Source organism: Podarcis muralis, chromosome 1 (assembly GCF_964188315.1).
Source record: "Podarcis muralis chromosome 1, rPodMur119.hap1.1, whole genome shotgun sequence".
Classification (NCBI taxonomy): Eukaryota; Metazoa; Chordata; class Lepidosauria; order Squamata; family Lacertidae; genus Podarcis; species Podarcis muralis.
Window position 1 is genome coordinate 42,144,552 of NC_135655.1, and position 72,089 is coordinate 42,216,640.

Here is a 72,089-nt window from a genome sequence, read left to right on the forward strand (position 1 = left end):
CGCCACTACCGAGGAGGCCCTCTGCCTGGTTCCCTGTAGCTTTGCTTCTCGCAATGAGGGAACCGCCAGAAGGCCCTCGGCACTGGACCTCAGTGTCCGGGCAGAATGATGGGAGAACACAGCTCCGTAAACACCAAGGAGTCAATCTTTGTTTTGAAAACTGTTGTTTACCTGCATTTTAGCGGAATCTTTTATTTGTTCCTAACAATGTAGCAGTTGCTAATCTCTCAAAACTCTCCCTAAGCATTTTTTTAAGCCACAAAACTTTTCTTTACCTCAAACATTTATTTAACAAAAATAATCACGGTATTTCTTAATCATTTCACTCACCTCTCAAACATCACATTTAAATTCTGGAAAACAAGAATCAGTATCAAGGGTTCTTTTATATTAAAAAAATGTCAATAAGCAAAGTTAATGCAGACCCTTCCATTGGTACTATTAACAGTGCAGTCTTAGACCGTGGGACACATTTCCATTTACTCCAGTGCACTCCCACCGATGGTGTTTGGAGCAGAGTACACATGCTGTTAGCCACAATCCATAGGTATCCTGCAGTTTATTGAGAAATACTGCTGTCTAATGTCTGTTCCTTCAAACCAGTTTCCATCCAACTTGAAAATGTAAACTCAGGTGTGTCCGTTTGAGGTGGCTGTTGCACGTGGGCAGATGACAGCTTCAACGAAGAGACGTTCAGGGGGGTTGTGGGTGCAGGGCAACAAACAGTTATTGCACATTGAGTGAAGACATCCCTGCCCCCTCTCTGCTGTATACAGCAATGTAAAAACATGACTTGGGTGAGTGGGTAGAAATGGCCTTGCTGCGTTAAGCCACTAACGTGTACATAGGCTTAAACTGATTTAATATCAATTCTCTCTTCAAAGGAAATGCTAGTTTTTAAATGGTAGGGCTGGCGGCAGGGGCAGAGAGAAAGGATCTCTAAGACAATTCTCAGGGAAAGCCTCAATAGACTGTTATAAAACTGTGCAGGTATGCATAAAGATTCTATACTTGGGAAGGACCAGTGTTTTTGATAAGGCACCATCCCATAGTGCCTTTTCATACATTTCATTGTTTTCACCTGCCCATATGTGTCTTACTGTTTTGCCGGATTTTACTTGATTTTGGTCTTCTGGGACAAAAGGCTGACTAACAGTTCCTCTTCCATAAGTGAACTTAAGTGGAACTTAATGGAGCTTATTATTAGGCTTGAGAATAGCGCTCTCTCTCTCTCTCTCTCTCTCTCTCTCTCTCTCTCCTGCCAACGAGGCAACCTAGCAATTCAAGTTTTCCATACTTCACTATTAAGATGACTCACGATTGTACTGGAAGAACAACAGGTGGAAATCCTGCTCAAAATTATGTTAAGTGATATATAAACAAATTCATTTTCTAACAACCGATACATACAAAAAGCATTTATGTGTGTTGCAGTGCCACTGAAAATCAATGAGGATTGTGCTTATTTTTCTTTCAGTCATACCATGTGCCCTACATGGTGAAAAGTGGGATTATTATTTTTTTAAAAAGTTTCAAGTTCATAATCTGGTAATGTGTCTATATATATTCACAAATCAATCAATGCTGGGTGTTATGGGACATAGGAATCAAATCTGTTCAGGTTAAGAACTTTCAAACCTAAAAATCATTTATCATGACTCATTTGATCTGTTTGTTTCCAAAGGAGGCCAGTGTTGGCTCTCACAAATTCAAACTATTATTTTGACTGAAGCACATGCTAACTGCGCAACACTCTCTGCTTTCTTGCTAACAGGCTGCCTATGGGGGCTGCAAACCCCTCCTGAACAGATTGCGGATTCTCCAGAATAGAAGCCATCTGAGTGCTTTCCATTTGAGTAAGTGGGAAAACCAAAACACATTTGCTAGTTGAATAATACCAAATGCAATGCTTCTCATTATTCTGGACAAAAGTAAAGCACAATTACTATTAGGGCTAGTAAGAGTTTGTTGCTGAGAAGCCAAGCAAATATCTCTGCATGCATACTCCAGATATGCTGCTTTGCTTCACTGAAAATACTGGGTCATGGGATAGCTATGGACGTCCAGACATCTCTTGCAAAAAAATTGCAGAGCCCTTCTTTTGCAACCTCTCTCCCCAGCCACATAGTGGTCATAAATAACAATAGGTCTGCTGGAGGTAAGGATGTTCTAGCAGGTACATCTTTTCTGAATGCTGGCATCACGGGGAGAACAATTCTAATGTGACAGATTTCTGGTGCCGATACCTCTTTAACCCAGCAAAAATTAGAGAAAGCTTGTGTCTATCGTGCTCCCTTGAAAGATGGAATTTCAACTGGGTGTAAGTTGTGTGTAATTCTGCACACTTGAACATTACCTTTTAGAATCGATCTAGTGAAAGAGAATTAATATTGTGTTTTACTCCTTACCAGTGCATCAGGGATACACTGTTGTGTAAGTCCCATATGGCTGCTGTGCCCACAACATGGCGTTCTCTTCTGACCTATCAGGCGCAAACAGCATCCACACACCCCCTGAATAACACTTAATCTATTAATTTACTTTATATAATAATGGCATCTTTCATATTAAATCATCACAAATTAAATTCCTTCTCCTTTCAAAGCCATCTAATTTGATTGCCGTTGCCACATCTGCTAGTAGTAGATTCCTTAGGTTAACTTTGTGCTGCACTTCCTTTTGTCTGTTCTGAATCTCCCATCATTTTGCCTTAGTGGATGCGTCTGAGTTCTAGTGTTATGAAAGTGGGAGGAAAAACTTACACCCACTTTCTGAACACAATGCGTATTTTTATAAAACTATCCTACCCTGCCCTGCCTTACTTTCCTTTTTACTAAATTTAAAAGCCCCGGTTCCGTGGAGGGGTTTCAGCACTAATATAATTTTAGTTGCCCTTTTCCAGCTCTGCAATATCCTCTTTGAGATGTGGGGCCAGAACTATGCAGAGTATTCCAAGAGGACCCCATCATAAAATAGTCTGACATTGCAATACTGGCAGTTTTATTTTCAACCCCTTCCCTAATTGTCCCCAGCATGGATGTCACCTTTTCACAGCTGCTGTGAACTGGGTCAACATCTTCACTGCACAATCCACCATAACTTACATATTTCTCCCCTCGTTAGTTTCCTTTTCCTTGGGCCCTGCCAAAACGTATGTAAAATTAGGACCCCCCCCCCAATCAGTATGCATCACTTTACACTTGCTTACGTTGAACCAGATTTGCCATTTTAATGCACATTTACCCAGGTCAGACAAATTCTTCTGGAGCTCCTCGCAATCCCTTTTTGTTTTTACTACCTTGAACAAAAATTGGTGCTGTCAGCAAACTTGGTCATCTCCCTGCTCACTCCTTACTCCAGATCACTTAGGAGCAAGTTAAAAAGTGACCTGGAGTTAGGTCCCCCTGGATTGTGCCCATTGCATTTTTAGGGAGCCAATCCATAATGCAGACATTTGCTGCTGGTGCCTCTGCCGGCCATTTCTCACACATAGCTAGATTGTTTCACAAAACCCTGGTGCTCAACTGCAATTGGCTCCTATCATATCCTATAAGTGAGGAGACAATGCTTTGCAAAAACTTTGTTTTGCTTTATGGAATTATGCTGCAATACCATTTCCCAGGTACAGGGAATCCTGCAGGCCAGCAACTGAAATGACACGCAACTGGCACAGTCATATCTCGGTGCTGTCTGGTCCGCCTAGTACTTCTGTTTGCAATCCCCCAAACCTTTCAGTGCTTTCACAGGAGGTGCCAACATTACTTTTTGGATTCTGTTCATCTCTGCTCTAACATCACAGCCATTTACAACATAACCACATACAAAAAACAAACAAACAAACAAACATATGTTTTTGCACATCTGGTTTCTCTTCCACCATGTTTTGATTTGGGAGTGAAGCCAAAATCAAGGAGTTCAGTCTGGATGTTTTGCTATTGGGAATGATAACGAATGTGAAGCCAAAATCAAGTTCAGTCTGGATGTTTTGCTATTGGGAATGATAACGATTTGCCTGTTTCCTTCATACACACATGACCATCAACTTTCCCTCTAGCCTCAAAGGAAGAGGCCAAGGGAACAGGCAGCAGTGAGAAGGAGCTGCCTCCTCTTAGAGCCAAAATACTTAGGAAGGGATTACTGTTTCCTGTATTAAACGAGGAAGTTAATGATAGTCACAGGTTCAAAACCAGGAAGGTTAAAGAGAGAAAGCATTCTAGAGAAACCTCAATGAACTTGTAGCCATCAGTTGTGTGGAACCTGTGACACCACTGGTCCCTTCTCATCATTCTGCCACACTTGTGCAAAGCCACAACACAGTCTTCCTGGCTGCTGGATCTACTATCTCCTCAGCCACCTTTATTGTTAAGAAAATGGTTTATTCTTCATTGTCTCTAACTGGCCGAACATCCATAAAACTCAAGCCCAGCCAGAGGCTCTGTAAAGTTTGCCACTTGGTTTTGGAAGCAACAAAAGAGTAGATCCGTTGGGCAGTGTTGAGGAGAAAAAATAAGGGGAATTATCTTCAAAGCAAACCCAACTTATAAATATCATTAGTTATTCAGTAAAATAAAGTGCATACAGTAGACAACTCATGGCCCATCACATGCCCACAATATAAAGGGTAGGGGGGAGTTAGGTACAAAATACAAGTGCCATGATTTCCTTTCCTTTCTCCTCAGGAGGCTGCTTGTAAGTAGGCCTTTTCTGTCCTTCGGCACTGAGTAGACAATTTCAGGGCGCAAGTGGCTTCTAGACAGGTAAACACACCTGCAGGGGGAGGCGCCGCTGGGAGCTGAAGGTCAGGTGCTGTAGGTCAGTGACAGAGGGGGAGATTGTGCTCATCTTCTTTTGCAACCAGATTTGCTTTAGCAAGTTGTCCTGGAATACAAACAAAAGCAACATCAGACGGGCCAGGAACTGCTGTGTGGCAAATTAAAGCTGCAGCAGGCCTCTCCTGTGAGCTACTCGCCCAGCTGAGAGTCTGTCCAGCACAAGTTGCTGCTCACTGAGAGGTTCAGATGCTGTGAGGATGAGCACGCTGTAAACACCCCCTAATGGACAACTTGAACCTTTCTCATCTCCTCTCCCCACCCCCCCACCCCCAAAAGTCAATTACTTGGCATAGGCTGAGTCAGTCGTCAAGGAGCTGGTTTTATGTACTTGCTGTGAAGCTTAGTACCTGTGGAGGCTAGCCTATTAGGGTAAATGGGGCACAGCCCCACCAACGCCAGCCAGCCCCACTCACCTGCTTTCTTGCTTACAGCCAGTTCAGTAGGCGGTCCTGGCTGTTTAGAGAAGTTTTTAATGTTTGATGTTTTATTGTGTTTTTAATATTCTGTTGGGAGCTGCCCAGCCAGATGGGCGGGGTATACATAAATAATAATATTATTATCTTATAATAATAAAATTATTATTATCTTCCTCCTCCACTGGGACACACTTTATCCCTTGCATCATAAGGACATTTCAAGAGGTTCTTTGTTAAGTGGTTTCCCCTGGGCTTCAGGGAAGTATATTAAATACAAAGCTCATCTCCTTGTTTATTTTTAACTGAAGCTGGCTGAAGGGAGAAGTCCCTGGCAGCAGGGCTCAGGATCTCCCCAAGCAATTGGACTGACTAGGGTGTGGCAGCCTATTATAATTCTTTCAGGGCAACTCTTACACAAAATGGGTATTGGCAGGTAAGGAAAAGCCTTCCCTCCCAAATCTGCCTTGACCCCCCCCCCCCATAAATATTTCTGAGTAAGGCTGCAGTCCTATACCTTGCAGTACAGTCCATTCTGCTGTAAACACTGCAGATTATACTACAAATGGCTTAGCATTAAGAGGTATTAAGAAATGGGCCTTGTAGCTGTCATTTCTATTCCATGATCTTTCTGTGCAAATTCTAAGAACCTCTTTTTTAAAAAACAACAACAAAAACAACCCAGTTTCTAACTATTCTATTATACCCACATCCTTTCAGATATAAGGGAGGAACGGAGCGGGGTGGGAGTTAACATTTCTATTGCCTAAGTTCCTGTGCTTTTAATCAGAAGAGGAATTCCGTGTACTGCTCAATAATGCCAACTCCTTCAGCATTGTCTTGCATTCTAAGACTGACCTCCGCAGCTCGCAAGACTTTGGCTGTACTGCTCTTGTTTACGTCAGGGGAGGACGCTGACGTCAGCACCCCACTGTGCTTTGGAAGTTTACCCCAGCTGTATTTTCTCTGGAGAGTCTGAAATTAATTGGTTTGATATAACTGAATGAAACGCTTTTGTAGTTTGTTTCCTTTGTTGATTTGCCTGGCCCTCTTACTTTAAAACGGGGGCGGGGGGGGGGGAGTTCTGCAGGGGATTCTGGGCTTATGCTTTGGGTTATTGTCATTTTGAAGCAGAGGATAAGAGCAACTATGGGACGATCACCACTAACTGACTGCTGATTCAGGACTTTAAATTGTGCTCTTATATCAAATTTCCTTTTCTGTGTATACTGTAATGTTTTACTGTTGCTATGGCCATTGGCTAATGTGAATAAAGTTTTATCTATCTATGAGGATGATCAAGTTTTAAGACGCCAACTCATGTGAAGAAAGGCTAGAGGTACTGGCTGCACTTAGCCTCCAGCAGGATTTTCGAACTGACTCCGTTGGCCATGGAAAGTTGTCTGTCTGTCTGATGGGGAGAGGGCTTCCCACAGACACCTGGTTGGCCACTGAGGGAACAGGATGCTGGACTTAGATGGGCTATTGGCCTGATCCATGGGAAGGAAAACCATGGCAAAATGGGAAATGGAATGGAGTGGCTGGAATTGTGAAACAGCAACACTCCACACTGCAACATCTTGTTGCAGATTTTACATGTAAACCTTTTGAAGCAATTATTGGGGGAGGAGCTGGACACCACAAGGAAGGAAAACCCACCATTTATCTACAGTAGCCTGTTTATTTCATAAAATTGGAAAGGGATCCCGAGAATCATCTCGTCGAACCTGCTACAATGCAGGAATCCTTTGCCCACCATGGAGCTTGAACCAATGACCTCGAGATAAAGAGTCTCATGCTGTACCGACTGGGCTATCCCTTGCAATGAGAGGACCCCTATGCCCCAGCCCTTCCCTCCTTCTGTGCATATGCCTGAGAGTGAAAGACGAGCACTTCTCAATTTGTCTGCTGGGGGCAAGTGAGAAATGAAGTTTGTAGATGTGTGTACATCCAGGATATTTCTTATTGCTAAGTAAGAGGTTCTTTTGCCCCTTCTTGGCCATGATGATAATCTATATTTTATTCTGCTGAATTTTAAGAACAAACATGACTTTCGAAAACATTCTCCTTAGGGTTCTGGTGCCAACTGGGGCAGAGTGAAATGAACATTCTTGCAAGGTGGAATCTGCCTGGGGTGTGTGTGTATTGCATCTTCCTCAAGGGAACAAGATGTGGGATAGATGAGTTTCAGAGCCTTTGCCAGCCCTACCTGAAGATGCCAGAGATTCATCCTAAGGCCTTCTTCTGATGATTTATGTCCCTTCCACAAACGTCAGCCAGTGAGTGTCATGGCTGAGTGGGAGTTTGAGCTCAACGAGTAAGGATCTGTGGAATCCTAGTCTGACACTCGCAATACCCCACACTGACCCTTCAGATTTCCTGAGTTCAGTGTGATTGCTCTGGCAGTGGCAGACACTGGCTCTCTCACCATAGGCATAGCCAAGGGGAGGGCAGGGAGGCACCTGCCCCTCCGCCCGATCAAGTAAAACAATAGAAATACTTAACTGATCAATCACGTCTGTTCTGCCCCACCCCCCAACAAAAATCCTGGCCATGCCCATGGAGGCAGCTACCAGGGACAGATTCTAGCAAGCAGTTGAGGGATGGGTTGGTAGAAGATGAGGGCAAAAAAAGGCCCTTCCCTGCCTCTGTTTTGTCTGCTTCATCCATTATGTATTATCCGGAGTGTCTGTTAACCTGTGCATATTATTTTATACAATGGCATGTATAAATGGTGATAAGGGTTTGAGGTAATGTTCTTTAGGTCTGGGGAAAATGCTTGGGCAGCTTTTGGAGGCAATCTTTATTCTGAATAAAAAAGCAGCATTTTCTTGTTCTCTGACAGAAATTGCATCAATGGATAAGATACCGGCTGCAAAGCATTAAAGTCATATGTTCCTGAGTTGTTTCCTTGGAGAAATGGGTCACAGCTAACAGCTCTATGTGTGAAATCTGTCACCGACATAAGGGCTCCACTGATGGATGGCAATATGAAGAAAGATGGTCTTACAACTTGACATGAAATGTGTGGGATGAGCAGGAACCTCAACCAAGTCTTTTTTTTTTTTTTTTAACCTAAGGCAATTTCAGATCATCAAGTTAGACAAGTCTTATTAATAAGTAATAGTGATTGATGGTGATGATGATAAAAAAGAAACTTCATGTTACAAGCAAAGGGTTTGCTATAGTTTCTCACGTATGGTTCCTCTTAGCACCATTTCTTGCATCTGCAGATCAGAAGACCAGGACTAATATAAAATAAAATAAAATAAAATATAAAACACAAAAAGAATACTGCAAAGCCGTGTGTGTGTGTGTGTGTGTGTGTATGTTAATAATTTGCACCGACATTGTTTTAACATGGGTTGTAAGCACACTAAACTGCTTTAACATTTCAAAAGCATGATTATTCAGCTCTTCAAAGGTTTACCTACGTTTGAAATATCATATGATCCATTTCAAAATCTGAGACTTCCTGTATTATTTACTTAGATGCTGAATAGTCTTGTAGTGGGTATAAACAATTGAACATTTTTTAAAAAATAAGCATCTTTAAAATTAAATGGTAAATTCAATTTATTTATTTAGTTTTTGAAAAGGAAATCAAATTCTAACTTGACTTTTGGCTCATTGGGCCAGCCTTGGGCAGCTTGCCATCTCCATGTTGCCTAAGGCCCCTGCTCTAACACTAGAGTCATCTCACAGCATTGATTTGTGCATGGAGTTCTACTACACTTTGGTTGCCCCATTCATTTCACTGGAGGGAGGAGATTAGTGTGTGTAAAAGAATACATGAAAAATCTTAGTTTAGCCATTTTACTCAACGTTTCTCAGCTTTGCTCTGTGGATATTGGTGGTTTTCTGGGAAGGAAACAGCTTGGAACAAGGTTGGGAATGGCAGCTGAATATGTTTGTTTGAAACCTAAAAGTCTGGAAAGTATAACCTGGAAGAAAAGACCTACCATACTGCATTCACTGCTGGAGAAGAGCATTCTGCTTCTGCAGGGGTTTTCCTTTTCACCCCCAACTAGATAATCTGAACAAATGAATGAATGGTCTTGATGATCTTTAGTAGGATCACAGCAGGGTTGCCCAAGATTAAGACATGCAGCTTTGAAGAAGAGAGCTGCATTCTCATTACAGCTTGTAATCATTTGGAAGCCGGTTGTTGCTTACTATCTTCTGCTGTGAACCGTTTAGCAGCGTAATGGCAGATTCATCCATGTAATATTAGGATCTGTGCCTAGTAAGTGGGAATTGACCAACCTATAGAAAATGCAGCTTCCAAGAGTCATCACAATAATGCCTAGCTCTTCAACATAAAGTGGTCGGTCAAATATGAGCTGTGCTCCCAAGGGACAAGGACTGAATCCACGGGGGGATTCTCCTGTTTAAACCTCAGTGTAATGAATGAAAACAGTCCTACCAGTGCAAGAGCCAAGTATGATTCATTTCAGTAGGGGATGGGCAGGAGAACTTCCTGGATGGTGGCGTCCCATCTTTTCAGGTGTAACTGAGCTACCAGGCTTGAGCTCTTGGGACAGAGCAGGCTAGAAATCTACATAAAATGTCAAGTGGAGGGGCTAGCATTGCACTCACCTTTGGCCTCTACGGAGTGTTCAGTCTTAATCCTGTGCTTTGTTACTGCATGACTGAGGTTGGTCGTCTTCCTTGTTCCTCATTTGTGCCCCTTCCCGTACATATTCATTTGTTGGGTCTGGAATTTCTTTACATGGAGGCCTGGACTCCTCCGTTCGAACAAGGCAGGCTGCAGTGTCACTTTCTTTCGCAGGTATTATCTCCTTCTGGAGGCCACCAACTTGGTTCTCTTCTCCTTGTCCTACTGTGATCAGCCCTTGGCCTTCACCACCTCCTCCTTCCTTGTTCAACAGCTCACTACTGTTTCCTGCCTGCTCCCCACAAGGGTTCCGTTCACAATACACACTTTTGTCTAAGCCACCTTCATAGACTATGGAATTGATTTCTTGAAGGTCGCACCCAGAAGTCTGCACCGCATTCCCAGGCACTCCCTGAGAAGAGCTGCTATTCATATAGTTGCCCTTGGGAGACAAATCAGTCCCAGTTACTGACTTACTGGGTTTGAGATCTGCCCCGGTCTCATCCGCTCTGATTACGGGAGACATGCCCTGGGTTAGGCACCTCCTGGCTTTTTCATTTGCACCCTGCTCTTCACCTGCAGATTGGTTCCATTCATCTCTTTGGGCTTGAGGCAAGGGAGCACTGTGTTCCGGGGGCTTTATATTATTCTCTAGGCCTGCTGGGAAGTTATGCTCCTTGACTGCTTCACTAGCCAGAGCTTGCTTTTTCAGTTGCTCATTGCTCAAGGATCTCTAGAATGACAGAAGACAAAACTTTGCTTAGTTACGTATTACACAATTGACTTAAAGAAAGAACAGATTACCCTTACAAAGCTGTTGGTATCAGTAGCTGGCTGCCAGGGGTGACTAAAGTCTCCCTTTCACTAGTGAGAAAACTAAAGCACAGCTACTGAGACTTGCGGGTATAGAAGAAGAAGAGAAGAGTTTGGATTTGATATCCTGCTTTATCACTACCCTAAGGAGTCTAGGGCAGTATACAACTTCTTCTCTTTCTCCTTCTCCTTCTCCTTCTCCTTCTCTGAGCTTCATGGCTTACAACATAATCCTAACCATTCCTACTCAGAACTATACCCTGTTGAATTCAAAGGCAACATGGGGTTATAGGATTGCAGCCTTAGTTGGGATTTGGACCTGGTCCTAGCTCAGCACTCTAACTACTACACCACACTTGACGCAGGAAATGATTTGTCTGGCTCACATAATTCCTGTTTATAAGCAGTGCTGGGGCATGCAAACAACTGAGGCGCAAATGGCCCTTTAAAAAAACCACCTAGCAACCAGAGTGGGAAAATGTACCGTACTTTAAAATATGTACAGTTCTTCATCGCAATGAAACAATTTATCATTTACACAAACATCTCCATATTAGGTCAAACCCTTCAAAATCAATTTGGCATATTTTGAAATACACTGTATAGGATTTGGCCTATTAATGATTTATTATTGGAGAGACAGAATATATTATATACACAATATAACTGTTGTGACCTGGGACTGGGCAACGTTGAAGAAATTCCCAGGCCACTCTGGTAACACAGGGATCTTCCCTCATACTCATAAGCATTGGTTAAAGGATTAGCTTTTCTCACCTTCCCAGTGCAAGCTTCTGTGTGCCAAAGTAGAATGAAGCTGAAAAGTAGTATGAAGCTGAAAATCTTGGAGCAGTGACAGCAGAGTTCATAGGTACAACATAGCTACAACCCAATCCTTGAGGAGGATACAGGATTATTTCTTTCCCATCATGGGAGGGAAGGCAGCTAGATGTGTTTCTGTGTGTGTATCTACACTAAAGCAGTGTGAGGGTAAAGAGTTAAGCATCTTCTTTCTCTCCTCCACCGCCTTACTCCAGTCAGATCTGCAACCCCCAGTTAGATGCATTTCAGTTCAAGAAACATAAACCTCCAGGAGCCTGGTCAGGCATTAGTGAGAATCTCATCCAGCTTGGCCCCCAGTTAATGGAAGACACTACCCTAAGAACCAAGGGCTGTATTTCTTCTGAATTAATGCAAAGTACAAGGCTTGGTGTTATTTTGTTTGGTAAGGCACTTCTGCTCAGTGGACCAAACCTGGCTTGCCAGGGTTGCATCTCTCAGGAGGCTGTTTCCCCCAAAGCATGCCCACCTGAGGTGGCAAAGCTTGCTGATGAAACCAAATTGTCCAGGGTTGTTAAAACAAAAATGGTTTGCAAAGAGCTCCAAAAGGACAGGTGGGTGGCCCTACCCACCCATCACAGTTGGCCTGTGAGGATAGATGCTGATAAGGATCTGGCCCACAGAACCAAAAAAGGTTCCCTACTCCTGATCTAAGCAACACTCTATAGAGCAGACTCACCTGCTTATCAGGTTCATCCTTCACAAAGGGCATTTCTTCACCTTCCTTGGCATCCCATCTGTAAAACATCACATAAAAAATGAGGGATGTCAAATGCTGATAGGACTCCCTTTTGGATACTGGCTGTTTTGCCTAATCTGGGAGCTCCGTCTCCTTGCAGAGCAGAGAGTCTTGAACACAACCCTAGACAAGATTCCAAGTTTTCCACCAGTAACAACCAGTCATTAAGAAGAAAAGGTGAAGCATGTAACCACTATCTACTATGATATCAGAGGAGGAGGAGGAGGAGTTGGGATTAAGTCTGTGTTCCTTGTTATTGTTTCTTTAAGCAGTTCTCAAAAACCAGGGAGTGAGAGCACAGGAGGTCTGCTCTTGCTCATGCTTGCCTCTGTTTTTGGAAACTGCCTATAAACCATGTTAGCTCTTGTGGCAATCCTTCTTATAAAGATGCTCAGATTGTCCAGATTCATCACAACATTTGCACTCGCAGCATCTAAAGAGCATATTCATCTTAATTCCAAAGGTTCATCAGGGGCCATTAATCTTTCACAAGCTGATTGTTAAAACTGTAATATAATAAAAACCATAAAATCAAATTTCTATTCCCAGACATTTGTCATTAGACTAACAGCATGTACCAGTGATTTATGGAGCTGTCTGCCACAGTTTGCGAACTAACACCAAGAGAAGGAATGTATTCCAGAGTATCTTCTACTTCACACACATAAAGCAAGTAACAGGTGAGTTGTTGCCTCTTTTCCTGACACAGACTCTATTAGAGTTTCTATTAAAATAGTACAAAATTTAGCAAAGCAATGTATACAGTATATTTACAGGGAGGTTATATTCTTCAGTATACAAGGGAAAATACAACTAATTGGAGTACTTTTTCCAGGAAAGCAGAAATCCAAGTGACTCAGTTTTCCTCAGTGTGCAGATGGAGTGATAGAGGAAAGTTCACTATCTTAGTTCATACTGACAAATTCAGGTTGCACAACTAAAGCTGAATTGTCTCTCCCTTCCCACTCAAATCGGACTTTGCAATAAGGAAAGTGACAGTAAAATGCAGTAGGAAATGTGGAATACCACTTGCTTGACACAATATTGCATCACCTCCCTGAGAACGCTCACTAAATGGCCCTCTTTGAACCTTCCCACAAATGTTGTGCAACCAAATTGGGATGAATGCTCAATGGACAGGAGGTTTGGAAGGAATCTCCATTTATGTGCCAGACTTTGTCACTGTCAAGGCAATTTCTCTTCACAGGGAGATCACCTCATTCTTAGCTGGGGGTGCATGCAAGAATTATGTTGCATGCCACCCCAATCTCTGAGCGGTGCAAGTTTCCATGGGTTCCAGGTGCTTACCCAGGGTTCAGTTTTCTTGGAATGAGACACAGTGGAGACTGTGGTGTCTTTAGGATATGTGGTTTATTTACACATATATACAACCTGAGCCTATGATGGAGGGGCTCGCAGCATTAACATCCCAAGAGGGTCTTGCTTCTCCCATAGCCACAGCCTTGGATTTCACCAGAAAAAGGCATTGCTCTGAATCTCTGGCTTCCCAGCCTGTTGCTTCCAGCTTCCAGCTTCTAGCTCACATCATGCCACTCTCCACTCTGGCTTTTGTCTTTCTAACTACCAGCAAGTTTGTGCCATTTGTCATCTGGCACAGAGTCACTCCCTTTGTTTCCTTAATGACCCATTACCTCACCAGGAAACTAGCCTGGCTATTCCAGGAATTTGAATCTTTGCTCAGATTTTAACACTTGCTGGATCCAGGAATTAGAAGGGCGTACAGCCCCTCCCCCCCCATTCATAACTGTTATTTCCCCTTCAGATATTTTCTAGCCATTGTGAACAGCAGCAGTTTAGAACTATCAGCCAATCTCCCAAACTATAGGGGGCAGTTGTTACTTGGCAACTCGGCTAGGACTGTTGTCAATCTCTAGCACTACTCCTGGATTCATTAAACCCCTTCTGTTTAAACCCCAATCTTACAGTACTGTATTAACACAGAACGAGGGCGTTGCTAATGCCCTTTAGAAAAAGAGATTAATGAACATGAAGCTGAGATTTTTCCTGTTCATTTGTTCCACTGGCAGCTGTTCTTTTGTACCTGTTTTCAGGTCACATGTGCATTACGATTTTTATATGAGTTCTAGCACCGTTGGTACCCAGTCCGTGCTACGGACTTCAGTCATTAGTGCTTACATCACCATGCTGCCACTTCAGGTGTGTCAGCAGGTAGGTGGGTGGGTTATAAAAAAAATTAAATACACCTCATCAGCAGAGGTTGGTGGCGGAAGCAGCGGCACTGTTGGATACTGAGCAGCGCTGTTGCTACTACTCTGAACTCCTATGGGGTATTGCTATTCGTACCACTCTAGGAGGTGGGTGGGAAACTGCCTTTCTGAAATAAATGCAATTTCACCACTGCTGGACAACACCTGCTGTTGGTATAGCACTGTAAGATGGGGCACTCGCAATCTTCTGCTGGAGGGTGAGCTCCACCTTGGTGTGCTTGGAGAAGCTGGGTTTGCAAATGACCTGATTCTGGTGCTGAAATTACACTCTCTGGGCTGGGAATTGTGTCTCCAGGAAGGGACTGTCCCAGGAACTGGATCCCAATGACTTCATTACACTTTCATGAGAGGGGGACAGTAGTATTTTATGGATGTGGCTATAACCTTGTATATATCTTATGGTGGCACTGAAGGTGGTTGCTCAGTGGGCATTGTGATCAGAGTTACCATTCTTCTCTTGCTCCTCACTGTTTACTTTATTACCAGACTCAATGGTCACTTCTTGCCTTCCAGCCTCAGCTTCTGCCCTGATGATTACAAGTGGGGAAGAACTGCTTTCCAAGTACTGCTACGGTGTTATCTAGTTCAGGGGTAGGCAACCTAAGGCCCAGGGGCCGGATGCAGCCCAATCGCCTTCTCAGTCCAGCCCGTGGCTGGTCCAGGAATCAGTGTGTTTTTCATGAGTAGAATGTGTCCTTTTATTTAAAAAGCATCTCTGGGTTATTTGTGGGCCTGCCTGGTGTTTTTACATGAGTAGAATGTGTGCTTTTATTTAAAATGCATCTCTGGGTTATTTGTGGGGCATAGGAATTCTTTCATCCCCCCCCCCCCCCAAAAAAAAATATAGTCTGGCCCACCACATGGTCTGAGAGATGGTGGACCGGCCCACAGCTCCAAAAGGTTGCTGACCCCTGATCTAGTTTATCAGGTTTCAGGGTAGGGGAGCGCAAGTCAAAGCTGATAAAAGAATAAGCCATTCATTACCCCTGATTTAACAAACCGTATCTATATTTTTTGGTTTGCCTGTGCTGTAGTGGTTGGTCTTACAGGTTTGCTTTGTTTTTCCACTCCAGTGGAGCTTTAAAATGCAAATGTAGCTGCATATTCACCCTTTTCCTAAAGCATTTTTATGCTGCGAGAAACAAAAATGGCATAATTGCTCCTAATTACAGACAGAAGCAATGCTACTTATTGGAAGAAGCAAGAGATTTAAGTTTGCTGTACGGGCAAGGGCTAAGTCTCAGGAACAATCTCATTTATAAAGGCAAGTCCAAACACACCGATTTAATTTGAAAGCTCTAACTCAAACACCAGCAAGGAATAAAAAAACAAGTGTGATTTGTGATACACACATAAAGTTGAGTAAGCAGACTATATTTTAATGGGCCATAAAAGCCCAACAACAACATCTTTCTCCTGGAATAAGTTTCCCTTCTCATGCATAACAACTGCTTGCCTAATATGAGCGCCATATTCCCACTGTGGTCGTGGAAATACTGTGCTGCTTTGCAGTTGTGTTACTGTCCATATGTGGACAATTCTGAGATGAAAAATCATAGGAGACAAATGGCAACGTGCCAAGGGCACTTTTAAGAGCAATTCTGATGTTCTGGACTAGATTTTAATGGAATTTAGGATAGGAGGAATCTAATCATACTTGCATGGAATTTCTGTTCATTTGCGGATTCTGTTATAGTCTCATTTTAAAAGGCACAATTTGTGCATATGTATACTGTCGTCTCCCCCCCTCCCCCCCCAGTGTAATAGCCCTGATCATGCCACACCATCTTTGATGTACATCTATAGACCAAATAAACAGAAACTGCTTCTATCAATAGTGTGGTTTAATAGCTAGAAAATTCCAAAAAGAGTAAGTCAAATTCTAGCTTCTTGTCTTGGCACTCCTTGACTAAGGATATGTTTGTGCGGTGGGGCAAGGGGGTGGGGCGGGAGGCTTTCTTTAATTACAGGTGCAGGAGGATTTTCACTAAGGTCACAGTAGAAGAGTTTGGATTTGATATCCTGCTTTATCACTACCCGAAGGAGTCTCAAAGCGGCTAACATTCTCATTTCCCTTCCTCCCCCACAACAAACACTCTGTGGGGCTGAGAGACTTCAGAGAAGTGTGACTAGCCCTAGGTCACCCAGCAGCTGCATGTGGAGGAGCGGAGACACGAACCCGGTTCACCAGATTACAAGTCCACCACTCTTAACCACTACACCACACTGGCTCTCCAGTACTGTAGTGTACTGGAGAAAGAAAGATTAACACTTTCCTACCCAGCCTCAATCCTGACGAAAATTATGCAGCTAGGGGGGGGGGACCTCCTATTGGCACTATTCTAGCCCCCACTCTGGATTTGGGACAGACTAACAAAGAATTACTCATGCAATTGAACTCATTTTCAGTATAGTCTGGAAAAAGGAAATATGATTTGTTGCAATTATCTTCCTGGAGTCATTGCCTTTGGGTATTCATGTGCATTTTCCTTAGTGATGCAATCTATTCTTGAAACAGTTTATTCTTGATACTGCCCCCCACCCCCCGAAAGGGACTGTAATTGGTAAGTTTTAAAGGGGGGAAAGTGCTTGTCCATTGAAAGTCAAATTTTTGAATGGATGGCAAGAGCTTTGAGATCAGCAACTAATCAAACAGTAGATGAGCTGGAGATGATGGCAGTGGGTATGAAGATGGGCTGTGCATTATGACACTAGGAACACTGTTCTGCAAATAGTTCATTTCAGGTTTTTTGTGAAATGTGCAACATAGTTGGATGTGATTTGATTCCAAGAGTAAACCTCCCTGAATTCAACAGCACTTATTTCAGAATACACATGGTTAGGATGGCACTGTAATAAGTAAAGAAGTCTTCACTTCTCTTAAGAATTGGGAGTAGTAGTCTCCATTAGCATTTTGTGTTACTGACGTCTCCCTTTCAACAAACCACTGAATTGGAGCAAATGGCAATTTGTGGAAAACCTCAATTGCCATTTGTTGCACTTCTGCTTTATAGAGCGAGTTTTTGTGGGGAACGCTCCAGGGTGGGGAAAAAGAACACTTGGACACAGAGCTTTGAAGCATGGGGCTGAGCTTGGAAAGGATGGGGCAAAAGGTAAGGGTGAACAAGGCTGTCATATGGCTTGGTCTTCCCAGACATTACCGAGATTTCAAAGGTGGAATTGACATCTGGGGTGGGGGTGGGGATTTCTGAAAGGCGGTGGATTTTCCTGGATCTTAGGCAAGTCAATAGAAAAATTGGGTATTCCTTAAAGAAGCTCAACAACTTGGGGGGTTCTGTAAAAAAGCTCAACAAATTTCAGGATGTCCTGGTTTTTACTTTTTGAAATATGGCAACCCGAAGTGTGGATAAGGCCTGAGTGGAGATGCTCATTTTGGCTGAGCAGGCCTCCCACCAAAGGCAGTGAAGTCCCATTGAAAGCTGCTCCCTTACCTTCTGGCTCTGCCTGTTAGTCTGTCCTTCCCTCTGGCTTTACTGCTCACTACTGGCAATGTTCTGGCAGCAGACTCACTGGTGCTTCTTCTGTGCTGACCTCCACCTAAAAGAAAAATGCCATGAGCCAAGGCTAGCCAGTCCAGCACCAGGCCACAATACGCCACAGTTCTGATCTCCATGGCTAAAGAAGGGCCCAGCAGCCATGAGGACTGGAAGTGAAAGTGCTACAGAATCCTTTGGTGGTATCCAACAAAACAGTTACATTGCACAGCTAAAGCATTTTGCTCTAGTGTAACCTTCCCACATTTTTCTCTCTGTGTGTTCCAGGGGTTCCCCCTACTCTCCGGAGCAGATTGAGGGGGGAGCATGGGATGAGGAGAAGGTTGAGAATTTACGTTCTGCAGCTGAACATCACTGCACTGGCCTGTTTAGTTGGATGTCAGCAATGCGGTTAGCCAGGGACGAGGGGATTGCACTGAGAAAGATAAAAGCGTCCACTTTTATGGGGTTCCAGGATTTTGGTCTGAAGGCGTGTGCCACTCAGCAAGCTTGCTGAAGTTAAGCTGGTCTGGATCTGGTCAGTGTATAGGTGGGAGATTGCCTGGCTCTTCATATCAGGGAGAGGGGGAGGCTGGCTGGCTAGAAATGTCTAAGCAAACTTCCAAAATCACAGTGGGAGTGTTTTTTGTGAGCCTTCCTGTCCTGATTCAGTTATTTCCTTGCTTGCTTCTTTGGTTATCCAAATACCACTCTTCCCCCATCCCTTGTGCCATCTCTGTATGCTATTCAGCCACAAAGTCCATGGAACTTCCTGGTGCAGCCCTCTTCAACTATTCCCAGAATGCTCCCTGGTTGCAAAGCTTTGGTTCACATGTCTGGAAACTATAACCCCTGCAACGTGCCCACTCTGATTGTCCTATATGGAACCATTCCCAGCCTGCTTCCTAGCATACAGCATTTCTGCTCTGCTTCTCGTCTGCTTTGTCCTTGGCTGTTAGCCAGCAGTGTGCCCTCTTTGCAAGGAAAGAGACAGTATAGGGTCGATGAATCTTGCTTTTGGGGGAGGGGGATTTCAGTTCTCCTTTACTTCAGTGTCCCAAATATTCCCATCGAGCTGTGATGTCACAGAAAGGTGCAAGAAATAGCAGCAGAAGTATAGCAATGGAAGGAAGCACAAACCCACAGAAATATTCGCAATTAGCATCTGAAGGTCAGGGAAAGTTGTATGATATCCAGGGCCTCTACAAATGCAACATTAACTCTGGGCCTGGAGTGATGGCAAGATGGTCTTGGGGGCAAAAACTTCCTATCTAGGAAAAGTTTTTGTGATACTTCTGACATGGGGGGGGGGGGGAAGCCAGCATTTACATTACGGCTGAACTGAACTCAGCCCTGTTCCTGAGACTTACTTACTTTTTCCTTCAGAAGGCAAGGATCGGTGCTGGGACTTCCTCGCATTTCTTCCTCCTTGAAAGGACAAAGCATGTAACAGAGCAGGATCATGTAACAACAAATTCCATCCCCCAGCAGCAGCAGAAACAGCAGCAGCAACAGAGCACAGATTGCCTAATTTGATGTAAAAACAGTTTGCACATCTAGGAAAGGGAAGATCAGGTGATTCATCAGCTAATATAAAAATCTGTACATTGGTGAAAAGGGAACCGAGAAAGCAGCTAGTATAACAGTGGCGAGCAAAAATAGTGAACTTTTTTTTAGAAATCTATGTGCCGGTTGAAATCTTCAATATTTATTGGAAAGTTGTTTCCAAATATCTTTTTGTTTTGTGAATCGGAACATGGAATTTGATTTCTATCTGCCTCACTTAGAGGCATTGCACATTGTCTTCAGTCTCTTTTCTAACCCCCACCCCCAAGATAGAAACTTTCCAATTTTCACAGTAGTCAGAGTCTATGGTTCAGGCAGACAGTGGATTTTGACCTAGTCAATATTGGCAATTGGAGTGTCCCTTCTGGTGAATGCAGAGTTCAGGGATGGAGTTCTGGGGAACATCTCAAGAGAATACCATGCAGCACACATGAGAGCCCTAAGAAGCAAACTGTGCTCTGACTTTTCCTTTATGGTGCAGAACAAAAATTATTGTTTTATTTGCACTTTAACGCTGGAACTGTCTCATATCCCCAGCTGGTACAGAAATAAAGAACTCACATGAGTAAAGAAAGAACGCAGTGCAAGAATCTTTGAGAGTTGCCCATGATTTCCCCAACCCCAACCCCCGTTCCAAAACACTGGACACACTGCTTAACATTGCTATTCCCCCCACCTAGAGAGCCACACAGAAACAGGATTGGCTTGGCAACTGCTCTTGAAAGTTTGCACACCAGGTTTAGGGGTGTCTTCCACCATCCACTTCAATGACATAAAACTACTACTGTGGGTCACACCTCAAAATGAAGACATGAAAAACTGGGATGGGAGTGACAAGGGCCCAGCATCTTCTGACAAAGGCATGACTTTAAAAAGGTATGAAAGAAGTAGCCTTGAGACTTGGAGCCACATTAGGAGAGGCCTGGATATCTGAGACAAAGCAAACAAGATATCCAAGAGTTGCATTTTTTTGATCCTGACATCAACTTATTTATTCACTAATAAGTGAATGTCTATTCTGTGCTTCCTTGTGAAAGAGTCTGGGGAGCAGAAGCAAACAGATCCACAATTTAAGCACAAAAAGGAAAAGGAAAGCAATTCTAGAACAGTTAAAAGCAGTCAGAAAAGCAGTTGCCGGTAAATACATGTCCAGCCCTTTGCTCACCTTTCTTGTTGTGGACACAATCCAAAGCTGGCTCTCCATCTTTAGTATCATCAAACCTGCAAATGAAAGAAGAATAGTTCATGTATGAAGCTGGGGCAGAGAAGAATCTTCCCAAAAGGCTGCTCATGTTAAATTTAACACATTAACAAATGACTGTGTAAACCTACCCCTTGTTATGAAACAGTCCTTGCTTTTGCCCGCCCTGAAAACTGCTGCCAAACAGTTTTGCCAAGTGGCTGGCTGCAAATTCTGTGTTTTTAGGTCAGTTTTAAAATACAAAATAACCAGTATCTCCCTTCGAAATCTCTGTGGACTGTATGGAGGGCATTCACTAATAAATTAGACTGGCTTTTAGTTAAACAAATTGTGTTCAGTTAAATAAATTGTGATGTCCTCCTTTACAAGGGGCCCTTTTCTTATCAACATGAGTTGCCTTTTTCTCCTTAACTTGCACATGCCCTGATGTTCATAGAATTATAGAATTTTTGCATTAAAAGGGACCCCGATGGTCATCTAGTCCAACCCCGGCAATGCAGGAATCCCAACTAACGCATCCATGACATATAGCCATCCAACCTCTGGTTAAAAACCTCCAAGGAAGGAGAGTCCATCTTTTAATGGATCCTCTGTGGGTAGTTTACTCTGAGCCATCTATTTAGGCAGAGACATTGATATACTACCCTCTTTCTCTAGCAATCACAAGCCCCATAAAGCCTACAAAGCCCCAAGAGTAGCATGAAGCATATTACTTCCCATCAGCTTTCTAGCTCCCTCCAGGATATTTTTCCTATCACTGACCTCTTTGCAGGCTACAATCTGCCTTGGCCAGCCTGGTACCCTCTAGATGTTTTGGACTGCAATTCCCACCAGCCCCATCAAGTGCAAGCACAGGGAGGCTGATGGGGGTTGTAATCTAAAACAGTTCTGGTTTTTTTTTTAAGATAGATGTCGGAACTCACCATGACCACTTCCCTTGTTCTCTTTGAATGGCAATGGCACCCACCTGAGAGGTGCCAGAATTGAGCTCCGGTGAGTTATGGCTGAAAAAGCCCTGGTCCAAAACATTTGGAGGGCACTGGGTTGGTAAAAGATGACCTACAGCAGGCATGGCCAAACTTGGCCCTCCAGCTGTTTTGGGACTACAACTCCTATCATCCCTAGCTAACAGGACCAGTGGTCAGGGATGGTGGGAATTGTAGTCCCCAAACAGCTGGAGGGCCAAGTTTGGCCATGCCTGGCCTACAAGCATGGAGAGTGTGTGTTGACTGGGAGACAACTTACATGTGCTCTGATTTTTCTGTGTCCCAAGCCCGCCGCCATTCCCCCCTTGCGTTCTTGTGGCGTGCCAGTCGCTCCAGGTCAATCTGCTCCCGTTCCTTCTTCCACCGCATGTATTCCGACCGCTCTCTCCCGGTCAGGGTAGAGCCCTTATCCCCTGGGCTCTTCTGGGGAGATTTTCCTCTCTCCTAATTGAAACAAAACAATATGTGATTAATGTGGAAGGACTTCCTGGGCGTCCAGAGTTCAAGCTGATGATCACCACAGCAATTATGAATCTCTTAGGCCGTTTCAATCTGCTGGTCCTTTGGCTGACCATCTCACCTTCTTGCATTACGGCCAATCCAATTCGTATATGGGTGGCTGCTTGAAGGGCTTCTCAACGACAACTCGGCTCCTTCAGCACTTGAATGCAGCTATCCTGACTTCAGAAAGGGTAGTGAAAGGGGAAGTAATGCAAAGGAGGAGGTAGGTGTCTCTAGGCTTGCACAAGTTTCACTTCACCATCATGCTTGCCAATCAGGAAGCTACCGTATTTTTTGCTCTATAAGATGCACTTTTTCCCTCCTAAAAAGTAAGGGGAAATGTGTGTGCGTCTTATGGAGTGAATGCAGGCTGCGCAGCGATCCCTCTTGCTGTTCTGGCGTGTGGGATTCAGAATATTTTTTCTTTCTTGTTTTCCTCCTCCAAAAACTAGGTGCGTCTTATGGTCTGGTGCGTCTTATAGAGCGAAAAATACGGTGCGGTACTATTTGGGCCTAGTTTGATCAGCTCTCAAAAGTGGTGTCGCAAGCAAAGTGTTTTATTGTGGGCATATTCCGCAGCATGTTCTTGACATAATAAGAATTGCCTTACTGGTGGATTTATTCTGCTTTATTAGTCGCTCTGGACTGCTTTCCTAGTGTCACCACATTATTGCTGCCCAGAGGGGCTCAAGTGCAACAAAAAGGAGGACAATAAAAAACAACAACCCAGAACATTTGTGATGTGAAAAGTTATGGGATTTCAGGCTACAGGATATACACCAATTAGAAACGAAGCACTCTGGCCACCCTGAAATGTTTGCAGGTGCAACTAGCATTGAAAGCTGGATTGCGATGGCCACTTCCAATAGCACCATAATCATGAACGCAGAACGAAAACAATGTCTGGAAGGGCTTTTATAAAGATCATTGGGGGTTTTTGTGCTGCTTGACCCTGTGAAGCTGTCTTTTTCGGAAGTCCTGCTCCAGGCGCCCTCACCTTCAGAAATAAGGTAGGTGCTGACAGGGAAGAAAGTCATCTCTGTAGTGGTGTCCAATTTACAGAAGCCCCCCCCCCCCCCGAATCATAAGGTGCTAAGTCATCATTGGCTTTTAGGGACTAAATGAAGGCAGTTTTTTTACACCTACGTATTGAATGGCTGAGCTGCTATTCTCTTGCGGTTCCATTTCTCAGCTCCTGCTCCAGTTTGGGAAGCTATTTTTATCTGCTGCTATTTTTGCTGTTTTGCTTACATATCCCACTCTGTGCTGTTTTAATTGGATTTTATTGCAAACTGAGCCTATTGGTTATTAATATTTTAAGCCATCTCAAAGGTAAAGGTAAATGACCTCTGGATTAAGTCCAATCACCTATTTATCTCCTTGCACTGGTGTGCTTTCGAACTGCTAGGTTGGCAGAAGCTGGGACAGAGCAATGGGAGCTCACTCCGTTGCACAGATTTGAACTGCTGACCTTCCAATCAGCAAGCCCCAAAAGCTCAGGGGTTTAGGCCACAGCACCACCTGTGTCCTGCCACCTCAAAGAATGTATAGTCAAAAGGCAGTGTAATTATGCTTTAAAAAACAAGTAAAAAATACTACTTAGTTTGTTTATTTATTTATTTATTTATTTATTTATTTATTTATTTATTTATTTATAGTATTTATATACCAAAATTCATGGAGATATTACAGTGGTTTACAAAACTAAAAACAAACAAACCCTAAAACAATCAAATAACTAAAATGCAACAAAGTAAAAAAACCAGCACAGCGGATCATTATAAAAGGAAGAATAAAACACTAATTATAAATGGCCAACCAAAAATAAAAACAATGTATTGGCCTGTCCTCTTTCCTCTTTATATTGTTATGAGTTTGGGGGTGCCAGAATCCTTTAATCTCTTAAATCAGCAAGTGTTAAAATATAGAACAGGCTAGCTTCCTCATGAGGTACCGTAATTACCTGGGAAATGGGCCATTAAGAGAACAAAGGAAAAGGGGCTCTGTGCCAGACAGCAAATGGGTGGGGCCCCTCCTTCAGCTCTTTGATAGTTCGAAAGACAAAGCCTGAGTCAACCCCTCCATCATAGGCTCAGGTTGTATATTATGTGTAATTAAGCCATATAACCTAAAGACACCACAGTCGCTGCTGTGCCTCATTCCAAAGGAAACACAAACCCTGGTTAAGTACCTGGAACCCCTGGAAACTTGTATCATTTGGCGATTGTGGCTAGGAATATATTGTTGCATGTCACCCCAATCAAAATCCCCTGCTTGAGTAATCTGAGAGTCTTGGGTAGCTTAAATGCTCTGTATTTTCTATATCCTCCTGAGCTGCAGAACACCAAAGGATGCTCTGCAATGGAGGCATCTAGGTGCCCATGTTTGGGCACCCTAAGGAAAAAAGGAACTATCTCCTCTGTGTGGGCTTCCAAACGACCCATGCACATGTTTGTGCTTTCAAGAAGCACTCCAGGATTCAACACCTGACAAAATGCTTTGTCAGAACAGATAATTCTGCACAGGCACCTAATGCCGATCAACGAACAGTTGACACCGCACACTCCTGAGGTGGCAAATGCAAATGGTTAACTGCTCATTTGGCACACACAGTTACACAAATGGCTCGCACAGCTCATTGTTCGCAAGATTTGTTAAAACAGATGCTCACTACCTGAGCTGGAGCAGTAAATGGTGCCCTCCTCAAATCAAGGGGCCTGGTACCCAAGGCTGAACAGCTTCTTTTGGACCTTGAGGCAAAACCCCCCACACCTCTCTCTCCTTCTCTCTTGCAGGAAAAATACAATAATGTAAAATAAGTAACAAACAGCTGGCTGCCTTTTCATGACCCAAATCAGCTGCCTGAGACAGCCATCTCTACCTAAAGAAAAGGACAGTCCTATGGTTAGGCAGGCCACTATTTATCTCATACCGCAGATGGGATGGTGAGATTGAGGGAGAGTAGCCCAACTCTGGCCGCCTAGTGAGATGACAGCTGAGACTGGGCGTTCCTAGTTAACACCTCATGAACTAGCCACTATGCCACACTATAGAGCAGCCTTCGTCAACCTGGTGCCCTCCAGATACAGTAGTACCTCGGGTTAAGAACCTAATTCGTTCTGGAGGTCTGTTCTTAACCTGAAACTGTTCTTAACCTGAGGTACCACTTTAGCTAATGGGGCCTCCTGCTGCAGCCGTGCCACCACCACACAATTTCTGTTCTCGTCCTGAAGCAAAGTTCTTAACCCAAGGTACTATTTCTAGATTAGCGGAGTCTGTAACCTGAAGCATCTGTAACCTGAGGTACCACTGTATTTTGCACTACAATTACCATCAGCCCCAGCCAGCATTGCCATGATGAAGGGGATTGTGGTCCAAAATATCTGGCGTGCACTATGTTGGGGAAAAGTGCTATAGTGCTGCACTATGTATAAATGTTTGTACCTGTATAGTTGGTCCCAGGAGGACAGGGAGCTCAGAGCATGCTGCATAATGAGCCTCCAGTATACAAGTCAGAACAATGTACTTTGAGCAGGAAATTTGTTTGTTTGCGCTGCCTGAGGCCTCATGATTTATTGTTCCATTCGGCGTTGTAGCAGCTGAATGCTGGTCTTGCTTGAATGCTTAAGACCTTAACGAAAAGTGGCTGCTCAGAACAAGAAGGAATGAATTTGAAAGAAAGCCATCAACACAGCAAGAGTTTAGTGTAGCCCACCAGATGTGGGAGCCAACCAGCAGCTCTCTGAACTGAAGGGAGGCCCCAGAGCATATTGCTGAATATACACGTCCTGTGACGTTCATTGTCTGTGGATAAATCAATATTCCATATTTCTCCCCTTCAAAGACGGCCACACGCACGCACACACCCTGAACAAGAATTAACACCCTTGGCATTTCATTGCAGATCAAAATAGAACTGAAGAAAATTAGAGGCTGAGGAACCTGTTGCCAAGGAGACACACCTATGTGGGTGGGCAAAGGAGAGAAAGAACAGCAACACTTTACTTCTCCGCCAAAGGGACAAGCCCATCCCACATGTGGGTGGAGAAGCAAGAAGTTAGGATCTCTACTGCGAGCAATAGAAAAGCACCCCAGAGGCTCAGGACACCCTCCAGCCACTTCCGTTTCTGGCCTCCCCAAAATTGCTTCCCATAACCATACCTGCGCTTCACCTGCCCGACTCAGGAGTTTGATGAGAAATGAGAAATAAGAGATATAGTTCTATATCAGAGACCCTGTTGGATCACTAGAATAGCAGGTGAATGAAATCTATGATTCGGGGGGGGGGGGTTTGTATCCAGGACATCTAGGAGATTACTGTGTAGGGGAATTGGAATGAATATTCCAAACCTGGCAAATCGATCAGCAAGAATCACAGCTGGTGTCCACTGTTTGTTGACTTATGAGCTCAAGTGAGAGACTCTGGATTTAGCCAGGATATGTTTATTTTTAATAGCTCAAAAAAGAGTGATAGATCCCCAAATATCGACACCCCCTCAGTCTAAACAAGGGGTGGAACTGCCATCAGAAGGGATGATGAACTGCTCTGTAGAATATAGCCAACTCGAACTGAAAGTGTGTCTTGAAGTGGGTGGGGGAGGCAGCTCGTGTTTACAGATTTGCCTGCTGAATCACGTATCTTCTGGGCAATATGAAATGTAAGGAGCAACCCAGCTTTTCCAAGGATGACTGCACTTTGTATTAAGGAAGTGAGCAGCAGATATTCACTGTTGGGAGCCAGCTCAGGGCAAGGGCAGGGAGCTGTTTACCATGCTGACCAGGGCCTCAGCTCAGCTTGGCCACAGCTGCGCTTCTTGGGCCATAAGGGAGTGACACAGATCAGCTCAGCTCACCGTGCTCCCTGGGCTGCAGCTGGAGCTCAGGCTAATGAATCACTTCACCGGGAAAGGGAGGCTTATTCAATTTGTGCTCCGTTAATTACGAGCATTCGTCGGCTCAAGGGAGCCAAGGCTTCCTTCTGGGTCTGTGCTGAACAGTGAGCAGGGCCAAATGTATTGCAAAAAAAGAGTCAGCCCCTTGCAATCTGAGAGTGACGTGTTTTTTGTTGTTAACGCCGGGCAGTTAGCAGCCTCTGGATCAACACCCCTCCTTCCCAAAGAGCTTACTACAGCTGCAAGAATGAATCGCGTGTGACAGGTCTTAGTCATACGGCTTGATGGAGCAGTGAAAGAATTTGTATGGTGGTGCAAGGATGGTGGAGGAACAGAACAGGCGTTGCATGCCCAGCCTGAGCATTTTCCTGCCACAAACCTTTTCAACCTCAAGCAAAGCACCATGGCTTCGTTTTGCACTCCAAGTAAGGCAGGTCCCTCCCGCACCTTGACTGCAGTCCTTGTCAAATTAAAGCACTGGACTAGGCAAGCAAGTTCCCCCTCCTATTCTTTTGCTGTTTGTATGTAAAATGTAATATTCAGGTGAGGATGGCTAAAGCCGTGCTGTGCTTCTGGCACCCTCTGGTGGCCTGTGTGCTGAACAGCACTGTGATGGCATTCCACAAAACGGCATTACTTAGCATTGCACCATACTGGAAACGGATTCCCTGGACCAAACGGTGCATCAGGTGCTTGCTTTTATCCCCTTTAGCGTCTGAAGCAATGGGTGCTGTTTGCCAGGTGAAACAATCTGAAGAGGTGTGCATGCACACAAAAGCTCATACCAATAACAAACTTAGTTGGTCTCTAAGGTGCTACTGGACGGAATTTTTTTATTTTGTTTCGACTACGGCAGACCAGCACGGCTACCTACCTGTAACTGACACATCTCTGTTTACAATGAGGTCACGTGTCTTGTGCCCACAAGTCACCTCAGGGTGAGATAAACATAGTGGCAAGCAAAATTGCCTTATTCGCTGATGGGGAAGAATTCTTTCTAAAGACCTTAAGCAGAATTTCCTCACTGCTGTCACTGACCATGCAGTACTGGTGGTAATACTGCAGCCAACGCATGAGCACTAGGATGCTCTCCGTGGCAAATCAGGGCACAAAGCCAACTGGCCCATTTAAGTAGTTCAGCTGTGCATGTTGCAGCTAGCCACTGTCAGGGCCGGCCCAAGACATTTTGGCACCTGAGGCAAACCTCAAAATGTTTTTTAAAAAGCAAACCATCAATAAAGGCAAGTCCACCGCCTCCCAAGGTAGCCTGTTCCACTGTCAAACCGCTCTTACTGTCAGAAAGTCCTTCCTTAGGTTTAGTCAGAATCTTCTTGTGCATTTAGTCAGAATTGACTTGTGAATTGGAATTTTCTGTTGTCAAATGCAGCCACTGATGGTTAGTGAATTAAGCCAGTCAGCCCTGCTCCCTGTTCACGGAAATTGTCATTAAAGACTGCTCTCACCTTTCTGACAAGCACATTCTCTGAATGTTTGTCACCCTCTGACCACCTCCTCTCCGCCGTTCTCTTTTCATCCACCTGCAAGGAGACAAAAGGGAATATTTATTCGGGAGCAAAGAAGCATCAGCACAAGCTAAGAAGATCAGATTCCCCTGCCATGGTTTTTTCTTTATTTTTATTTCATTTTTTTAAGAACAGACAATACAGAAGAAACCAAGGATTGTCAGGTTCAGACAATGGAACAGAGGAAAAGGTTGGGAAACAAGATGTGGAAGAAGGACAAGAGCAAAATTCTTACCAAATCCTTTCTATTCCACACTGCTGCCAGAAAGGAAAAGCAGATCTGTAGTTAAAAGCCTTGTCTTCACCATCAATATGAGCACTTCCAACCAAAATTAGCACACACAAATAGCATTTGAACATTTCTCTAGTTAGTTAGTTAGTCCTTGGTTTTCTATAGCACTTTTGATCTGAAAAGTGCTTTACAAATTCTGGGCATGATTCAGCTAGAGTTAAACACTCTGAAGCCACCTGGTTGTCCATGGGAATGATTTAAGCAAAATCTTCATTCTCAGTGGGACTGCAAGGTGCTTAACTTTTGCTAGATCATCCTCAGTTATCCTGCAGGCCCTCACCACAATCTTGTGGTGCATGTTATTGTTCTCATTTTATAGAGAGAAAATATCACATTGGTTGTGGGTTGGCCCCAAAGATACCCTTTTGCATGCAGAAAGCACCTTCCACTCACAGGAGGGCTGTTTGATGCATTGTGATAAATCAACATAAACAAGAAAAGACGTGCTTCTGCTTGTACACGAGTTTGCAAAAACTCTTGACAAAGGACCTCTCCAGACTGCTGTTATATTGCAGGTGTATTCTGAAACATGTTCTTGACCCAGTAATAGTGCATTGGTGGTAAATTTATTTTGCTTTATTAACCGTTCTTTGATTCTTCTCCAATGCTTCTGCATTATTACTGTCTAGAGGGAGTCTAACACAACAAAAGCAGAACAATAAAAAACCCCAGAGCATTTGTGACGTGAAAAGTTACAGGATTTTAGCAGCACCTTACGTGCTGTTTAGAAGCAGTATGAGTACCTCAAAACTTATTCAGGGAAAATAGTATTTGCAAAGGAATCTCCCATGAACCACCCCAATCATGAGAACAAATGAATATACAGTAATTAGGACATTCTGTTTTCCTTTAACATCAGTGATCTGGTGGCCAGCTGGGGATGACTGCAGGCCGGCCTGAAGATTGGCCAATGGTAGACAAGCCTGGGTCTGGGGATTCTTCAGGGGGAGGGTCAAACCAGCCAATGGGCATCGCTTGGGCCCGCCCCATAGGATATAAATTGTGGCCAGGCCAGCATTCCTCCACAAAAGTTGCCATTATTCAGGGCTGGGCAGGAATTTTTCCACTTGGCCAATTGGCATTGGCCAATTGGTTTTCACCTACCTCATAGTAATTCTCACAACTTTGTGAGGTTAGGCACTGGGTAAGCCTTAGTCTGGTCTGGAGGTGATGTTGTAGCCTCTGCCTACCCTCCTTGGTTAAGGGTATTCGGTTAAGGGGATCCATGAAGAGTTGCTTGTGCCTGATGCCCAGATGGGGGCTAGGGCCATAGAACTCCTCCATAGGGGAGCCCCCTGGGGTACCCCTATTTGATGTAGGTCATAGGGCCTCCCTCATGTTGTGATTTACCCTTAGGTACACTCACAGCAGATGGGCTGGATTTAAAGAAATGGCTTCACCCAATGCCAAACCTTTCACATCTGTAATCAATAAAGTTGTGGCCTATTTGAATTCAAAATCTACCGGTATATGCTGCTGTCTTGTATGGTTGCTCATTACATAGGGAGCAACTGCGTTGTGGGGCCTTGGCAGGCAGCTGGAGGACATCTGGAGTAGAAGCATCAGAATTGCCACATAGACAGAAAGATGAAACTCTGGCAAGTGACTATTGTTCAGTGGCAGAACACATCCTATCATTTTGAAGGCCCCACAACAGTTGATGAGAAAGCCCTCTCTGTTTGAGAGCTGGAGAATCACTGCTAGACAGAATTGACAGTACTAGGCTAAATAGCTAAACTGACCCTGATATACGGCAGCTTGCTATATTCCTAGCTGCAGTTGGCTGAAGCAGAGGTACAGCTGTAGCTTCATTGGGAGCTTGTGTGCGGTTAGCACTTGTGTTGTCTGCTTGCTAGCAATATCTCTGCTTGCTTATTTGTAAACAGAGAGATATTACCAAGGCACCACGAATCTCCGGTACATTCTCAACCAAAGGAAATGACTCAGATATGCTATTCCTGGGACTTACCACCACTCAGGGAAAGTGAGGAGTGTATAACAATGCTTAGAATCTCTCGTGCTACCCTCACTCCACTTCCCAGAGCAATGAGAAGTTCCAGGAAGGCAATGCATGATCAGATTTAGTTTCTCTTGGAAAGCAGCCACTGGAGACTTATTGGAGTTTTGTAATATTTACATTATTAATCAGAGAACAGCAGTTCATCTGAACTATTATGAGGAGGAACCCGCAATACGTATCTCTCTGCTGGCAGCCAGTCTCAAAGCCCAGCATCAGGTACACATAATCCACTTGATTTATCCACGTTCCCCAGTTGCCACTGAGCAACAATAAAGGCTTTTAGCAAGTGGCACCATTTGGAAATCAGTAACTTCATGTTCCACTAGGGCTGGAGTTCACGTAAGCAGATATTATCTTGCTATGTAGTCCAAAAGGCACCCTACATCCCAGTACGCAAGAGGGAAGGAGACTTGGAGGAATCTTGAAGCTTACAGAAGTGCAAAAATATTTTGGGGGTGGAAATCCATAAAGTGGGAGGCCCTCATAACAGTCCATTGAGAATCTTGGCTGACTGTTGGAGTGGGCAGAAAACTGGGGGTGGGGGTGAAATGGGGTAGCTGAAATGTGAACAGAGGCTTCCGTACTGCAAGATTTTCATGATCAGCCTCATCTATTGACACTTTCTCACAAAATTGTGCCCCAAGTGGCTCACAACGTATCAAGTGAATAATTACGGTAAATATATAACAAACACACACGAGAAATAATACCATCACTAAATAAATACCAAAAAAAAAATCTGTACAAGTTTGTTTGAAACAATATGAACAAACCAACCTATTCTGACAGCTTGAAACTAAACCGGGGAGAGAGAATAATGCCCAACACAGAAATAAAAAGTAGTATGCAAAACTTCCACATGCTCCAGATGCATCTCTCTCTCATAGTTTGGATCCAAGACTCAACTTCAAACATCCAGGGAACCCACCACCCCAGCTCTCTCCTGGGGTAGTGAAGAGGGGTCTTCAGGCCACCATTATCAGGACTCTCCTCCATTGTCTCCCAGGACAACATGGATGCCAACAACTCCATACAGAGGCCAAAAACTTTCATTCCACATTCTCCCACCAGTCAACACGCATTCATGCAGGCTGGGGGTTGTAAACAAATTTCTGGGGGTTTGTACCACCCTTGCCCTTGTGGCAATTTCTGACATGGTGATTTTTACAGTCCTTTCTCCAGTGCTTTTTTTTCTGGGGGGATGCAGGGGTATGCATACCCCTAAACATTTTGTGAATCTTTGTACTTCTGTCCATTTACTGTTTTTTTCCCCCTGACTTGAACTATAAAATGGTGATTTTCTTGAGTCAAAATGAAAGTACCCCTAAACATTTTTTTTAGAAAAAAAGCATTGCCTTTCTCCAAATCAAAGATATGGGTAACAGGGAGAAACATACATTTCAAAGAGCAAGTTTTATAAAGAAAATAAATAATTTCAGCTTAGAAATGATACTATGTTCTAAAAGAAACCAGTCATCAAATCTCTTTCTTAACATATGCTTAGTCTTGCAAGTGAGGAACAGAATTTTTGGATTTTTTTGGGTTAGGTCCCAATCGCTAATAATTTAAATAAGCATCAATTATAGGCACACTAACAGTCTGTTTGAACAGCTCCAGGCACTTTATAAATGTTTGTGTTGTTCAATTGTCACAACTGAGCAACAGGCAGATTATCCAAAATGAAGAATATCCTGATGTCTGGGACGGACTGTTTCCATGAAAATTCAGCTCTCCTTATTTCCACTCACCTGCATGGGAGAAAGACTGGCACGAGCATGAATCCTGCTCTCTCTCCTGACAGTCGGCTTCCTAACAACAGCCAGACATGCTTTGCATACAGCACACAGGGCTGCTTTGTCTCCTATCTAGCTGATGCAGCTGCCTACCAATTCATGCAGAATCCTGTCAACTTCTAGGTCTTCTGCTGCCAAAAAGCTCTCACTATTTATTACTTTGGTTGGTCTGAATTTTGTAACCATACATGGCAGCTGCAGGAACAATTGCCTGACTTTGCAACAGCTGTGCAGGGTGGAAACTGGCAGCCCCATTAGGAGTGATAGAATCAGACAATCATAGAATTGCAGAGTTGGAAGGGGTTCCTGAGGGACATCTAGTCCAACCCCTTGCAATGCAGGAATCTCAACTAAAGTATCTATCACACATGGCCATCCAACCTCTGCTGAACAACCTCCAAGGAAGAAGAGTCCACCACTTTCTGAAGGAGTGAAAAGCAAAAGCACACTCAAGATCTCCAAATCGTCATCCACCCCTGCCTGAATCCTACCTTCTTCTTCTTTAAACATAACTTTTTATTGAGTTTTTATAAACAAGGATCATAAATGATACAAATTAATAGACCAAGTCGTCACATGTCATAACATTCAATACTGCCTAGCCAAATGCCTAATCAGGGGCCCTTCAATCCTTCCTTCCTTTTAACACACTTTCTAGACATCACAAAATTGACTCAGACTGGCTGTGCAGATAGACACGCCAATGCAAGAGGAGCTGACACTAAGTATATCATCACGCACACAGGAGAGCAAGGATAAACTCCATTTAAAAGTATTGTAATTGGAGTGTTTTCAGCAGAAATTTAATGCTGTAAACAGATCTTTGAGATATCAGAAAAGGGACATTGCCAACAGTTTTGAATTTTTCCCAGAAAGGGAAAATCCAAAGAAAATGTGGGGGTGGGAGATATGGGCTTGCATTTTGATAAGAACAACATTGTGCAGATGCTCCAACCCACCCTGCCCCCCCAAAACCCTGCATGCATGAGAAACATTCATCCCACAAGTCATCCCATCTGGAAGCATCCTGAGTGATAGAAAGTGACTGGTTGGGTTTAACACACACACAACTATAGGGCAACAGTTGTAGGAAAAAAGAGGATAAAGCCAGTTTGTCTTCCCCATCCTGGTTTATTTATTTTATTTAAATGGGGTTTTGTACATTTTGTTCGTGTTCAGGGAGGCCCATGACAGAAATCTGCATAAAATTTGCATATGCTAATTTATGGATGCATATGCAAATATAGCTTTCAGAGGCAAAGCAGCCCTTTATAAGCAAAGAGTTGTGTGTGTGTTTGTATATGTATGTGTGTTTTAAAGGTTTTCAGAAATAGAAGTCCCCTCTTCATCTTATAATTCCCCCCACCAGTGGGGCTCTAGACCAGTTTGGGGAACATAGTAAGCTGTCTTCTACTGAGTCAGACCATTGCTCCATCTAGCTCAGTATTGTCCACTGCAGCCTTTATCAGCCTTGGGTCCCCAGATGTTGTTGGACTACAACTCCCATCCTCCTTGACTACCTGCTAGCTAGGGATGGTGGGAGTTATAGTCCCACAACATTTGGGTACACGGGATTGAGAAAACGCTGGTTTATTTACTTGTCTCTAGCTTTTCAGATGGAGATCTCTCCCAGTCCTGCCTGAAGATGCAGGGTTTGAACTTAACACCATGTGCAAAGAAAATGCCCTACCACTAAGCTACAGCCACTTCCCAGGGGATTTGAAGGGAAGAATTTACATCCAGTTTGTCTAAGTTTCGCTGCGAGGGTCCACCCCTGCAATCCTGTTATTTCAGTAAATGCAAGATGGGGATAGTTCCTTCAATTTCTCTGTAGTGGTAAAGACAAAGGAGCAAAGCTGGTTGGTTACCCTATTCCAGATATCATGTAATATCCTCCCAAACATGACAGACAGCTGTCTGGCATGATTTAATTCTGGGTATGTTCACAGAAGAGATGAATGATGGTTGAGTGGATAGCAAAGCTTGTCCCATGGAGAAATACAGCGCCACGCTTCCTGCCCTGTGCTTAGTGAAATAGTATTGGGCTGATTCAAGGCTCCAGACATAAAAGTATTCCTGAGCTGATTTTGCAGCATCTGAAAGTGGCAGTGTTTGAAAGCTACATGAGAGTACGGAGTCAGTAGTTCTCCTGAGCTTTAAACATGAAGAGAAGAGTAAAATACAAAGAAGACAATTCCCTGGAGCAGTTCAAAGAAACAGAGGATGCTGAGAAGGCAAGTCTGAGCTTGAATGAACAACCTTTATTCCTGCTAATTGCTTGGGGCCTTTTTTTAGTTGAACATCAAACTCTCACAGAGACAGGCACAGTAATAACAAGGCAGAAACCCCATTTCAGTGTCGCATCTAACATTCCTTTTTTCTGTCTATGTCTCAAGAGAGCACATTTCATCAAAGATAGTTTACGTTGCATGCTTGTCCATTTTATTGCAGAATCTGTCTATTTTTACAGTAGAAATACATGAAAACTTCCATGAAGCGCAATAGAATTTGCAACAAAATATGCACACAAATGCTGTGATTTAAGGGGAGGAATTGTTCCCCATCTCTATCCAGCACTGAAGGTTGCCAACTTTTAATCTGTTTCTCCTCCTGTGCCTTAACAGCAGAGTGATCTGGAGATATATGGAATTGGTAACGTAGCAGGAAGAAGAGAGTAGGAATAAATGAATGTTCTTCAAATGAAGAGGTGCAGAAAGTGAAGGATTGGGACCTGTGTTTTTAACTTGTTCATAAACAATATCAAGTTAGGGGTGAGCTGTGAGGTGGCCAGGTTTGCTGATTATACTAAATTGTTCAAGGTCATTAAAACAAAAAGAGACGGTGAAGAGTTCTCCTGCCTCCAGTTGTGAGACTGGAAGTGAAGAGGAAGAAGATGCTGAGAAAGCCAGTCACTTGTTTACATCCAGGATGGGGAACAGGATTCAGTAGGCTGCTATCATGGGCAATAAAGCCAAGGTGACCCCCCCCCCTCTCCATAGACATGGGCTTCACTCAAATACCAGCAACTTCAGGTTCTGCAATTGTAGCTGACTGGGAGTTCTTGTGCAACAAACCTGCTTCCCCAAAAGAGTAGATTTTTGGTGAAAGGGAAAATGATAGGAAAACACAGCTGAAGGGTAGGATAACCCTTACCTTGAGGGAACATCATCTAACCACCCTGCAAACGTATCAGAATGAATGGTCATTAAATTTAATTATTATTATTTTCACTTATGAGTCGCTTCCCACAAGGCAATCATTTTTGTTATATAGGTTAGATGGTTGTTGTGTCATAATGTTCCCTCACACTTTCCCATGCATTTTCCCATAACTTCCCTTATCACAAAAAGTCTGATCTTTTGGGGAAGCAGGTATGTTGCTCCTGGCCTCTTGTTTATTATTACACAACTTGAATTTGCCAGTATGTGATTTGTTATGTACTGAAGTTCTCACCCTGGGCCAGCAGGGGGATACTGTAGATAGTTATGCAAATGAAGGATCGAAAAGTGACGTTCAGTGATTGGATAGTTTTGTATGCAAATGAAGGATCGAAAAGTGACGTTCAGTGATTGGATAGTTTTAGAACATGGCAACAGTTGCATTGTTCTGGAGCTCTATATAAGCAGGCTGACTGAGCTCCTCAGCCTAGTTCTGTTCTGGCATCTGAATAAAGAAGAGCTGTTTAAAGAATCGCTGTGTCGTCTGACATGTTCGCCCACAACTTAACATTGCCGACGAAGGTGGGATCGATGGACATCAGAGCACAGCCAGATGCAGCTACCCTCTGGGCAGAGCTGAATCACTGAGCTGAATCACTGAGCGAAATCACTGAACAGAACCAATTCAGAGCTGACTGTTCTGGCTAGAGCATGGTGTTCCATCCATCGCCCTTCTCGCCAGCATCGGAATCATGGCTTCACTTGTGCCTCTACCGTCGTTTGCGCCAGCCTCTGAATCATGGGACTCCTACCTCGCTCGGTTCGACTGCTACCTCAAAGCCAACGAGCTGACAGAAGTATCAAAGGAGCAGAAGCAGGGCCTATTCCTCAGCCTCTGTGGGCCTGAGGTGTTTGAGACGGCCCGAGCATTGGTTGCGCCTGAAGCAGTCCAGGCAACACCGTGGGACATGATCCAAGAGAAGCTCCGCAACCACTACACGCCAAAGCCGTCCAAGATTGCTGCCCGCCATGCATTTTACCACCAGAACCAGGCAGAGGGGGAGTCAATCAACAACTACACCACCGCCCTGCGACAGGCTGCAATGCACTGCGAGTTCCGAGACTTAGACGATGCCCTGATGGATCGAATTGTCTGCAGAGTCCGGGACATCCATCTGCAACGACGTCTCCTCGCCAAGCCAGACCTCACGCTGCAGAAAGCCATTGAGGAGGCTGTGGCCTCGGAAGCTGCTGAACGCTCCGCCCCAGGAGATCTGCAAGGCCAGCAGCCCACGTCTTGCTAGGGAGCCAGTTCCAGTGCATCACGAAGAGGCCAGCAGTGATGAGGCATCCTCCAGTGAAGACGATGATGTGCACCAGACAAAGCAGGAGCGCAGGAAGTTCCAACAGAAGTCCAAGGGCCAACCGGAATGCGCCGGCAACCATTCCCGTGCCAAGTGTTGATTCAGAGACGGCATCTGTCGGACATGTTCCAGAAGGGGCCACATTGCTAAGGTCTGCCGATTGGCGCCGTCTGACACCCCCCCTTCACCGACTCGCAAGTCCAAGTCTTCACTCCAGTCTGCCAAGGAAAGCTGTTTCGCTCTCACCAACTGCCGCTGCCCGTCTGGAACCACGATTGGCCAAATCGACTCACCTACGCGACGCAAGCTGAACGTCACGGTGCTCATTGAAGGCGCTCCATGTGACATGGAGATCGACACCGGGTCTGCCCTGTCCATCATGTCTTGGAGTACCATCAAAAGACTGGTACCCAGAGTGTCCAAAAGGCAACCCGACTCTCACCGCGTACACCTGAGAGAATGCCAGGGAAACGACATTCCCGTGGTAGGCGTTGGCCGGTTCCAGATCGCCTTCAAGGATTTTTCGGGCCTGCTCCGACTGGTGGTGGTCGAAGGTCAGCGGCCAAGCCTCCTAGGGTTAGACTGGTTTGATGCCCTCGGCCTGGAAGTCACCGGCATCAACTGCATCTCTAACGCAGAGACTGAGAGTCTGGTCAAAGACTTTGCCAAGGTTTTTGACGGCACTTTGGGGCAATATACAGGTACACCCATCTTCTTTAGCCTTGATCCACAAGTCGCCCCCATCAAGCTAAAGCCACGCCGGGTTCCCTTTGCTCTCAAGGCTAAGGTAGACGAACAACTGGACAAGCTGATCGCCCAAGGAGTTTTGTAGCCGGTTGACCACGCCAAGTGGGAAACCCCCATCGTCACGCCTGTCAAGCCAGATGGGTCAGTGAGAATCTGCGCTGACTACAAGTGCACGATCAACAAGGCACTTCAGCAGCACGCTTATCCGGTTCCTGTTGTCCAACACCTGCTGCATTCCCTGGGTGAGGGTAAGGTCTTCGCTAAGCTGGACCTTGCCCAAGCCTATCAACAACTGCCCGTCGATGATGCCACTGCTGAAGCCCAGACGATCGTCACCCACCGAGGGGCATTCCGTTGCCGCCGGTTGCAGTTCGGGGTTAGTGTGGCTCCTGGCATCTTCCAAAGCCTTATGGAGCGTCTCCTGCAAGGGCTTCCGGGCATGGTACCATATTTTGATGACGTCTTGGTGTTCACAGACTCACACCAGCAGCTGTTCGAGCGCCTCCATGCCGTGCTGACCAGGTTCCAAGAGGCCGGGCTCAAGGTAAAGGGGGAGAAGTGCCAGATCGCTGTTCCACAGGTGGAGTTCCTGGGCTATCTTATCGACACCTCCGGCCTTCACCCGACCACATCTAAGATCCGCACCATCCAGCAGGCCCCCATCCCAAAGAACAAGACAGAGTTGCAGGCTTTCCTGGGGCTGCTGAACTTTTATAACATGTTCCTGCCCCACAAAGCCACGGTGGCTGAGCCTCTTCACCGACTCCTCAGCACAAAGACACCTTGGTCCTGGGGTCATCGGGAGACGGCGGCCTTCAACGCGGTCAAGGCTCTCCTTTCATCAGACAGTGTGCTGGTACAGTACAGTGAAGCCAGGCCGCTGGTCCTTGCCTGCGACGCCTCACCTTTTGGCATCGGCGCTGTCCTTAGTCACCGTTTTCCAGACAGAAGAGAAGCACCGCTCGACTACTTTTCCAGTACGCTATCTCTGACTGAACGGAATTACAGCCAGCTCGACAAGGAAGCACTGGCACTTGTGGATGGAGTGAAGAGGTTCCATGAATACCTCTATGGCAGGACTTTTGACCTCATCACTGACCACAAGCCGCTCCTGGGCCTCCTCGCCAGTGATCATCCAACTCCACCGGTCCTCTCGCCGTGCATGCTGCGATGGACTGTTTTCCTGGCTGCCTACCACTACCGGCTCGTCCATCGCCCGGGGAAATCGATGGGCCATGCCAACGCCCTCAGCCGTTGCCCTCTTCCAGCGTTTGTGGAAGACCCGGCTCCAGCTTCATCGCTCCTCCTGATTGAGGATCTTCCGGCAGCGCCTGTATCGGCTGCCACTGTGGCCTCCGCATCTGCCCAGGATCGCACCATCAGCCGTGTGCGCAACTGGGTGTGGAGGGGGTGGCCACAAGGGCCGTTTGCATCGGAGTTCCAACCGTTCGCAACCAGACAACATGAACCCTCGGCTCATCGCGGCTGTCTGCTGTGGGGAGACCGCGTCGTGATTCCCCAAAGACTCTGTCAACGCGTCCTGGAGGCTCTGCACGTTGGCCACCCGGGAATCGTCAAAATGAAGGCGTTGGCTCGGTGTTACGTCTGGTGGCCTAACATGGACGATGCCATCACTGCCTGGGTGTCCGCCTGTCAAGCGTGCCAAGAATCGAGGCCTGCACCACCGGCAGCTAAGGGACACACCTGGGAGATGCCAAAGACACCCTGGTCGAGGGTGCACATCGATCTGGCCGGCCCCTTTCACGGCCGGACCTTTATGGTAGTGGTGGACACCTATTCCAAATGGCTAGAGGTGGCCCTGATGCCCTCCACCACTACCGAGGCCGTCATCCAGGTGCTGCGAGGCCTGTTTGCGATGCATGGGTGTCCTGATGTCCTTGTCTCCGACAACGGACTACAGTTCACGTCAGGCACTTTTGAGCGGTATCTTTTGGGACTGGGCATCCGCCATGCCCTAACGGCACCATTTCATCCATCCAGCAATGGGCAAGCAGAGAGAATGGTGTGCTCGACAAAAGAGGCACTGGTGTGCCTGGACCGGGGAGACTGGCACGAGCGGGTCACCGAATACTTGTTCGTGCAACACAACACCCCTCATGCGGCCACAGGGCGGAGTCCTGCTGAACTGCTTATGGGGCGCCACCTCAGGTCACCGCTCAACCGGCTGCACCCGGACTTTGCCATGGCCGAACCCCCAGGCTGTGCCAACGCACCACGGTCATTTGTTCCAGGAAACCAGGTCTTTGCCCGGAACTATGTGGGGGACATTCCTTGGGTGCCAGCCACAGTAGTGGGAGTCACTGGACCTTGCTCGTACCAGGTGGCACTCGAAGACGGACGCTTGTGGCGCCGGCACATAGACCAGCTTAGGTGCAGGGTTGGGGACTTGGACACCACCGTGGTGCCCCCAACTGCGCTCGTGGCTCCGGAAGAGACACTTACAGATGGCGAGGCTCCACCTACACCTCCCTCGCAAACTGCCAGCGTGGAGCCGAACCAAGCCACTTCAAAGGGTCTGCCAGACTTACCACAGGCTCAGACCACTCCACTTGCGGAGGCTCCACCCACAGCAGCGGATCCAGGGAATTTGGTTTCAATGCCACCCAGGGTCGCACCACAGCCTCAGCAAGAATTGTGTGGCCCCCCGGACTTGGCTACCAGGCCCCGGCGGTCTGACAGAGTTTCCAAGCGCCCAACTTATTTAAAGGACTATGTTGTTGGACATGTATCACTGTTGGTCTAAGTATGTGAAATGTAACCGATATGCTTTTGTGCCTAATTGAACCATTACGTGTAGTGCTGTATATAAGGAAACCATTACGATTGTAACTAACGCCTTATCTCGGTGGGGACAGGTGTTATGTACTGAAGTTCTCACCCTGGGCCAGCAGGGGGATACTGTAGATAGTTATGCAAATGAAGGATCGAAAAGTGACGTTCAGTGATTGGATAGTTTTGTATGCAAATGAAGGATCAAAAAGATAGTTTTAGAACATGGCAACAGTTGCATTGTTCTGGAGCTCTATATAAGCAGGCTGACTGAGCTCCTCAGCCTAGTTCTGTTCTGGCATCTGAATAAAGAAGAGCTGTTTAAAGAACCGCTGTGTCGTCTGACATGTTCGCCCACAACTTAACATGATTGACTCCCACTCCAAAATAGTGACAGTGTAAAAGCACCTCTACTTCTTTATTGTCTCTACACTACACTGTGTAGCAATGGGTCTCCATGATTTCAGACAATAATGTTTGCCACCCTTACCTGGAGATGCCAGAGACTGAGCCAAAGATATTCTGCATACAAAGCATATGCTCTCACTGAGCTATTGTATATCCCTTCCCCTACTACTGAGCTAGTAAAAAGTAGTTTGCTTAATTATCTCTTTGTCTTTCACCCCTCCACCCCCCCTTGATTTATTTTTTTTCAAAAGTGAAAACTTTGAAAATATCGGGTGGCTCAGAAGGACTCACCTCCATTTACTCCATTTGTCATCTGACCCCAATTTCATTTCATTCCTACAATCATGTGGCACTTACCTCTTTAGACAGGAAGTGTATTAACTCATGATATATTATCTCTCTATACACTGTTAATAAAAAAGCAATTCAAACAGTCCACAAACCATAGACGTCCAATTTAAAGATGATTTGCTGCATACTAATTAACCATTATGCTTCACTGGATCTGGATACACCACTCTGAAGCTTAAATGCACTGTTGCATAAAACAGCAGCCTGTTAAATGCAGCTATTACCAAAATGAAAGAGGGGGCAGAGTACAGAGAGGTCTCTGAGGAAACCCGATACTAAAAGACCCAGAGAGAGAGAGAGAGAGAGAGAGATATTACTCAACTCTTTGCTGACAACTGGGATATTGGTGCCAGGGAAAATCTTGGGCACTGGGCAGGAGGGCAGGCTATAATAGTAATAAGGTTTCTCCTTCTTAGACCATGGGGATTTGCTTTACTGTCATCTATGGGAGAGGAAAATGAGATTGCAATTCCATTTAGTCTCCACTGAAGCAGAAAGAGGCTGATATCAAATACCAGGAGCCTTTTGCAGTGCACTGCTTTGAAGAGGGTACATGTATCAGCTGGGAAACGCAAGGGATATATTTTAAAGGAAATAGCACTACGGTACATACACTTGCTCTTAGTGAGCCAAAATCCTCCTCAGCCATCAGTAAATGCCCTTGGACAAGCCTAAGCTACCCTAAAGTGTTGCTGTGAAGATGAACTGGGATCTTAAGAGTATCACAAGAAGCCTCCACACATACTGTATGAATTAGCCCAAAGCCTAGCCTAGGCCAGGGATAGGAAGCTATTTTCAACCTGAGGGCTGTATTTCCTTCAGGCCAGTCTTCTGGGTGCCACATGTGACTGGCAGGCTGGGCCAGAGGGAAGAGAGGGTAGGCTCATTTCTGCATACCCAGCCCATCTAGGCAAGCAATAAGGAAGCATTATCAGAGTTCAAGGACACATTCCAGCCAGGCCAGAAACACTCAAGGAGAATGCAAAGCAGAGCCAGTTGCTGAATGGGAGGTAGGTATGGCCTGGGGAGAATCCCAAGGGCAGACGGAGAGGCTTGGAGGGCTCCATTTGGCTCCCAGGCCTGAGGTTCCCCACCCCTGTGCTAGACCTTCCTTTGATGCCCTTCCAAAGTATGGCAGGTAGGCAACAAGGTCAGGACCTTTTCTGTGGTGGCATTAAGATGCCAGGGCGCTCTGCCTAAGGTGAAGCTCCACACCTTTTGCTTGCTTTACGCTGAGCAGCCAAGACTCCAACCCCTCCCCTTACCAGGCAGTTTAAGGCATTGGCTCTTAAAAAGGATTCTGATTTTTTAATCAATTTTTACTTTGAAGGATTGATGTGATTTTGAATATATTGTTTTGATTTTGGTATATTTGCTATAGTTAATAAAACAAACCAACTTTGATTTTTGATTTTTTTACAGAATGGCTGGATAGAATTTATCTTTAAAAAACCCTACTCTGAATTCTACCACCTCTCAATATTTATGTGGTGCCACTTTTCTCACGTCCATCGTATCGCTCCTAAAAACATACAATTTCCTCTGTCCCTTAGTCCTTGCACTCAACTCAAGCTATATGTAACCGCATGTGCTTACATTCATCCTCTCTTACTCTGGTCCTGTTCTTTATCATCTGTCTGGATTTTCAAAAATTGGACGGGCAGGGCTCCTTTTTTTGATGGTGTCCTTTTAGAAGACTGAATGTGCAAATACTGGTTTCAGTTCTACTCCTTTAGCTCCCTCTCGGGGTTATAGCACGGCATAGCACATCAAAGGAACAGTAAGCCTTGGGGCTCTTCCAGGCAATCAGTTTTTCATATAAGAATTGCTTGGTTTGCAATTCATTCGTTGTGAGGACCCAGACATACAATGTTGTGTTGTTGGGGAAATGGACTTTCCTCTGTAGCCAGATACTTTGACTGTGGGTCAGATCAACATAATGGAAAACATTGTTTCTTGCTGTCTGAACAAGTTTTCCTGTGTGAACAAGCTATCCCATTCTCCCAGCTTTCTGGCATGCAAAACAGGAGCTGATGAGAAGCATACATTTCCACTTTTAAACAAGCTAGAGTGCCCTGTAATGTTTGAATGTCAGGGACTGTGGTTTGTTTAATTAAATTTGAGTAGGTGTGATAGTGAACATTGACCCACTGACACCCAATGAACATGCACATTGTGGCAATTTCCACTCCTGGTTTCTGTTCCTGACAGAATTCTCCAAAATCCCTAGCTACAGGTTAGCCCATTGTCCACACTGACTGGCAGCAGCTGTCCAGGATTTCAGTCTGAGGTATCCCCCAATACTACCTGAAGATGCCAGAGATTTAACATCGCACCTTCTGCACACAAAGCAGAAGCTCTCTCACTGAGCTGCAGCCCTTTTTCTCACTGGGGGCGTTCATATTTCAAACTCTCCCTTCACTAAGGCAGATGGAAAAGTTCCATTTGGGAAATGTTTTCAGCACTTGGGGAAAAGTGCTGTGTAAATATTCAGTGAATGGAAAGGGTTGCCCTACTTAGCCAACTGCAGTTTACATCCTAGTAACATCATGCTACATTGCGCATGAACAAATTCCCCACATGTCTGTATATTTACAACGTAAACCTGGCCCATCAGAGGCATGCAGGGACGGCTTCTGTAAATCCCTGGAAAATAGGGGCACTTGGAGGGTCTGACATTGTATTTCCCAAGACCCCACCGCACTGCAAGATACAGTTGCCACACAAATCACCTTTAGGCTATTCAGTAGCGGAGCACATTTCACAAAAAGCTCCCCCTCTTCCCCCCATTCCCAATGACTTTTGTGCCTCCTCCCCTCTTCATTCTTTGCCATCTCTGTGTTTATCTAACATGCCTCGACCGTATGGCGAAGTCTGTAAAGCCCTGAGTCACTCGCAGCCTTACACAAAAAGGCATTTACTGCCAAATGTACTGTTTAAAAGCTCTTTAAACTCCAGGCCCAAATCTGCGTGTACTTCACGCTGGGAGGCGTCGCAGGGCCTGGGCCTGAGGACAATGGCGCACTGTTTCTGGGAAAAGTGCAGACCATGAGAGAGAGAGGCTTGAGCTGGCTGCGCCGGCCGCCTCTCCCAGCGTGATTTACACTCTCTGTTTCAATGTGTCCATGTGCTCCCTGCAGGCCCGTCATCCATCTTGCCTGAGAAAACAGCCTTGGCCATCTGGGGCTGTAAAACTCTCGCATGCCCCCCGCTCACCATGTCAACAGGCTTTTCTTTTCTCTCCTCGCAGGCAGCGGGGCAGAGTGTAGGCCCGGCAGCTGAGTTACAGCCTGAAGACTGAATAGGACGCACAGCTTGTGCTGTTCTTGGGCTAATCCTCTTCTCCGTCAGCAGAATGTCACTCGGAAACCATCAGTTTGAGGCAGCTGGAGCTCGGCTCCGAAGTCTGCTTTTAAAAACCTTGGCCCAGAAAGCGCAGAAGCACACACTTCAGAAGATGCCAAAAGGAAGTGGGCCCTCAGACAGTGGTTGGACAGTGTCATTCTGAGGGCGACAGTCTTGCCTCTTGGCTAGAATCAGTGGCATTCTGAAAAACTGGATTCTGCACCTTTTAATCCTATGTCATTTCCCCCGTACTTAGTTGCTCAATTTCTAACCAGGGATGCTATTATTATTATTATTATTATTAGTCCTGTTCCTGTGCCTAACAGCAGCCTGATAAAAAATAATTGGTGGTGGTGGTGTAGAGGTAGCAACATTTAAAAAATAGATGTGTTTTGTTTATAAATATCAGGATTTTGTCCTCAAGATCTTAAGATATTCTCACTTAAAGGTGAAAAGTTACAAAGAATTCCAATAGTAACAGGGCTGTATTTGTGTCAAGAGATGTATTCCCTCAGGAGTAATTGCTTGGGGGCCACATACCAAGGATTGGGAGGGCCAAAGTCTTCTTTCTCTGCCCAACATCCCATTTGACATTTAGAAGACATCTGAAGGCAGCCCTGTTCAGGGAAGTTTTTAATGTGTGACATTTTAATGTATTTTTCATCTTTGTTGGAAGCCGCCCAGAGTGGCTGGGAAAACCCAGCCAGATGGGCGGGGTACAAATAATAAATTTTTTATTATTATTATTATTATTATTATTATTATTATTATTATTATTATTATTTGCTTTCATAGTGCATGAGGACAGAAGCCCTTCCACAGCTGCCATTCCGATGAACTGTGCCCCTTCCCCACAGTGTGACAATTTTTTTAGAATTAAAAATAAACCTCTCATTGGCAAAAACGAGAAGTGTTTTTCCTCTAAGCCCAACTGACATGCGAGTGAGGGCAGGAGGAGAGGCCAGTCCTGGCTGGAGATGCAAGGAACTGAACATTTTCCTATAAAATGTTTTGCTTTTATGCCTGAGGCCTAGATGATCACATGGTTTGACAGATTTATCTTAAGTCAATTGATATTGCAGTGGGCCCAGCCAACATTTCCACTTTCCAGTGTTGTAGAATGAATTATGAGAGTTGTATTGAGTTTCAATGGGTGTCGGGGACAGAACAGGTTCACACATCCTTACTCAGCCATGAAGCTCACTGGTTAGGCTTGGGCAAGTCATCATCTCTCCTCTTGACTCACATGCCGTGGTTGTTCTGAGGGTAACTCTGTGTACCACACCATGAGTTCTTCAGAGGAAGGGTGCAATACAAAAATGGTCAGTAAAAGGTATAAAGGTAAAGGACCCCTGGACAGTTAAGTCCAGTCAAAGGCAACTATGGGGTGCAATGCTCATCTCACTTTTCAGGCCAAGGGCGCCAGTTTTCAATTTCATTGTTCTGTATGGGACAATGACAATAAAGATATCGTATCGTATCGTATCATCGTATCGTATCGTATCGTATCGTTTGTCCACAGACAGCTTTCTGGGTCATGTGGCCAGCATGACTAAACCGCTACTGGCGCAATGGAACACCATGACAGAAGCCAGAGTGCATGGAAACTCCATTTACCTTCCTGCCACAGCAGTACCTATTTATCTACTTGTACTGGTGTGCTTTTGAACTGCTAGGTTTGCAGGAGCTGGGACAGAGCAACAGGAGCTCACCCCATCGTGCAGATTCGAACTGCTGACCTTCCAATCAGCAAGCCCAAGAAGCTCAGTGGTTTAGATCTCAGCATCACTCACTGTCATCAGTACAAATAAACTTTAGGATATGATTCCTCTTGGTTTACCTAAGGAGGGCACGGACAGTGCCATGACGACATCCTAGGGAAGGGCAAAGATGGGACTGTTTCCCAGAACCATTTCAAGGGACTCACCTGCTTCACTGGCTACTGAAATGTGCACTTGGTATAAGACTCAGAGTCAGAGCAGACAGAGTGGTTTGGGAGCTGTAGCTGCAGCACTGAAGGTGCGGTACAATGAATTTCAGAAACTGGCACCTAAAGATCTTGCTTGAGTCCTGCTAGTACAGTTACTGCATGCTATCTCAAGATGTCACAGCTGAGGAAGCATCACTGAACAACTAACAAAGCATGGGCGGTCCAGGATGAATACACCACGAATGCACTATTATTGCATCAATGACATGCTGCAGATGACACTTGCAAAAAAAATCAGTTTGGACGGGCCTTAGGAAACTGCCTTAAGTTATACCAAGTCAGAACACTGGCCCAACTAGCTCAGTACTGTCATCTCTGATGGGCAATAGTTCTCTAGCATGCCAGGAAAGAGTTTTTCCCAACTGCACTGGAAGAGAGACCCCAGAGATGGACTGAGGGAACGTTTGCATACTATAGCCTTTCCATCACCCCTTCTTTTTTCAGTCTGCTGCAGTAAGCAAGATTTCCATGTTCGCCCCACAAGACATCAGAGAGGTAACTGCGTAAGTGGATTGTTGCAGCACTGGAGCAGAAAGCAAGTTTCCAAATAATTTCCAGCTTTCCCAAAGCTGTTAAAGCAGCAGCAGCAGCACCTCTGCATCAGGAGCTAGCAGCCTTGGCAACATGTACTAACACTGGGGCTGGGGGACGGGACTGAGTCCAAGCAGAGAACTGGAACCAAAGGGAGCCATTTGGGAAAATACTCACCCTGCCTTTGTTGTCCATTGTAATAGCAATCTGCATCCTTCTTCCCCTGCGGAAAGCAACCAACTGATCAATCTCTTCTTCACTGATGTCTGGGGCCTCCCCTGGGCTCACAAGACACTCTGATCCCCGTTTTTCACTCACAACCCGCTTTCCCTAGAAAAGGCAGAATCAGAATATGCTGTTTCTTGCCCTGTACAGTATGTATAGAAAGGTGCATATTTAGAGTAAGTATGCCTATTTGGTGATGAAAAAAACAAGTATAATAAATAGCAAATTCCATTCATTGATAGCTACCAGTTGTAATCAATCTAATTCCGAAAAGAAATATTTCAGCCAGAAATTCAATACAATGAACCTTTTTGGATAATGTATAAGATGTGTTAGCATTGTAATTTTGTTGCACTAATCAAGACTGAAGTAACAAGTGTTCTCTTAATTTTTTGTCAGCATTTAGGAGGGCTGTGTAAAGATCAGCTAACTCCCTTCGGGGTTGATGAATTTTCTTAGCTTCCGAGCCAAAAAATTCTCATCATGGGAATTGTTTTCCTGGATGAAAACCAAGACGACTAAGCAAAATATAGCAGAGCTGATATAACTTTTATTCCATGTAATTGAAAATATCACTATGTTTTGAGGGTAGCACACAGATTACTTAGAACGCATAGACTCAGAGTAACAGAGTCAACTAATGACGTCAAAGACTTCTGCTAGCACAACAGGGCTTTCTGCCCCCTCCTCCCTCATGCACCCCAAAATTGGCTCAAGAGGAGTTGGGGGAACCCCCAGAACAGTATGCCAGGGCTTTTTTTTTAAAGAATTTATGCTTGTGCAACAGAATGTTTTCCCCATTTCCTCTCCCATACACCCCCTTAATCTGTTCTAGGAGTTTCCCCAAAGTTCTGGAACAGATTTCAGGTGGATAGTGGAAAGGGGCGGGGGGAGTCCTGTTGTACGAGCAGAAATTCTTACACTGATGGGACTTGTTAGTAAAATACTGCCCCAAACCCTCATTGCTTCTGGCATCTTCAACCTGTATTAGCACTCATGGAAATATCCTTTTTAGAAATGCCTAAGAACAGAAAAGACTTGCATTTCAAGCTTTCATACTGCTGGGCAGGGCTATTTTTCTAGAAAAAGAGGTGCTGGAACTGACCATGAACACCTCCCTCATTCTCTTATAATGGCGATGGAGCCCACCTTAGAGGTGCCAGAACTGAGTTCTGGTGAGTTCTGGCTGGGGGAAAAAAGCCCTGCTACTGGGGCTTCAAAGCACCAACCCCTTCTATGTCCTGTCTTTGAGATCTTGATTCTGACAGCATGTAGTTGAATCCAAACATGTTGCTCAAGTCAAGGATCTGCCATTGCCTTCTTTAATGTTATTGTAAGAGATTCATATTACACTCTGCTTGTATGTCAACACAGCCTAATGTGATGTGTTGTTTTGACTGCCACTGCGAACGAAACAGATGTCGTCACCGAGCTGTCCCCAAAGATGTCTAGAGAGCTTTTTGAAGCGGTGGAAATGAATTTACAATCCTATCAGGCAGTAAAAGACTGAAGGGTCACTTACAATCTGAGAGCAAGCTGCTTTTTTCGACTGCTGGAGATTTACTATTTGTGACAATGATTCCCAATTGACTAAAGCCTATATGTTGTATAGGAGGAACATTCTCACAAAGCTTACCACCCAAATGCTGACTTACTCAGCAAGCAATAATATGGACTTCATTAAAAGTTTGATTAGTCCTGAATAAGTATCCTCTGTGGATTGTAAATACATTTGCTCGCAGATGAAGCTCACTGGGTGGCCTTGCTGGACTGGAATGTTGGGGAACCAGATTCAAAACCTGCCCTACCATGACTCTTATTGGGTGGCCTTGTGGATCATGCTGGGTTGGGATATTAGTGAACCAAATTCTAACCCTGCTTGCACATGAAGTTTATTGGATTTTGGGGGCTAACTAACAATGTGGGATCCACCTTTTTGCTGAATGTATGTTGCTTTGTTTAAACTAGGATGCTTTTACTTGTACAGTGGTGCCTCGCAAGACAAAATTAATCCGTTCCGCGAGTCTCTTCGTCTTGCGGTTTTTTCGTCTTGCGAAGCACGGCTATTAGCGGCTTAGCAGCTATTAACGGCTTAGCGGCTTAGCGGCTATTAACAGCTTAGCGGCTTAGCGGCTATTAACGGCTTAGCGGTTTAGCGGCTATTAACAGCTTAGCGGCTTAGCGGCTATTAACGGCTTAGCGGCTTAGCGGCTATTAACAGCTTAGCGGCTATTAACGGCTTAGCGGCTTTAAGAAAAAGGAAACAAACTCACAAGAACTCGCAAGACGTTTCGTCTTGCGAAGCAAGCCCATAGGGAAATTCGTCTTGTGGAACGACTCAAAAAACGGAAAACCCTTTCGTCTAGCGAGTTTTTTGTCTTGCGAGGCATTCGTCTTGCGGGGCACCACTGTACTTCATCATTGCAACCTGAATTTGCTGGCATCTCTAGAGATTCAGCACTTTTAAAAAACGGGCTGGGGACTCACCTTGGCTTTATTGTCCATGGTCACAGCCAACTGAACCCTCTTCCCCATCCTGAATGTAAACAAGTGATCAGATTCCTCGTCATCTTCCTCCTCCTCACTTCCAATCCCAAAACTGGAGGCAGGAGGGCCGCTGCTTCCCCATTTCTCACTCACAACTCTTTTCTCCTGCCAATAGGACAAACACTTAGTTAGAAAATGGCCGGGATGTTGCCATATTAACCTCCTCCCTTTCTCTTTTGCCTTAACAGCTGGGGAGAAGAAGCTATGAAAATGTCAGGAGGGCTCTATGACCTCACACTTTTTGCCAGTGATACAAATACTGAGAAATTCTTTCCAAAGAAATAGCTGGTCCTTTTGTCCAATTTGCCAGGCAACCTATAAATCTGGCGAGGGGGGAAAGCATCTCTTCACTTATGAATCTGACATTTGGCTGAAATGTCAAAGGTTTAGGAAAACAGTAGAGTCATCATGGTGTGGATCTTTATTCATGAGAAATAGATGATGCAATAGTGTGTGATGGACTCACTCCAGTCTTTCATAGTCAATTCCCTTCTCTTATTATTTTTAAACCATAGTTCACTGAGGTGTTTAAATTTACTCCTCATTGGAGAGCCACCCCCAAACACATGTTCTTGCACATATTACTGTTACATTTAGGAACCTGTAAATCATTTAGAGAGCTGATAGAGCCTGAAGCCTGATGGTCTCTATATTTATTACATATTGATTTCATAATCCCTCACAGCTAAGACCTCTCTAACCTTGCAAGAATGGAAAGTATAAAAATCCTTCCTTAGCAGGAAGGGGAGATAATGCTTACATTATGGGCTTTGGTGATGGTGATGGTGAGGCCGTCTGGCCTGGCTTTCCTCGACGTGACAGCCATTCCCTCCTGCTCTGCTCGCTTCCTGTCCTCTTCTATTTCCTGCAAAAATGACAGCCAGCTCCTCTATCAGATGAGCTTACAGCAAGCGGAAAGCTAGAAACAAAGCAATCTCAAACAAAGGGAGAAACATAGGGAAGCTATGAGAAACTGTACGTTCATCAGCACACATTTGCCGCTGCCACTATATTTGACAATAGCAACATCCAGGTGATGACTATATTTACCAAGGCTTTACTGAGACATGTGATTTCTTCTTCTTCAGAGAGTTGAAGATAGTTTTAAAGACCACCTCTCTCCATATGAACCTACCTGGACCCCCAAGATCATCCTCTGAGGCCTTTCTTTATGTGCCTCCTCCATGAGAGGTCTGGAGGGGGGGCAACATAGGAACGGGCCTTTTCTGCAGTGGATCCTTATTTGTGGAATACTCTCCTCAGTGAGGTTCAGCTGGCGCCTTCATTAGTCGCCAGGAGAAAACATTCCTCTTTAACCAGAACTTTGGCTGATTGACATCTAATGCCCTTTCAAAATGTGTTGTGGAAGGAGGAGATTATTGTGTTGTCTTTGTCATTGTTTTTATTCTGTATTTTGTGTTTCTCATATTGTAATTTAATGATTTTATGTTGTGAACCGCCCTGAGATCTATGGGAATAATAATAATAATAATAATAATAATAATAATTTGATATGGTATGTAGACACTACTTTCACCTCTGGTAAACAGGTTTCATGGGTTTTATATACTGGCATCATTTGATTAACCAAGGGGCCTCAAAAGAAAGAAGTGAACACCATGGGAAGCAATGCATCTCTAAAATAGCCTCCACTCTAGCAAAGACTATTGCCTGTCTCCAGTCTGATTTTCAGTCTCTTAAATCCTGCATGCCCAAACACAGTCTCAATACATTGATTCAGGGTAGACTGCTATTGCACACTTCCTGAATGAAATATAGAGCTGGTATCAGCATACTGATGACAACACACTCTAAAGCTCAGGTTAATCTGACCCAGAAATGTCAATGGATGGTAAACTATGCAGTATTCTGACTCCTATGGGGCACCTTAATGGCCCTTCCACACTTGGTTTGTCCTGCAAATTCTATTCATGGGTCCAAGAGGGGTTTTCTTTGTCCTGCCCCCACTTTTCCCAGGAAAACCTAATGTTTACTGCTATTCAGAACAAGTACCAATCCACAGAAAACCCAATTGACATTCAGCAGTGAACAGCTGGTTTTCTCTGGTAAAGTGGAGGAACAAAAAAAGTATAGGACTCATGACTAGCAATCGTGAGACAAACAAAGTATGAATAGGCCTCAAGTCTATGTAACTGAGGAGGCATCTTGCAGCAGTGCCCAAGCAGAAGTTATCTGGCCATAGGCTTTTTTCCCCATTCCCCTACATGATTGCTGTTCCTTAGGTTTCTTGGTTTAGGCTCCTTAAAATTCTGGCAGCCTGATCTGTTATGCAGAATAATCATTTTGAAATTCCAGTCCTGGTGGGAGTAAATGCTGATTTCTATGTCACCTACTTCAAGTTACTTCAGCCACATCGAGTTACTGGTGTCAGCTGAACAAAGAATGCAACAAACTGAATTTTTCAAAAGAGTTATTAGCATATAGGGCTTCAAAGGTTCACCAAGGAGGCCCCGAATCTGAGCTAAGAAGTCAAACATACATGATATCTTCGCATAAGGGCTTCGTTCTTTTTCCGCAAAGCTATGATTTTCTTATCCAGTTCGACATCTTTTTGTTCTTTTTTCCGCAACACTGCATCATCCACAGCGGCATCCTAATGAAACGAAAGAGCTTTAGGGGATTTCCACATATGGTCAGTAAAGCAGATAACAGATACACATATCTGTGTATCACAAAGCCTATGGCCAGGTTTTACTTTGTTTACATTTATATTCCACTATTCTTCCATCATGGGACCCATTTGGTCTTAGTTTCAGCAAGGTGGTAGCCTTGTTATTTATTGAAATTCATATCTAGCTATTCCTCCCAAAGAAGGAATTTTGGCCATACCATGGGATCTCTTTGTCTCCTCTCTTTCAACCAAGAAAAAGGTGGAAGACAAAGGTCTTCATCACCCACAGCAATCGAACATTTAGCACTATGTTTTAAAGTCACAGAAGATGGGTACCCAGTGTCCTATTTTGAATAAACATAGCCAGATAGTATTTTAACTTAAAATTGTAATGAAAAAATAAAATTGTAATGAAAAAATATAAATTTGGATAAGTATGTGGCCTACTATATGCAATCGTATATTTATACTGTAATATTGACACTGACAAACGTGTGTGTGTGTGTGTTCTGCTAAGATCTGTAGGCCAAAGCAGAGATTTCATGCAAGATATAAGGCATGCTACAATAAGGGTAGTTTACTGAAGCATTAACAAGATCAAAATCCAAATATATCCACCAGAAAGAGCAGCGCTTCTAAATGAAGGGAGGATCAACAGCAGAGCCAGCTGCAAGTTTGAGGAAATCCTGAGTAAATACTTCTAGTGGCCCCCTCCTCCATCAGTCAACCACTTCCTCTGTTGGTGAGCCCTGGCACTGTTGGGGTGGGCAGGTAGGCAAAAGCAACACTGCACAGCATTGGCTGGCTGACTCCAGCTGCCACTGGAATTTGCCACAATGCCCTGGGACAATAATATGCAAGGTTACTGATGCTGGCTCTGATCAAAAGCATCTAAGCATCTTGGTGGCCATTCCTGGAAAGAAGATGACAAACTCAATGGGCCCTTAGTATGACCCAGCAGACCTCTTCTTAAGAAGAAATACTGGGTTTTTAAGGCAAAATTTTATTTCCTTGCAGAAGGAATCAGTGAAATATGGACAAAAGAAGAATCTGTATTAAGCAGGTGGTGTGGCTTTTCAAGCACTATTTTTCTCTGCAAAATGGGTTGAGGGTTAGAGCAGTAATAGCTGGTATCTGTGAGCTTGTGTATATTTTGGCACTCAATCGAAAACATTTCCCCTCCCCAAATATTTTCCAGCCCCCCAAAAAGTCCATGGTAAAACAAAATTTCCTAAGTTACAAATTCAATTTAGGTGTTAAATATCAAGTCTGAAGTTAGTGTTCACATTTTGACAGGGCTATCTGACCCTAGGTATCCTCCTGTGAATATCAAGTTTTGTAATCTGGCCTGGCAGATTCTGAGCCAGATATATTGAGTGCAAATTTCTTCTGTTCTGCTCCTTCCCATCTCTCTTCAGGGGCTGAGCCAGCCTTCATTTTAGGGTGTAACACACAGGGATGGGTACGTATGCCAACACTGGTGTCTCTCAGTTTCTCATTTTTCCCATCCTGAAGGCCAGTTCTCCACGTTTCCACATCAGTTTGCATTTTTGTTTCATGAAAATTCACCAGCATATTTGTGTTAAGTTCTCCTATTCTTCACAGTTTTGTATGCAATTTTGAAAAGCAATCTCTGTTAATACAATGCATATTATGTTATCTCCCTTGATATATGCATTTTTGTACACATTATGTGGCTGAAGAACTGCATTGCAAAAATTGGAGACGTGCGAATTCTGACGGATGGTTGCGATTCAGTCGGCATATTGTATAAATTAGGTACATTTGCCTTTAAATGTGAACTGAACCTAATTTCTCCTCTATCCACCATCCCTAGTAACTCAGCCTTCTTGAACCTGGTCCTTTCCGGATACTTTGGACTACAATTCCCATCACCTCAGCCAGCAGGGTCAACTCTCATCTTTTAAAGCATAAGGACCATCTCCTGCTCCTTTTAGGAACTATGCAGTAGCAATTAAGGCATGCTGCACCTGTGGAACTAGAATTTTGCATAAACAGATGGTAGCACTTGTAATACCCTATAATTTTAGGAGCTGCTAAAACATCAGCTTACTGTCTAGCCATGAGATCCCTCAATACCTACATTCAATTTGTTTTTAATGCACTAAGGGTTTCATGGTGATGACTACCTAACTCCGCCAACAACTGTGATGTCATGGGCTGTTCATAAAGCCAACTGATTTCGGGAAATGACTGATGAATAAATGAACCGGGGTCAAACATGGAGCCTAAAGACAAGTCTAGCTACATCTTTCGGCCAGGAGGGGATGGCGGGAGGGACAAGACTGCTGAGCAGGCACAAAGGATGCTATGGCAAGTCCTGGTAGATGAAGAAAATAAGAGAGAGCAGTGGGTTCAGCTGAAGAAAGGAGGTGCTAAGAAAGAACTGGGTTTGTGGAGAACCTGAATGCAGGGCTGACAGACAGGAGAGGCTATGCGCTCTTGACAACAAGGGAGTAGGCCTTGAAAAGACCATGGGCCTGTGAAAGAAGAGCGCATAGGATTGCCAGGCCTTCATTCTGAGAGTGTTCCCGTACCCTTAGGGACATTAGGTCTGTCTTCTTCCATAGTTTGAAGCGCTGTAGTTTGGCAACCATGAGAAGTCTGTAGTGTAGCCTCCTCCAACCTGGTGTGCTCCATATTTCGCACCACAATTCCTATCAGATCCAGCAATTAAGGGCAAATGTCAGGGATCTTCACAGCTCTAGTTCAAAGCATCTAGGGCAGCGGTGCCCAAATTGTGGTCTATGTATCACCAGTGGTCCCCAGGCTTCATTCAGGTGAAAATTCATGAAGTGAATTTATGGTTGAAAATAGAAGATGGCACAACCATCACATTGAATATTCATAATGATTTTTATTGTATTTTTTGCTTCTTTTTTTGGCTTATATTTTATTTTATTGTATCACGATTTGAATTCTATGGAATTACAATTGCTGCAAGAGGTAGGAAAAGCATTGCGTGGTCTTCCAAGACCCTCAACCATTTTCAAATGATCTGCGGAGGGGGGAAAGTTTGGGAACCACTCATTCAGAGAGCAGAAGTTTGGAAAAGGCATCTTTAGGGTAAGCAAACTTTGGGATAAGGGCCAAATTTCACATGTCAATCCCTTATTTAATTACAGGCCTAGCTTCTAATAATACAGCAACAGACTTTTATAATGAAACTGGATGAATGGATGCTGACTCAGTTTAAGCCTAAGATGCAAATTTTCCTTATGAGAAATATCCCCACCCCCCCCACCCCGAGGTGAGGAAAATAGTGGGTTCTTTTATCATCATCAAATGTCTTGGCAAAGAGAGTGGGTGGGTAGCTTTGGAAATTCAGTCGAGAGAGGCAGGGATGTTACACTTTTGCAAAACTGTTTAAATTAGATTTGGATCCAACCTGGCCAGAATTTTTGGGGTTCCTAATGACTGGTATGTCACCTTTGTGTGGGCAAGTAAGTTCCATACATAATCAGGGGGGGAGCTAGGGGCTATGGAGGCAGAATGGAATCATACAGGGCTGCCATTTTGGCACCTGAGGCGGACTCCAAAATGGCAACCAGGGAAGAAGCAGGGAGGTCTATATCAGGATTAAGGGGGGGGGGATCAACATCGGGATCTGCTGCCCTGGTGGATCCTGCCACCTGAGGCAGTCACCTCACGTTGCCTCATGGGTGGGCCAGCCCTGGAATCAGTGCAATGTGGATTCTGAAATACACTCCTTTAATTGTGTGTGTTACAAAAATGTGCAGTGACCAAGCCACATTCCATAGAATCCTTTGCTAAACTGGGCAGAGGTTGGTTATTCAAGTCATTTAATAAAGCCATGTAATAGCTACATATGCTAGGAATGTAATAAGTTGAGTCAAACCATTATCTCCAGTGCAGGAGGGGGGCTTTTTCAGCCCAAGGGTCTTATTCCCTCATGGGCAATCTTCCAAGAGCCACATTGGGATAAAAACCAGGTAGACATAATACAGCATGTATAATAATAATAATAATAATAATAATAATAATAATAATAATAATAATAAATGAGGACCATATCTCGCACTCCCCACCCCCGACAAGAATTCTGGGAGCTGTAGTTTGTAAAGAGTGCTGAGATTTGTTAGGAGACCCCTATTTCCCTTCACAGAATTACAATTCTCCGAGTTGTTTGTGAAGAGGGATTGGTTGTTAAACTACTCTGAGAACTCCATCTCTGTGAAGGGAAAAAGGGGTCTCTTAACAACTCTCAACACCTTTAGCAAACTACAGTTGCCAGGATTCTTTGAGGGAAGCAATGATTGTTTGAAGTGGTATGATACTGCTTTAAATGTATGGTGCGGGCAGGGCCAATGTTTTGCCCTTGCAATACACCTTTTAGTGAAAATATTAAGATACAACAATGCTCAAACTGGCAAAGAATGCAGGGCATCAAAGTCCAGTTTTTGAAGAGTCAGGTTATGCAGCTATTAGTAAAAAAATTAAAAGACACCACTGTGCTGAAGCTACAAAGTAGGTCTGGATGACTGCCTGAGAATCTCATATATGTCACCTTAGTTTATCTACATGATTTGAAAGACTTTTCAAAAGGGAAGAGTGGCTGGGGAAACCCAGCCAAATGGGCGGGGTATAAATAAATTATTATTAGTAGTAGTAGTAGTAGTAGTAGTAGTATTTCTCTGATTGGTATAAGATTTCCCACCAGCCCCACTTTCATTTCCAGGATTCAGCTATACAGCTGCAAATAAAACGTTTTAAAGTGTGTTGTAAAGTGCATTATACAAATGGGACACTAGATGGTGATAGTGAGCTATTGCAAATTCAATATATATTTTTCAAAACGTTTATTTAAAAAAAAGTATTTTCACAACTTTTTTTTATATGTGTCTAGATTCCACTCCAATGGGGATAACATTCGTGGTGAAATGTGGCTGGGACTTAACATAACACTTTGATTTTTGTGTGTGCATGTACGTTAACAAAACTTAAGTTTTATACCACTGTCTTGGTCACCAGAACACCCGGAATAGTGAATAGTAGTCAAATAAAACAAGCAAGAAAGTCTTAAGCAGAGGGAGCCAAAGTGGTGCCATCTGTATGTTGTAGGACTACAACTCGTACCATCACTGTTGGAGTGCAGGGTGAGGGTTTGCTGCAACATTTTGTTGCAGGCCACACTCACTGTTCTTTTTTGAATATCTCCAAGATTTGGGGCTGAAGAAGAGATTGCTTTCCTTGCACACACACGCGCGCACACACACACAAACACACAGAGCAGTAGCACAGCAGCAACAAAAGCCTAGCTGAATGACCCCAAAACTGCAAAGCAGCACTTTGAGGCCTGACTGATGGCTGGCACACAGACTGATTCACTGGTGAAAATGGACCAACACGTTGCAGCGTGGTCAGCGATTTTCTTCCTGGCTGTTTGCTGCTGAGTTGCAGCCAGTCAGTAACGAGAGGGTATATTTCCGCTGCCAAGCTACTGGAAAGAATGTCGACTCTGCTGCCACTTTGGGATGGAAAGGGACGCCCCTTACGCCCTCTCTCCAGCATAAAAGCTCTTCTGGGGAGTGAGGTACCCGTATGCCACAGTGACTAGTTCGGGGGGGAGTTATAAATGGTTTTAGCAGAAGAAACGTGCAGTGGCTGTGAATCAGAAGGCGTTCCTGCTCGCTTGGAAAACAGAGAGCCCAATGAGAGAGGAGAAGGGGAGGGAGAATCAGACATGCATGGATATCTTTCTCTATCAAAATGAAACAGAAAAGGAGGGGCTAAGTAAAGCAAGGGGGGTAGGATAGTGAAGCTTCATGGAGGGTGGTGGCAGCGAGGGGGGGGGGCGTGTTGGCATTGTATCCAACATTTCAAGTTCACCCACTCGCTGTCAGTTCTTGGTGGATGGGATTTTCTCGCAGATCTTGGCTCTGGCTACAGGATTCCACCCCCCACCTGCCGCTTTCAAAGTCAGCTATTTATGATATGAAAGACTCAGAAAAGAAGCAGCGCTCAGGACATAAAGAAAGCCTGGGGGATGGGGGAAGAGAGGGCCTCTCAACCCAGCATTTTGTCATCTTAGCCAATGCACTAGTGCTCTCGTAAACATGCCCGGCCTTTGTGCTGCTCGAGGCAGCACCAAGCTCCCGGTCTTTGGGATGGGAAGTGTCCATCATTACCCAACATTCTGTGGTGTTGTTGTTGTTTTAAATTCTCCTTCCCCTCCTTTGTGGCGGCGGGGAGGTGGAGGGAGGGAAGCTGATCTCCTCCTGAAGGATGTTCACATCCTATCCTGGTCACATCCTAACCTGCTGTACAAAAAAAAAAGCACCTTTCTGCCCTCCCACATCTCTCAGATACACATCTGCTGGCTGAAAGCGAAGCACCCCAAAATGACAACACAATGCAAAAGGGGAAAGGCAAGAAGAAGAAGAAGAAGAAGAAGAAGAAGTCATTTCTTGGCTTTGCTGAATGCAAGGCTGACTCCCCCACATCCCTCCCACTTACAACAAAGGCGGCACTCACAGATCGGTGCATTTTGGACATCAGAGGTGAAGCTTGGCGGATTCCACAGCAGAGCTAAAAGAGGAGAGCCATCAGACGGCCTTTCTCAGTACTGGCTGCACAGCATACAAGATCATGTTTTGATTACAAAAGCCCTGTCTGGGCTCCCAGCCAAAAGCACTGGCTGCCTAATATACGAAAGCAGAGGCAAGCAATCAGAGCGCTGGTCTGTCCTCCTCTCCACTCTTCGCTCGCCTTGCAGGGGGAACGTACCTCTTGCTACTCCCTGTGACTTCCGAGCACTCCTTGGTGCCACAACCCAACCCAACCCCAAAAGTACACATCTTGAGGGACACAGAAAGGACAAATTTGCATCTCAACAGCTGGACTTCATGTGCAGCTGTTTGTGGGGTTTGTTCATATATAGCAGTGTGGGCAAAGGTTTTATAACTATAGAATCGTACTGGGCCAATCAACATAGCTGTCAACTTTCAGATTTGAAAATAAGGGATCAGCAGCCTCGAAAATAAGGGATCAGCAGCCTCACCAGTCCCGGAGACAGTCTATGGGATATCTAACCATCTGGGATAGCTGTGGGAAGCAGTGGGAAACGGCCCTGGAATGAGGGAATTTCCCGCAAAAAAAGGGAAGGTTGACAGCTATGCCAATCAATCCTCCCCATCCTATATTTAAAGCAGTGGTTCTTCTGTGGTCAAGGAATCACTGCTGGTTCCAGGGACATATTCCTATTTGATCATAAATAAATAAAATGGGAAGATGCTGGAAAGACAAAGACCTTTGTTGTTTCTACCACATAGAGGAAGAGGCATCCTGCTTCTCAGTTTTTCTTAAACTACTCTGAAAAGCAGCTTGCCTCTTCTGCAGTGGAAGCAGCTTCACTGGAAAGAAACTTCGCAGAAACTCCAGCTGTGTGCACAATTCTCCCCTGTGCATGAGTTCATTGGGTCCTGGCCACATTGCCTGCAGACAAATGCAGATATTGAGGGTTAATGCAGAATTCTCCCATGTACCCTTCCATATGATAGCATTAGGGTAAGAAAAAAATAGGCAATCTGCAAAGCTATTCCTAAGATCTAATTAAATGATTACAACCATTTATTTTGTCCTTTTCTGAAGGGATTGGGGGTTAAAAAAGAAAATTGTTCCCCGCAGATGAGGTTGCAACTGCGTCAGCAATCGCCTTCTTGAACTTTGTTGCCCAAACTGAACACATGACGCCAGACGATCTTACCAGCTCCACAGCTACTACTCCTCAGCTTTTGCAAATAAAAGATATCCTGAGGAGCAGACATCAACAACTGGTAGATATGTCGCCTGTATTCCCTGCCAATTATTTTCTACCACATGCTTGTAAATCTATGGATTGTTTTGTTGTAAGGTCTTCTAAGATCTGCTAGACTCACCCAAACAGGTCTGCAGTTCCTTCTTCCATTGGCTTATGCATTGGTTTCTGCCATTTCTTCTTGATTTTTCATATGTGTGTTTGTGTGACAATCATCAGGCTCTGCTGACTTGAATTCATGCAGATTGACCCAAATAGTCTTTGACATGCTCGTTTGTTACCCTAGATGGGACCTGCCTCCTTTGATACGGTCACCGCCACTAAATTCTTCATTACAGCTTTCCTTCTTTGTCAAAGCAGACGCTGCGTAGTTCAGTTTTTCTGAAAAGAAAACCATCTGTCAAGGTCTTCCCTTCAAAGTTGGAACAGTGGACGCAGTGTATCATTTCTCTCCTTATCCAGTTGTAAAACTCGCGCTTGTTCCACTTATTTTATGACTTATTTCCCCTTCACATTCATTCTGCATCAGGGCTGGCCCAAGACATTTCGGCTCCTCAGGTGAACCACAAAATGGTGCCCCCCTCCAGTCAGGGAAGAAGGGTGAGTGAAGGTCTAGATAGGGAACAAGGGGGAGGAATCAAATCAACCTTACCCAATGGTTGAAGTGGGAATCAAAGGTGGCCAGGCGGGTGGGGGAGGCCCAACTCTGAGTTGCGCCAGGTGGGTGCCCAGTGCAGGAGACCCCGAAGGAGGAGACCCTGAGGGGGGGGGAGCAGCAGTGCCTCCTATTTGCCAAGAGAAAGCGGCAGATCCAGCTTCTAAGGAGCGTGACACAGCCGTGACTGCCACTGCAGCAGCAGCAGGAATAGGTAATACAGCCTTGGAGACCAGATATATGCCCCTATAGATCCTTCCACCTGAGGCAGTTACTTCGCCTTGTCTCATGATAGGGACAGCCCTGTTCTCCATCAATAAGCCAAGGATCAAACTGGAAGCTGGCTGGCAAACTATAATTTGAGACACAGCTCTGTAAATTATTGAACATTGCTATGACAGAATACTAGCTGTACCTGCAAAAGTTTTGGGGCTGTCATATTGCTTCATTTGCATTCAGTGCATTTCCTGTAGCATCCTCCTAAAATCCTATACCTGCTCATACCCCAAACTGTATATCTTTTGTAGCGGAGGGGGCAATTGTTTCATTTTAGTTGTGCTATTTCCCCTCCAGATGTCAATAACATTGGGGAAGCACAACAACTAATTAATAAAGCAGAATAAATCCACCACAAAGGCACCACTATTGTGTCAAGAACATGTTGCAGAATACTCCTGCAATAAAACTCCAAAAAAAAAAGTACACTTATTTTGGTTTCTTCTCAGTTTTTCATTTGATTTTCAGTCCATTAAAAAGATCCTGTTACAGGCACATTAGCTGTTTCTTTCCTTTAAAAAAAAATTTGTATAATAGTTTTTTAAAAAACACCCACATATAACCAACCCATGCACCATGACAAATCTATGATGGGAACAGACATTTTGGTTTTCAGCTCTTGTTATTGAGAGCAAGCTTCAGAAGCGCTGAGCTAATGATGGGAAATTCTTACAACTTCTCCACTTGTATATTGGCAGAAGCAGGTGCATGGATTCAGCTAGTTGGTTCTCCAATCCAGTAAGGACTACATTCTGGGCTTGTGTTACAGGCAGTTCAGTGCGTGCATTTGGAAGAATACGCCTCTTCCCCTTTTGCGCCGAGATTCGAAAGAATAGTTCAGTTTGTTGTCCCCAAATGTATCTCCACGTCTGAGACATTATTATTTTTTACTCTTTCACTATCCCCCACCACTCCTCTTTCACGGACCAGGTTGCAAGAGACAGCTCTCACGTTTGTGATGGCGATGTTTCACCATTCGTATTTCACATTAGTTTCATATTTGCCCAAATTCATATATTTTTTTTAACTTTTGAGCTTTCATTCTAGGCATACAGATGCTGGACAGCAATCTCCAAAATGCAGCACACAAAGAGCACATTTCTAGCCTTGCACACACACAGATATGGTACACTCTGTTTGCACCAATATCACTGGCAGGCTGTGGTGCTGTTCCTAAGAGAAACTCCACCATCTACCTCCCCCCCCCCCCATTTCCTTCAGTTCCATTTCATGGCTTCCTCTGACATTTTGTAATTGATTTTTTGTTGTTATTTCCATTAGATGGTTTTATTAGTTATTTGTAGGTAGTATCACTCACTAGAACTCACTGCATTTTATTTTCTTTGGTTTTTGAATCTTTGTGCTTCCTTGGAGGCAGCTCCAAAGCCAGGAGGTCACTGACCAATTGTCTGATTTTAAAATGTATTTCTTTTATAATGAAGTAGTGGTTTGGGAGCTGCCAAAAAACAAAACAAAAACCCTCCTCTCTACTCTGCTTTCTCATCCACAGAAGAAAAATGCAGGACCCCCTGTGGGAATGCACTCAAGGGAGCCAAATTCAGTTCTAAAAATATGTTGTGATAAACATAGCAAGGGTCCTATACTGAATCAGGCCATTTGTCCTCATGCATGTTTGGAGACCTATGAGCACAAGCTGCTGATTATCCACAAAGACCTCTGGCTAGGCCTGAGTGTGTTAGCATAACTTTTGACAGTGTTTTTGTGGGGTGTGAAACACAGAGCTGTCAAATACAACATTCCTAGAGTGGACATAAAAAGGGGGTGTCTGGACCAGCCCAGTCGGAACTTCCTGTTTCCTCCTGGGCTAGGACAAACTTCCTCTACATGTGACCAGAGGTGGGCGTGACCTCACCTGTGCAGGTAACAAAATAGCACAGGGGAGGCAGCCATCCCTCTCTCTCTGACTCCATTCCTTGAAGAAGCAACATCTCCTTAGCCTGAGATTCTCTCTTGACTTCCAGCCAAGAGAAGACAAAGGAACTATCTCCTTTATTACGTGTATATATTTTGTAACCTAAGTCTGCCTTCTGGGATCCTGCTGTGAACAGAATGTGAGTAAACTCTTTTATACAAGACTGTGTCGTGTCTATTCTTTTTAAAGGTGAAGGTACCCCTGCCCGTACGGGCCAGTCTTGACAGACTCTAGGGTTGTGCGCCCATCTCACTCTAGAGGCCGGGGGCCAGTGCTGTCCGGAGACACTTCCGGGTCACGTGGCCAGCGTGACAAAGCTGCATCTGGCGAGCCAGCGCAGCACACGGAAACGGTGTTTACCTTCCCGCTAGTAAGCGGTCCCTATTTATCTACTTGCACCCAGGGGTGCTTTCAAACTGCTAGGTTGGCAGGCGCTGGGACCGAGCAACGGGAGCGCACCCCGCCACGGGGATTCGAACCGCCGACCTTTTGATCGGCAAGCCCTAGGCGCTGAGGCTTTTACCCACAGCGCCACCCGCGTCCCCCCCCCTTTTTTAGGAGGGAATAAAAGGGGAATTACGAGGAAACTTATTTTAGAGGCTTATGCAAGCCTGGCAAACCTATCCGCTGTGTAAGTTTTAAAAGGGGAATGTTTCTCTGCTAAATTGTAGAACTTGTTAACACAAGTTGGGAAGGATATAATTAAACAATATATCCGCCCCTGCCTCCCTGAACATTCCCACAGTTTTCATTAGACGGAGACTGAAATCTGATGCACACTTTTCTGAGAGTAATCTCCATTGAATCCAGTAGCACTCCTGAACAAATATGCAGAGGCAGCACATGAAATTTGGGGAGGCAGGGGTGCCATCTCGCCCTCAGGATTATGGGTGCCGGCCACTGCAATGCAGATGTGCAACGTCCGCATTGCAGTGGCCAGCAGTGGATCCTCCTCCTCCTCTTTGCAGCCAGCAAGGCACCTTTTCCACAGGGAGGGGCTCGTACTCAGAGACAAAGAGATTCTGCCTCCACGTCCAAGCCTCCCTCCCCGCCAAGGGTGCCTCGCTGCCTGGCTGCGGAGGGTGGAGCTGAACTGCTTCTCTCTCAGAGGCAGCTCTCCAGGCTTTTTTCATTGACTTTGTGGGTGCCCAGACACCCATGCCCCCCTGGAGCTGGCTCCTATGTAGAGAGGTTTCCCCACAGAAAATGCTACTAAAATGAAAGCTAGCGATACTGTACAATCACAAGTGACCAGACTAGTTTGGTTGGATACAGCAAGCAGGGATGTAAATCATCACCACTGTCAACCAACCCAACACTTTGCATTGTTGCCCTTTGCTTCAAGCGGGAAAGGGGAGCAAAAGAGAAGGGCTGAGGTTCAAAGACTGGTTGAGTCATGGAAAGAACCAGATCTGCTCTTTGACAGTTTTGTTGCACCAGCACCAGACACAGGGCTTATCCACTCTTAACTTTTGCCCCGCTCTTTCCAGGCACAGGTCCGAAGCTCTGAGTCTGAGCCTGAACGTTGGGGGGGGGGGGGTTGCCCCGAAGCTTTCCCTTTTTAGCACTCAACATGAGCAAATGTCAATTTGGGGTTTTCTGTGGATTGTTGTTTGCTCCGATTGAGCTTTAAAGAGCGGGTTTTCACAGGGAAAGCTCTAGAGAGAAAGGAAGGAAGGAAGGAAGGAAGGAACTTGGATAGAGTGAAGGAAAGGTAAGTGTGGATAAGCCCATACTCCTTTTTACACACAATGGTGGCTTGTCTTTTCATCAGTTGTTGGAAATGCTGCAGGGAAAAGGGAGAAGGGTAGGGGAGCTCTGACTGCATTCAGAGTTCTTGCCTAAGCCAATACGCATGCAGCCAAGGCCAAATAGGTTTGGGAACCAATGCTTTAGCTCATCTTCCCTTAGGGTGCTAAATCACGGTTGCAAAAACATGGAAACATAGATTTAGATTTGCATAGATTTAGATTTAGTGTATTAAAAAGTCCTGTGATTAAACAATTATGCCTATTTGATAACTGATTGATTAGTAATAGTTTTAATAATTGGTTTTATTTGGGGGGGCAAATAATGCTGGTAAGGACATATGATCCTGATGTAGGTGGTACATCAGGAGTGATCAACCTTTCTGGGGCGTGTGGACACATTTGCAAACTGGAGAAGCTGTTGTGGGCACCACACACATAGTGCAACCAAGTACACATGGCAATCTGTTATATTGGCTACAACTAAATTTGTCTTTGAAGACTAATTTCAGGGCAAAGGGCTCTGCAGGTGTCAGGGATAACTCTACAGGTGTCCCTGTTGAGAATGCACTGTTTCAGAAACTTCAATTCATACAAAATGTCAGAACTCCGGCCTATATTTGTCCTTCACCAGTCTATGTGGCTGATTGGGATTGTTATGACCTGTGCGTCCTGGGAAATTTGCACCTTGTGTAGGGAAGTCACAATATTTGAAAGCAGCCAGCCCCTTGCTTACATTCCTGTACCATGAAATCACATCCCACAGCCACCAGAGGGAACCAAAGCAGTAGGAAATTTAAAACTGAATCATCAAAGATCACAATTCCCACCTCCCACGTACTCAAGATTCTGGCATAACATTATCGCTTCATACCTCTGAATTCTCTCAGGTCCAGTGATTGCATGTCTACAGAATCTGCCCTTTCTGACTTGATTTAACTGCATGTCAGAATGGCTTTTCAGATAGTTCGGTTTCTGCAGGATGTTATTGGAGATATCTGGGGTGGGTTAAGGGACAGCAGAGTCCTAAGATGGGCTGTCTTCCAGGCCCTGGCAAAGCACAGAGACAGTGGGAAGGCAGTTCCCCATCCTCAGCATCAAATTCTCATCACAAACTTCATTGGTTGCATTTTATTATTGGACCCAGTATGATCATGATTAATACTCCTGTATGGAGAGCCTTCATATTAATGGATGCAGGGAGGAGATGGAGAGTCTGGTACAGTATATCAGAGGCTTATAGCTCGGCTGTAGAGCATATGCTTTGTGTGCAGAAGCTCCCAGGTTCAATCCATGGCATCTGCAGAAAAATGTCTGAGAATAAGACAGACCTCTGCCTGATACCCTGAAGAGATGCCCTGCCTGCCACAGTTGGCAGTACTAGCCTGATAGCAGGGGTGGGCAAATATGACAGTTTTGGTTTCTCTTAGTTTCTCATTTCTCCAATCTTCAGTTCTCTACTTTCCATGTAAGCTTGGGTTCTGGGTTTTTTGTTTTGTTGTTGTTTCGAAGGCCTCATGAAAATTTATTAGCATGTTTGTGCAAATTTCTCATAGTATATATCTTTTTATACACAACTTAGCCTAATATACTGTAGACATTTTGGCAATGCTATTTTGCCTTATGTTATGCATTTTTTCATATTATTTTCACTATTACATGCCCTTTTATCCATGCTTTAACCTAGTATATGCATCTTTTTTTTTTTACATATTACTTGACTGGAGATCTGCATTGCAAAATTCAGAGAAGTTCAAATTTCAAAGGATGGCTGTGTTTTGGTTCACACATTGATTTAGAAAGTTTAAGTTTGGCAGGTTCACATTTGAATGTGAACAGAATCAAATTGCTCCTCCATCCCTACCCAATAGTCTGACCTGGTGTAAGATAGCTTTCTATGTCCAAATATAGGAGTTATTTTAAACCATGTGATACAACATTGGTATCATAATGATCCTTCCAGATCTCAGTGTGTAAGGTTACTAACATCTGGTGGGAGGGATGCTATAACGTTCAGATTAATGCTACTCTTTGACAAGAATTTCCCATAGGATGAAACCACAAAGTGCACAATTCTGGGGAAAGATAGGAATTGTCTGCTATTTTCTCTGTCTCATCTCCACTTATCCTATAAATAGTCCCTGCATGAATAAAGACTTTGAATGCCAAAAACTTTAGGGATTACTTCAATCTAAGTCACCCAAGCTACACAATTTGTCCCAAGCCTTATGCTCTCCTAGGGATGGCCCTGACTTCAGGTGGCAGATGCTGGGAAGTGGGAGGGAGACAAGAAGTTAGACGCTACAGCTGTTTGTGCCATGCATAGCCTGTCCTAAGATAGGCTACTGTGCTGTAATCAGTGTTGGAATAATATCCCACTGCCTATCCAATCAATTTCTGTGTGGCCAATACAGGAGATTGGGCTGGTATGCACCATTTCATAAAGTCTTGGTGAGGCACTAATGCTCCGCTGACCTCTGGTTGCTGCTGCTTACAAGGAGGTGGGGGGGGTAGAGGTGAGGAGGCATTGGCAAGTTTGGTGTAGTGTGAATGCACAGGCGGTTCCAATTCAGCACTCCTGCTGGTGCATTTGCACTATGCTGACTTTGCAGCTGCTATGCCCCTATCCTTCTGCCCCCTGGGAACAGCAGCAACACACCCAACCAGAGGTCAGGGAAGTGGCAGTCCCTCCCCCCCCCCCATCAGCTACCACTTCAAGCAGCAACATATTTAGAGTGGGCCCTGCCATAAACTCACCTTCAGAGGCCTTCGGAAGAAATAATCCCAACATAAACAACTGCCAAAAGCACACCTGGGGAAAAAGCTGGATTCAGCATCAGAACTTCCAACAGATCCATGCACTGGTGAATCTGTTGTTTAGTACGCAATAGGGGGTGTTCTTGGCACAGAAACTGAATTCGCCACTTAGCACAGCTATAGAGTCATTTCTCTTGCATTACCCTCTGGATATTCCATTTCATAATTTTTGCAGTTCATTCTCCAGAATCCATGCGGCTCGGGGACATTTTGCAAATTTGCCTTTGTGCTGCAGAGCACAATAAAGGGAGAATTCATAGTAAATCATTCCACTGAAGACTTCACAGGAGACTAAAATGGTTCCAGATGAATGTGTAGACACTGCATAGGTTTTAACGGAAATAGATTAGTTTTGCATATGCATGCAAAGCACCTTGCAAATATCAAACTGTCCTGGACATTAGATTAGATTCTTTATTGTCATTACACAAGTGCAACATTGCACAAGTGCAACGTAATTGGATGCCATCCCTTAAAAACAACAAAAGCAAAACAACCACAACAACCAAACAAACCACATTCCAGCCACACCCACACCCACACCCATCAAACTCCCAGGTCACACTATCGAGTTACAGCATTCAAAAAGGCCACAGCTCTTGGATAGAAACTGTTTTTCAGTCTATTTGTCCTTGACTTGATGTTTCTATATCTCCTGCCAGAAGGCAGTAGTGCAAACAGACTGTATCCCGGGTGAGATGAATCCTGCAGGATGTTGTTTGCTTTCCTAAGACAACGGGAACCGTACAGTTCTTCCAAAGATGGGAGAGGATGACCAATAATCCTTTGGGCTGTGGTTATGACCTTCTGGAGCACCTTCCTCTCCCTAGCTGTACAACTGGAGAACCAAGCACAAATACAGTATGTAAGAATGCTCTCTATGGAGCCTCGGTAGAAGGACACCAGCAGTCTCTCACTCAGATTGTTCTTCTTTAAAAGTCTGAGGAAATAAATTCTCTGCTGGGCCTTCTTCACCAGAGCAGTGGTATTTGCGCTCCAAGTCATGCCCTGATCGATAGTTACTCCCAAAAACCTGAATTCCGCCACCCTCTCCACCCGTTCCCCGTTGATATACAAGGGCTGAATGTCCGCCTTTTTCCCCCTGTAATCCACCACCAATTCCTTGGTCTTAGCCGTATTAAGAGCCAGATTGTTCTCTCCACACCAAACACAGAGCCGCTCCACCTCGTCCCGATAGGCGGACTCATCCCCTCCTGAAATGAGCCCTACCACCATAGTGTCATCAGCAAACTTGATGATTTTGTTGCTGGAATAGATGGCTGTACAGTCATACGTATAGAGAGCATAGAGCAGGGGACTCAACACACAACCCTGCGGTGAGCCGGTGTTAAGGCTAAGGGCTGTGGACATATGTGACCCTACTCTAACCCTCTGAGAACGTTCTGACAAAAAATCCAAAACCCAGAGACAGGTGGAGTTGGAGAGTCCAATCGCCTCTAGCTTGGACACCAGTCTATGGGGGAGGATAGTGTTAAAAGCAGAGCTAAAATCCACAAACAGCAGCCTGCATTTGCCCAGCATAGATAAAGCCACACAATTTATTCCTGCTTCCAGACATGAGCCTATTGCATTTCATGACATCAGAGTACATCTGCAAGGAAGATTTTTATCGAAATCAGATCCAATGGAGAGAGAGAAAAATCTAATTTTATGGGCTAGCCTGAACTTCAGAATCCTGAAAAAGTACATTCTTGCATTCTCAGGTCCTGCTTGTGAACTTTCTGCGGGGATCTGGTTGGTCACTATGAGAACAGGATGCTGGACTAGGTGAGCCATCAGGGCTCTACTTAGATTCTTATGTTTCATTCTCCAGACTTGAAGAGTGTTCATCTGTATTCTGACCAAGCATTTTTTTCAGGACTCTGCTGGCCAAAATCTGTATTCTGCAGCACGAGGAGTAGGGTGGTAGCAGAGCTATGGCTGGTAAGCAAAAAGGTAGAGAATGGCACTAGTGGAGGGACAGAGAAAGGACACAGAGGATGAGAACAGAGAGCAGAAAGCAGACCTTTCCCAGCAGGGGACCCTTCTGACCATGGAAAGATGCTATTACAAGAATTCTCTGTGTGGTGGTCATTCCAAACTCTCCAAGGTCCATTTGGTAGTTCATAGACCAGAAAATCCCAATGGAGCAGAAAACATTATTTATGTATGCGACCCAGTGGCGTAGCGTGGGTTGTCAGCACTCGGGGCAAGGCAAGTAATTTGCGCCCCCTAACCCATGGATTTGCGCCCCCTAACCCGTGGATTTGCGCCCCCTAACCTGTGGATTTGCCCTAACCCCAGATGTTGCGCCCGGTGCGGCCGGCCCCCCCTGCACCCCCCACGCTACGCCACTGATGCGACCACATACATACGCAGATGTTATTGGCCCAGAGATGGGCAGAAGATAAAAGTCCCGGCCAGAGAAGAATGGCAGATTAAGTTGATGGACTATGCTGAAATGGCAAAAATGACCGGAGGAATCAGAAATCAGGAAGACCAACATTTTAATAAGGAATGGGGGGGATTTATAATTTATCTTAAAAACCATTGTAAACAGTTAAAATCGGTGGTAGGACTGGAATAACACTTGTAGTTTAATGGTGAATTTTGGATATAATGGAGATGTAAAATGTTTGGATTATTATAAAAGATGCAGGAAATGACTAACAATAAGTCCCACAAAAGGGAGAAGGGAAGTCCAGGAGATTCTCTGGAATCTTGTTGTGATGTTGTACGTTGGATATGTACTTGAAAAACTTTAATTTGAAAAGCCAATTTAGTTTTTCTTTCCTTTTAAAACAACAACTGTAAACCATGTGCTCTGTTTCAGCTTCGCTGCATAGCCTAGGGCAGGCATAGGCAAACTCGGCCCTCCAGCTGTTTTGGGACTACAACTCCCATGATCCCTAGCTAACGGGACCAGTGGTCAGGGATGATGGGAGTTGTAGTCCCAAAACAGCTGGAGGGCCGAGTTTGCCTATGCCTGGCCTAGGGATTGCCATTGTGGCACCCCTGGGCACAACGTTGCCCTCAGAGTCTTTCCCTGGTTCCACAAAACATCTGAGTCTCCTCTCCCATACTCACTATCCCCTAGTCATGGAATGCTTGCCTTTTTTCTCCTTGAAAAGTACAGTTGACGGAGGAAGCTGGAGAAGTTACACTCTTTCCAACTTCCTCTGTGAACTCTATGTACTTTTCAAGACTCAGATTGATTCTACCGGAAGTGGCCAGAGGGAGTGGCACTCACAGGCCTTGCTCAAAAATCCAAACGTGCCCATGGACCTCAAAAAGTTGCTGACCTGTGGGTATAGTGCGTTCCATGACTGCCCCACACTTTCCTCCCAGCTTTGTCTCTTCCTCAGCACCGCATGATCAGGCCTACATATCCACCCTGAAAATAAAATCCAAAATGCAAGATCGGGGGTGAGCAACAAAGCTTGCCTTAGAGGGGAAATATGGGGGTTGGTGTAAATTACCTCTGCTTGGCAGGAAGTGATGGCAGGGAGCTTCCGAAGCTGCTCAGGAACCAAAAAGGGCAACAGAAATGACCACAGGTAGAGAACGAGGGAGAAGCCTGTGGTCTATTGTCTACCGACAATCAGCAAGTGGCCAACCGCCAAGGCTTTGGCAGGTGAATCATGAGAGAGGAATGAGTAACAGGCCACAGACGTAGAGCTTGCCAGGAGAGAGTGAGTAATGTGACATTTATTAGATTGCACAGCCTTGGCATCCGTCAAAGTCAGAGAGCCGGAGAGTGACATAACTACAGGCACAGAAGGCTGAGGGGAAGGGCTGTCCATATGCATCAGCCTGTTCCTTGCACCTTTGGCAGCGGCTGCTTTTTTGGAAGGCTGCCTAGAGCGGCAGCTGAGCGGAGACTTGTTGACAGTGATGGATGCAAAGCAAGCAGGCAGGCTGTTCCTGGAGAAGGCAGGGCACTCTGCTGGCTGTGGCGACAGAGCAAGATGCTCCATACCTGGAGTGGCTGGGGCTCATGGC

At 44.8% G+C, this 72,089-nt stretch overlaps 1 protein-coding gene across 2 annotated transcripts; it reads right to left on the reverse strand.

Annotated features, from left to right (window-relative positions):
* Positions 1–2,518: 2,518 nt before the first annotated feature.
* On the reverse strand, positions 2,519–59,667 carry CCDC9B (coiled-coil domain containing 9B). 2 transcript variants are annotated; one of them, XM_028722590.2, is made up of 13 exons: positions 59,359–59,667; positions 52,729–52,842; positions 50,989–51,093; positions 50,169–50,333; positions 47,634–47,786; positions 28,608–28,682; positions 22,011–22,195; positions 20,730–20,785; positions 19,373–19,426; positions 17,957–18,062; positions 12,196–12,253; positions 9,845–10,596; positions 2,519–4,878 (listed from the first exon to the last, which is right to left on the reverse strand). In XM_028722590.2, exons 1-12 carry the CDS (start codon positions 59,395–59,397, stop codon positions 9,871–9,873), a joined length of 1,836 nt encoding a protein of 611 aa, XP_028578423.2. In that variant the 5' UTR covers positions 59,398–59,667; the 3' UTR covers positions 2,519–4,878; positions 9,845–9,870. The 2 variants fall into 2 exon arrangements, with proteins under 2 accessions (XP_028578423.2, XP_028578432.2); XM_028722599.2 differs by having other exon boundaries at positions 59,377–59,654.
* Between the last annotated feature and the right edge of the window lie 12,422 nt (positions 59,668–72,089).

Bases quoted from the DNA above. Each gene is read 5' to 3' on its own strand.
- CCDC9B (XM_028722590.2), bottom strand. From the start codon at position 59,397: ATGTCCAAAATGCACCGATCTGTGAGTGCCGCCTTTGTT. The intron at 51,094-52,728 runs GTATGTTTGACT...TCATTTTTGCAG, and splicing joins CCCTTATGCGAAGATATCAT to GAAATAGAAGAGGACAGGAA. The intron at 18,063-19,372 runs GTAAGTAAGTCT...TTTTTCTTTTAG, and splicing joins CTTGCCTTCTGAAGGAAAAA to GTGGAGGTCAGCACAGAAGA.